This window comes from Aulonocara stuartgranti (assembly GCF_965226115.1).
Source record: "Aulonocara stuartgranti genome assembly, chromosome: 22".
Classification (NCBI taxonomy): Eukaryota; Metazoa; Chordata; class Actinopteri; order Cichliformes; family Cichlidae; genus Aulonocara; species Aulonocara stuartgranti.
The window spans coordinates 23,606,227-23,659,080 of NC_138957.1; the positions used below are offsets into that span (position 1 = coordinate 23,606,227).

Here is a 52,854-nt window from a genome sequence, read left to right on the forward strand (position 1 = left end):
CGTGTCCCTTTATTTACTCTTAAACAATACGTGGACATTTCACCAGTCTGATATCATAGCGTCTGGTATACCGTTAGAAAAGAAGCACTTGAGGTGAAAACAATTTAAGCGGTAATTGCCTCACAACATTCAACATTTCCCACTTTGACAGCCTTCACATGCCGCAGCAGGCGGTTATTCGCCGCTAACAGGGCTGTGTTGATTGCAGACGTGAAAAACAAATGGGCTAGCGGGCTCTCTTATGGAAAGCAGGCAGGGCACAGTGGGGCTACAGTGACATTTTCCCCACATGCAAAATCATGCAAAAGGTAAATACTGAGGCGGAGGGATACCAACACTATTGCAGAACATGGCCGTCACCTCCGTCATGTCCTCTCCCGCAGACCGACCCACTCGTCTGCGATTGGACGAGAAGTTTGCACGTCAGCTCCCAATTGGACGAGCGTCACGTCGATCACGTGCTAATGTCAATGACGTCGATCGTACACTGGGTACGCTGTGTCGCCTGGGTGGATAGTATAGTTACATCAACATTAAAGGGAATAAAATGCCGCGGATTCATGTAAATAGAGACTTCGCTTCAGCGCTCATAATTAATGTTTCTTAATTAACACGGGTCACCTCTGGAGCCGGTAGTGGCAGGCCTATTTTCGGTGTTTATCAGCAATATTTCAGGGTAAGTGGAGTGATACATTTCCTTCCTGCGTCTTTTTTCCTTCACACGGGTGCAGACCTGCTTGCTTTATTATTTAAATACAAAAAAGTAATAAGCGAGACTACTGTGTTATATCACACAGATACCCAGTCTTCACGTGAACATGAAATATCCGTGATATGATTAAAAGTAGTGCGTACTCCAGCTCGCCCTGCCGAGTTATATGGAGAGAGTGAGGAAGGTAATGGCTGTCGGTCGGACTCGTAACTAGAAAATTGTGAAATGGCCTGTGTAGAGCAACGTTAGCTCGTCCTTTGCTTTCCATGTTGGCTCCGGTAGTTATGGTGTCCTAAACGGCTGCGTTAGGCTTTTAAAACGCACGAACCGAGGATCTGACACTAGGTTTTGCCTCCAACATGTCAGATTAGATCCTGTAGGGTACCTGTCTGCCGTCAGTGGGCCTCCTCAGTATCCAGACTCCCATCTGTCATCATGGTTAGACAGTTTGGACTCCTGCACCCACTTTGTTAACAAAAAAGGGGGGAAAAAAATCCACTTTAACCTAATGTGGTCTTCACATACCAGATCTCACACGGTTATTAGTTTAACGCCATTAAGGAGAAAACAGTCCAAGTGCACATAAAGGAGAGCTATTGTTCAAAGCTGTTCACCCTGCTGCTGCATTTTTTTTATTATTATTTTTTAAATTATTTTTTAGCTCTTCACAGGAGCCCGAGGGAAAATATATTTCACTTTCCTGCACTGGTTTACGTGTGTGCAGAACAATGCACATAATATTTAAAAGCGCTAACAATCAGTGGTCACACTACAATGTCCATATTTGTGTGGTCTTTTTTGTTGCGTTGTTTATTAATACTTAAAAGTAATTCCAGTGAAATTGGGGCTCTGATGTGGTTTAGCAGAGAGGCTGGCCCGTGCAGCCATGATTTTTCTGTGCCCTCCTATGGTAGATGCCAGTGCTGCTGGGCTATAAGTAGGCCACTTTGACAGGGTGATCCACCGCTGTGAGGCGTCCCTGCAGATGGATTCATATCAACATCCCTCGGTAGTGCAGCCCCACTGACCATCAGCACAGATTTTACACATAATTTCTCGTTTATCGTGATGTGTACTGTATGCTGTGGATTGAGCACAAAATCCTCATGTTTAAATGTTTCAAAATGTCACATTATTATTTGGATTGCAAATGCTTCCCAGTCCTGGTCCTCTGCTGGCCTGGCAGCAGGATCAACATGCTGGCAGGCCAAAAACTTTGCTATCTTCAAGTGAAATATCTGATTAAAATGAGGAAAACAACATTGATATAGAAGCGTGTTGCCACCTCGGGGTTAGGATTTAAGCTGACAAAGCTGGTAATGGTTGCCAAGTTGAACGGAATGAAATAGTTTCTTCACAACAACAAATCATTAAGATAGCATCGTGCTCTTAGGTTATGAGCACCCTTTGGGCTGTCAGAATGTAAGCTTTTGTCTCCTAGATGTGGTAAAGATGTGACCAAACAAACAGGCAATGGTGGCACATAAAATTAGGCAATATCCATCCAAATCTAGGAATTTTCCAGTTTTAATAATAATACACAGTGATTGCATGCAAGTTTTGTCCTTCTGACCTGGCTGAAATAGTCCATCCATGTAAGGATAGTTTTAATTTGTTTCCCTTTGTGTTAAGTGTTCCTTGAACTGAAAGCTCATTAAAATTGCAATAATTTTCCACTCAAATAACACCTCATCACATTGAATTTATTAAGGCTTGAGGCAGGTCTAAGAAATTTGGATGTTTTTGCTTTAGAAGCATAATTTGCTAGAGTAATGACATTTCTTTATATCTTCTTACGACTTTATTACTTACACGTCTAATGCTTTTTGCTCTTAAACAGTAATATTAGTTGGAAGGTTTTGGAAGGTCAGACATTGACTTGTTTGGTAAAGTTCATTTAATAGGAAGACACAGTGTAACACTGTCCTAATGCACAAGGGTTTAAACTGGCAACATATGCGAGTCCTTAGTAATATTTTTTTCGCTTTTAAAATGACAGTGTCTAGTTAAATCTCGTTAAAAAAAACAGCTTTATTTAAATTGGAAAGCTTGGAGCCCTAAAGCAATTAGGTGGTTAATTGAGGAGTTGAGTTACGAAAAAATGGAGACAGATATGCGAAACACTCCCTGAATTCAGCTCCCTAAAATGGTGCTTTTTTTCTTGGTCCTATATGAAACCTAAAGATGCTACTTTAGAAATTACAAAGAGATTTTTCTCCATTGCCTGAGATTTTCTATGCAGCACCTTAATAATCAATGTGTTGTTGCCTTATGTTGTCAGGTGGATGCAAAGTCACAAACTGTGAGTGTAAATCAATTCTATCCACCTTTTGGCTGTGGGAGATTGAGCCATTAAGGCCATCAAGTACTGAATCCTTGTCTGGGAGCCGGGCAAACCCCATTGCTAGTCACGTTTGAGGCTCCGACCATTTATCTCAGGGGTTTGGCACATTTCATTGGGCAGTGCGTAATCCGCTAAAGGTCACTGTCACTAATTACACTACTCCAAAACAGGCAGATGCCTACCCTGAGCTTGATTGCGCCACCCTTCATTAGGAGACTATTCAAGGGTTGCATAAGCATCACTTGCATGATTCGAATAACATATGTGTGGCTCTTTTTCCTAACCAGAGTGACCAAATGCCTTTCCTCCTACGATGATGAGGCACACCTGGTCCAGCTGAAAGTCATTCATTTGCCACTGTCACAGACTTTTTAAATAGTGTCTTTTAGATCGACTTGCGCCTTTTCTGGCTGATTGGCTTCCTGCGTCTGAGCGAGATTGGTTCGACTGGCTGCAGGGCTCAGTTTTAGCCCAGCGGTGATCTCGTTATCTCAGTGTCCAATCAGTCCTCCGGCCACCTCCTAATTGAGCCATCGCGCCTTAAGGGGGAAGAGGAGGGATGAACGTGTCAATTACAATAATGAGGGGGCAGCCATGCAGAGGGCAGTCGGGGAGAGGAAGGCTAGACAGAAGCCTTGCAGCGTCGCCCCGTTATGGTCAATTCACGACTAATCAAAGATAATATTGTAGCCTGACAGTGCCAAAGTTAGCAGAGTCAGTAGGGAAGAGCATTTTTTAAAATCATTTTCCCCTCTAGCTGTGGGATATTTCTACATGTCGTGTTGTGGTAATTGTTAGAGCTGCTGAGTGATCCATTAACACTGCTGTGGATATAGATTTAATATACGGAAAGCTCGGTCTAAGCACAACTCAAAGCACCTAATGCTCATGCATCTGTATGTGTCAAGTAGCTTTTTGGGCTCGAGGGTTATTGGATTAGTTGTTAGCCTGTATTTAAAAAGGTCCTTCATAAAAGGTTGTTTAATAAAGGACACCAATATTAGCAGTAATAGTAATATTATTATTACTGCAGGCTTTGTGAGCAGAGGACTCGTGCAAAAACATGACATTTTGAGCACTTTTTATGACTTGACAACGATGATGATGCTGACGCTATTAAAGACTAGTAGGTACACTCATGAACGGATTCACAGCTAATAAGATGAACCTGTGTGTCGATATGGCAGCCACTACTGCTGTTTATACACATAAGGTACTTGGAAAGATTTAGCTCATTAGCAGCTTAATCAATCAGCCCATTAATTGATTGGTAATTACTCTGTGTTTTCCCAGCTTCACAAAGCTGCAGATTTTTGGTGTTGCTGTAAAAGACTTTAAAAGCTCAGATGGTCACGCAAAGCATGATGATATGAAGATGTCACATTGGAGGTTGATGTGTCACATTGGTTTGATTGTTATAGAAGTGTTAATTTCCTGTTTTTATATGTGGATTTTCCATATATTGCTGTAAGTTGCTGTTATCATTTCCATTGCATCAAATAATTACTTTTTTTTTGTCACTACGGGTCTTTTTTAGTATTGGTGCATAACGAACCATAGAATCTATTGAGCGATACACTTAAACAAACCATCATTATTCAGTTGGTAATGCTAGTGTTGTGAAGGGGGTTGTATTTTAACTCAGACCACAATCTGTAACACAACCGGACAACATAGTTTTTGCTGTCTAAACCTAACCAGTGAGTGAAAGCAAAAGTAAAAAGCGAGCGCAAACAAGATGATCATCAAGTGAAAACAAAGCACAAAAGTCAAACATCTAAAATTTTGTAGCTGAGAGTGTGTTAAAACCAAGGATGCTGTTTCTGATATCTTTATCTATGAGGAATCTGCATTATATCGAGTAACAAAAAAACACTTACACTTCCGTATAAGCCAGAATTTAAAAGTGATTGGAATCGTTTTTATGCGAGCTGACACGGGTACGGGGGCACGTCACAGCCCGCTGTGACTAAATGAATGTAAGTGATAGTGAAAATACACTGTATGGCCACACCTGACCCGCTCAGTGAGATTATTATTTTCATCTCCAGAGAAAATTGGTTGGCTGGCGAGCAGAAAAGTCATAATGGATAAATTGAGGAAAAGAAATGATAGCAGCTGCTGTGGGTTCAGGTGGCGGTAGAAGAAATTCAAAGTTGACCGAACAAAGTAAAAAAAAAGACCAGTTTAATTATTTACACGATCAGGACGTCTTGTATGAATTCATAGGTGCAGCTCTGGTTTGAGTTTTCACCAGTTAATTCTCAGTCTGGACATTTGTTAAAATGTGGGTTATTTTTTTTGGGAAGCCCCATGTGCACTCCAGTGGCGTTTTCATTTTTTCCGTCTGGCCTAACAACAGTCCCACAGGAAAGCTCGGATGCGGAGGGTCAAGACTGGAGGGAAAACTTAACACAATTGCCACAGAGCCGAGCCCACATGTAGGAAAGAGAATGGGGTTTAGGTAATGTGTTTAGTAGGGCTGCTCGATTATGGCAAAAATGATAATCACGATTATTTTCACTGAAATTGAGATCTCGATTATTTGACGATATTTATTTAACCCTTTAAGACCTACTATAGAACCAAGTCCGCCAGAGCTTATATTATTTTTTTACATGTTGTAGTGCCATTTATGGGAGCATTTCAAGTTGCTATACAACTGTTATAGCCCATATTTTAATAATATGTATGAATTAAGTCCATAGTAACTACATTAATTGCAAAAAAGTGCAATAAACTACAAAAAAAAATTGAAAATCGTTTTTGTTTGTTTTTTTACATATATTTCTACTTGGAGAAATTTAAGAGGTTTATCCCTCAAAACTTTAAATACAAAAAAGTTGCAAAAAATAGTTTACAACAATTTTGAGTGTGTTCATAGTTTTATTTTGGAGATACACCAATTTTTATATACTGCAGGAAAAACAAAAAAACAATCCTATGATGCAAATTTTCAAAGAAAACAGCATGTGCATCAAAATAAACTATTTCCAGCAGTGCAATTCGAGTTCTAAGCATCCCAGAAACTATTCAGAAAAGTCAAACATGACCAGTATAGGCCTTTAAGGCCTACAAGTAAAAAAAACTACATTTCCGCGAAAATGACGTCACTTCCGGTTTCGGCCAGGAAATGGCGGACATGTGATAGTTCGCGCTGACGCCTGTTTCACTGTGGGAAGTGTTACGAACAGCTGATCGGATCAGCAAAGCGTGTTTCTGGAATATTATGTTTTTGTTCCTGCAAGCGCTTTTTATGCAATTTTTGCAAAGCTTTATGTGGAAGGAAACCGTGACCGAGGACAAGCTGATGGTATGAGATGTAAGTACAACTCCTCCGGTTTCATATGCAAAACAAATTATTGCGCTAGCTTACATGGTCCAGGTTCTACAGGGATTTAAAAATAGTTACACAAAACGGAGCTTACTGCTCTGACGGCTTTAAAGGGTTAACAATGACTTTAAAAAATAATATAAAATAGTGTGCAACACCACTGAAGTTTTTTTTTTTTACCTCTCTTTTCAACCAACGGCAGTCACTCTCCTCTCCAAATAACTTCTGCTTAGCTTTCCGAGCTTCCCTCGGGTCCTCTTAATCAGCGGTCTCCAACCTTTTTTGCACCACGGACCGGTTTATGCCCGACAATATTTTCACGGACCGGCCTTTAAGGTGTCGCGGATAAATGAGGGAGGGGCTAATAATCAGCTCAGTCATTTTTAATGATGTTGAAAGCCCAGATCGTAATCGTGATTAAAATTCGATTAATTGAGCAGCCCTAGTGTTTAGTAAAATGTGAGCTGAAGATAAAATTGGTTGAGGAAAGAAAAGTAGTTTTGCTGTGAATTTTCAGGCCAGTAAGGAGATTAGAACAGGTTAGTTTTGGGGTCCATTTCACAGGTGTGATGAAATCTGTTTAACATATTTTTTATTACATAAAAACATAGATTTTAAAATAACAGAGATTGCTGGAACTCGGTCCATTGACTGTCTGTTGTTGTCAGTAAGATCACAAAGAAAAGCAACACTTTCTGAAATACCAGGATTTTCTGTCCTTCCACTAATTAATAGACAAAACAAATTTTCCTTTCAGCTCAGGGTAGCGCTTGATTTAATGTACCACACCAGGCAGCTCCCATAAATGCAAAGCATCAGCATTGCACCTGACTGAGTTTAATGAAATGTTCTTGCTAAAACTGTGATTAATGAATGATTAATTGTGCATCCCGAATGTAATATAGATTAATTAAAAGCTCTCGCTGCAGATAGGATAAGTGCACCTGTGCAGTACGTGACTCTTAATGACTTTTAACTCATTATCATGCAAAGTAAAAGTGGCCAACTGCTTATGTATTTGTAAATACATAAGCAGTTAAATATTTGTAAGTACTGAAGCTGTTATAAGATCGACCCTTTAACAAAGCTCATTACCCCGGGTGTCCCAAGTACAATCACAAAGTGCCAAGTCACTTCATTCTCAAATCTATGTTTTTCCCAAGTAGCAGATTAGAGCTACAGTGGAGTTGTTAAGGATTTCTGCCAAAAATGTGTTTTTAAACGTGTGTGTGAAAGAAAAACTAAAATAAAGTTTTCAGAGGCTTGTAAACCATCCAGTAAATGTCTTCATTAGCCGATAATAAGCCCAAAGGCCTGCTCTTCAAACTAAAATTACTTTGATTATTTCCACGGTGTCACTGAGTAACCCTGAAGGGCTGAATCCTGGAGAAAATCATACTGACAATTATCTTGACTGATGTCACGTTTACGTTTTTAGTCCTTTGGAGGACTGCATTAAATTTGTTTTAAGAATGAATGAATTTATTCTATTAACCACAGTTTAATAGATTTTAAAATATTAACCACAGGTTCCTTAGTGTTCTGTTTTGTTATGCACTTATAAACCACGAGTCACTACGGGTGACCTTTTGATAAATGTAACAGTAATAACTTCATGGATTTTGGGGCTTTCAGTGGTTTCAGTGGAAATTAAAAGCCATTTGCAGGCTGCTGGTAGTCATAATGTTGAATTGGTTGCAAAGAGGTATACAGTGCTGCACCAAAAACCTCCTTGCAAATGCTTTGATCACCTGTAGTTTGCGTGGGAAATGCTTACTCGTCAGCTTTTATTTTGAAGGCTAATGCTTATCATTTTGGGCTTGCGCTGCTGTTTTTCAAGTTTCACTACCGCTCCGTGAGTAGTTAACAAATGTTTTTGGACAAGTTTGCAAACTAAGGGTGACCATGGCAACGTGCTATTGACCAAAGCAACCAAAAGGAAGTTTTTGGTGCAACACTATATACCTCTTTGCAACCAATTTCACAATGAGGCTGCCAGCAACACTCTCTAACTGGTTGAGGAATAATCATTTTTTGGCCCTAATAACTAGAGGTCACCAAGGGGTCACTAATCAGTCTATAGGCTGTGTGACTTGGGTTAACTCTTTGGAAGTAGAAAATCTGTGATTTGGTCTAATCAGTCAAAATTTTATTTATTTATTTTTTGGGGGAAATCATGAGCTCTGCCTCCAGGTCCAAGGGAAGAAGGACCATCCAGCTTATTATTGATCAGCGCACAGCTCAAAAGCCAGCATCCATTGTGGCTGGAGGTTTTAGTGCATATTGCATGGGTAACTTGAATACTTGAACTGCTGCAGAGAGCATCATTTTTCAGGGAGGACCTTGCCTATATTAGCAAAATAATGTGATTGCCAAACTGGCTCGCGTTAATTCAGACCATAGAAAACATTAGTTGAATTATAAAGAACCAAAAATAGAGCAAAGCCTATATGTAACACAATTTTGCCTTCAACATAACAGCGTGAAATTTGTAACCTTTAAGATAGTACTAACACGTTTAATATGTCATTGATTAAATATGAAGTTTAAATGATTTACAAATGAGCTCTTTCTGCTTTGGAACTGGGGGATGGACATATTTTTTGCTTTAGTGCTTGCTTATATTCACAAATTTTGATTGCAATGACTAAAATAAATCCCTTTCTCATTTTGACCTGCTGAAGTGAGTGTAAACAAAACACAAAACATCCGGCCTATCTTAGACCTGATCTGTTAGCTGTTACTTAACACTAAGGATGACAAAAAATCCAAATCTCATCATCAAATTCAATCTCTGGGAACATTTTCTGAGCTTGAACGCCTTTTCATATTTTTAATGCGTTGCCTGAAGAGATTGAGACAATGGCAGCCGATGAATTTAACCCATCGCGGTGGTGTCGTGTGTCGCTTGGTGCCCCCTGGCCTCATAATCAGACAGCATTGTTTCCTCAGTTGTTTTCAGGTTAATTACAGTTGAACAAGTGGGGTTAGTCATTATTTTTTTCACACAAGTGAATGATAACTTACTGATTTCTGATTGCATGATTCCCACCATTAGATATCCATTGTTTTCCTTTCCTCTGTTTGTGTCATACATAAAGAACCTTCCAGTAATGTCTTTGTCTCTTTACTTTTCACAGGAGAGGAGTGTCGTCATCCTCACCACAGCAGCTGGGGGGTAAGTTTGTCACTTTAGTCCCCGTTGAACAAATGACGAACTGAGAACCATCTCAACCTCAAGCGTCTCCGCAGCACCCGCTCGTTGAAGGAGTCGACCACGTTGCCTCGCCACACTGGACAGAGAAATGTGTCTGTGCGTGTCCTCGAGTGCATGACCGCATCTCAGTGTTTTGTGGCTGCACTTCCTCTCTCACCTTCCGAGAGGCACTTCTGCACTTGACTGACTGCAACATTTGTCTTCATCACAACAAAGCATCATGGGTAGGAAAAAGATTCAGATCCAAAGGATCACCGATGAAAGGAACAAGCAGGTGAGGCTTAATTATTTATTTGGTTGCTCGTTTAATCTGCTGAAATGAGTCATTGAAGAGACTGCAGATTGAACCTCGGTGCATTTGTCTGTATGTAACACTGTGATACATATCCGATTTTTAAAGCACGCAGCTCCAGCTTGAGCATTAACCTCCAGAGTTAAGGCGTTATTTCAAAATAAGGTTCTGTTTTTTGTTACTTTTGGCTCTGACTCTGCATGTGCTGAGATTTGCGCCTGATCTACAAATTCAAATGTCATATTAAAAGCTTACTTTTCTGCTAAATCCATTAAGAAGGAGGACACTTTTTTCCATATAAATGGAGCAGAGCTGTCAGCCAGTTAATTAAGAGCTTTAATCACCCGTGTGGTCAGGAGTTATGTGCAATTTTCTTAGTTCTCATGGTTCTAATTGTGACTGCTTTTCTTACTTGCGTCCTTTGTTTTTTCTCAGCAACACATCGTGTTTGCTTCGTACGCTTCAGTGCACTTTATCAGTGACATTTGGCGCTTGTTGCCTGTCCCTGCTTTGGTTAGTATGATGATATGTAAAACATGTAAAAAGGGAGATCTGTATGAAAAGAGGAAGGGAAAAAATGAGCAATTTCTGAAAAATTTGTTTATTAAAAGTCTCTTCAAAAGCTGTTCTGGAGCTTTTGATCACATGACGTGACTTTCATCAGCTGAGGCAGTTTTTCTTGTAATCATAAAGTGACATCTCAGCCAAATTTGCTTAAAAGTTCAGATAAAAAAAACCAAACCTAGTTTAATCAATGAGTTAATAAAACATAGTGTAACCAGTGATAAGCTCACTTACAAGTAAAGAGTGCACATGGTTGCAGATTACTACATTTTTTTTATTATAGGTAAAGCAAACGCACCGGGTCACCCCATTTTTGTTTCCTTTGAAAAATCACTTGTGAAGTGTTCTAAAATACAGCCAATATTAATTTTAATGGTTGACTCAAAAGACGAGAGCCCAGTGAGGCTTTATTTAGAAATCCATCTGTTTTAGGTATTATACAATACTGTTTTATAATAGTGTTTTATTCTGTGAGCTGTTTAATCCAAAAATGGTGTTCTCCGGACAGTACTTTGTGAGGACTGATCTGATCTTAAACAAAAAAACTCCATGTTTTATTGCCAAAAGTGGTGAACGTTGTGTGGTCATAGAAAGGTTCAGCATGCGAAACAAAAAGAAACCAAAAACTTGCATATTATAACATGATTAGAGCTGTTTACTGCTAGTAGGCGCTGGGACAGTTTTACAGGGTCAACATAGCTGTCTAGATGTCACAGATTTCAAATGGCAGTAAGGTCATGATTTTGGGCTGGCCTCACACAGCTTTGTGATGTTGTTTGGCGTCCACATTCAAGTCCTGCAATGAAAGGTCTCAAGTACTAAATCAGGCTGTACCCCAAAATCTGCCTTTTCAGCTCCATTTGCTTCCTTTCTCTTCTCACTGCATGAGGCTGCCACTCCACTTCACAGTAATGATGGTGCTGGATGAGTGATGAGGTGATTCCTGCCAAACAGAATGCTTTGTATGACAACTGAAAACTTCAGTTTTGTTTTCATCACACCACAGAATATTTTGCCTCATGCTCTCAGGCCTCCACGTGCTTTTTTTTTTTTCCTTTGGCAATCTTCAAGCTCATTTTTTCCACAACTGATGCCTCCAAGACATTTTGCTCGAAGACCAAATTTAAAAATCGCTGCATTGATTTGTCTTTTCAGAAGATCGTTTCTGCCAGGTCGGACAGTAGCTGTAATTTGAATTCTGTACTTTTAATTTCTTCTCTCTTTAATCTACAAAAATGTTTGACGTTCTCATGCCCTCCAGCCCAGACTTTGTGGACATAACAGACCCTGAAACCTTTTCAGATAATGTGTGACAATGGAGAGGCCAATTTCAGAGGCTGGAATTGGCCAAGGCCAGGGCTAGCCATAGAGTGTAAAAACGATGGACTGATCTGAAATGTGAAGGCAAAACCCAAGTGCCTTAAACCTGGATTCTTTTTAGCGGCCAGCAGGGGGGGTGACTCCTGGTTGGAAAAAGATGGGAAAATAGGTTTAGTTTCCCGTTGCTCTGAGATGACTTTATGGCCTAAGACGCTGTTTTCAGGTCATGTTAAAAAGAACAGAGCTGTTTTTGTTAATTCTGGTTAATATCGGAGTTATCCAGAATGTCAGTCTGATCCACCCCTTGCTTGTCACTTCCTGCTGTCTGTTGGTGTTGCAGCTGCCGGCTACTGTTGCCTGCGTCGGCAAACCTGTCAGGCAAAATGGCCACGCCTTTAACTTTAGGTCATAACAAAATCTAAAAGGATGGGAGGGGGGGTCCAAAAAGAAAGAAAATCTGTTAATATAATGTAAAAAATTACAAACAAGCTTTACAGTTTTAAAACAGGCGTCTGTGGGGATTGTCCTGCTTTTGGAGCCTTTCTAAAGGGGCCACTAGAGGAACTGTAGTTATTAGTACTTAACTTCAGCTCTGTAGGTTACCTCCTGGTTAGGTAAAGCTACTTTCACCTGCTCCCTTGTCACATTTAAACACCACATCTCTTCACATCTCTTTTTTAGCAGAGTTTGATCCAGATGCCCTTCCTGATGCAAAAGGGGATTTTTTTTTTTTTTTGTCTCGTGCTGGAGTTGAATTAGTGACCTTTCTAAATACAGATATTAAATATAAAACAGGTCACCATGAAGCACAGAAATGACTGAGCATTCAGTTGCACAATCTATGCATCTCAACACTGACCGACTGATTCACAGTCAGTTGGGAAACAAATAAAAAAATAACACAATGTAGGAAAAAGTTTATGACCTGCAGTATTTATGCCAAAGTGTGCATCTCTAGTTCAACTTAGACCACATCTAATTATAGCAGAAGCAGTGAATAAATGTTAGGCTAAAAATATCAACAAATATCAAAACTGTTTGTAAACATATATATATATATATATATATATATATATATATATATATATATATATATATATATATATATATATATATACACACACATATCAGGGAAAAATGATTATTGACTGTTTATTGTTAGCAACCAGAGTGTCTGAAGGCTATTTATTGTGATGATAAAGGGCCACAAAAACAAGGATCCTTCAGTATCGATGCTGAAAACTGACTCACTATGCTTCATTGATGCCTCTTTATTTATGATGTTATTGCTATTGTTGTCACTTGTACACTGTTATTTGTGTGTGCTTTTACCTAATGTGTCTATCTGCTGTGTGAAATATGTGTTTGTGTTACAGGCAGTTGAAATAGTCATAGACTTACTTTGTCTTTGTAAAGATTTCATTTTATTTTGCAGGCCTAGACCTGTTTGCGTGTGGTGCACAGAAGACCTGTGTAAAGGTCTTTTATAGGAGTTACAGCGTTAATAGTGCTTTAACCCTGAGAAACCGCTGGGATTTTTTTTACCCTGCCCTCTGCTGTTTTTACAAATCCTTTCTTCTGTTTTCTTTCAGGTGACATTCACAAAGCGAAAGTTTGGTTTGATGAAGAAAGCCTACGAGCTGAGTGTATTGTGTGACTGCGAGATTGCCCTGATCATCTTCAACCATGCGAACAAGCTGTTCCAGTATGCCAGTACTGACATGGACAAGGTCCTGCTCAAATACACAGAGTACAATGAGCCGCATGAGAGCCGGACCAATGCCGATATCATTGAGGTTAGTCGATGCATCCTCACCATTTGTGCAGAAGTGAGTAAGCTAAGGCCTTGATTAGATTTTAAATAATATGGAAACTGTCAGGGCTGAACTGTTGCACCAACTCTTAAAACATAAAGAGCTGTATAATGCTGGCAATATCCCATTTAATCTGTTAAATATGTAGCCATATGCTGCACAAGTGATTTGGGTTTTTTTGGTCTTTTAGCTGTATTGTCATCATTTCACCAGATTTTGATTTATTTGCTGTTTGCTTTTGTGTTTTTGATGTGACAAAACCAACAAGATTAAAAGCTTGGGCTTCTTGAAAAAGGCTTTGTGACTGTTGTTTTAATGCAGTCTCTGAAGAAAGAATTTGAAGTGTTATCTTTGTGTGATCAGAGGCAATGTAACCGGCGCACCTCAGTGTCATTGTCTCACGTCACTGCCTTCATTCAGGGGTGTTATAGAGAAAGTAGTTATAATTAATGGGAATTGTGTTTCTGACTTCACAACCGTGATCAAATAATTTTCAGTGGCAGCTGATTCTCTTCCACCTACATTTTCTGAAACACTTTAAATGATAAACTCATGATTCATACTATGATTGCAGTATCATGTCTTCTCACTTCTAAAGCCCAGTTTTTACATTTACAGACTTTGAGAAAGAAAGGCTTCAACGGCTGTGACAGCCCAGAGCCAGACGGCGAAGACTCGATCGACCAAAGTCCCCTTAATGATGACAAATACCGGAAAACCACAGAGGACCTGGATGTTCTCTTCAAACGCTACGGAGTAAGTTTTGTAAACTTCACACTTAAGTCTTCTCTTAATTCATGCAGCATTTTTTTTATATTGCAGTTTGTTCTGCTTATTGGTCAAACACTTGTCTGTTGTTGTTGTTCTGCTTTGTCTTAAGTACTGACAGGAAACTGCTACTGGTAGGAAGTTCCTCTAACGAGTTGTGTTACACTTTACTGTGACCTTTATAAAAAAAATGCAGATTGCTTGATTCGTGTTAGAGATGGTGGTATTATTAAGAGCTTTTGTTTGGGGGTTGGTTTTTTTTTTGGTCATTGTTTTGAAGGCAGTAAATGAGTTAGTCTAACTCATTTACTGCCTTCATATTATTCACAAGCGAGGACTAAAACTCAACACATCTGTAAAACCACTGCTTTTTGGTTTTTCTGGCCATGCATGCCTTCAGTTCTCTGTATTTTTCTGTTGTATGCTGATGATACTCACCTATATTTTGTGCTTAAAGACTCCAATTAAATAATTGTGCTTTTTACAATAATACCATGTTCATTTATAGTCAATAGATCGGAGTTAAGATCATAACATTTGTACACTGTATCAGCTGCACGCCAGGAAATTTGCACACAAAGGGCATTTTGAAGACAAAAGAAAGCAGATAGCACTTCATGTCTTTTATTTAAATGACAAAAGATTACTTGCATCAACATGGCTGCTATTGTTGTATGATTTTTAATTGACCACAGATGCATCAGTGGAAGCAAAACAGGTAATGAAAAGTTGCAGTAATAACTGTAAATCATTCAGGAACCTTGTGTCATTGCATATTTTCAGGTCCACCAGCTTCATATGAGGGAGTTGATGGTGTTCACTGAGTAGTCTGCTAAAAACTGAGAGAGTGGCATAACACTGCTATCTATAAACTGAGACGTCTGTTTATTACCATCAGTAGTAAACTTTGTGAGAGTTCTTAAAATAAACTTTAAGGCTTCACTGGGTGCCACTTGTTCCTTTCTTTCTCTACCTTGGCACCCACCATTCACCTTACTGCATTTACCCCCATTACTCTACTGGATTTGAACAAATTTGTGTCAGACATAAATACAACACCGTGTAAGGTGGAAGTTCACATGTTGCTTCATAAGCTGTTCAGGCAGGGTTTTGATGTTATAGCCTCATGGATCGTTAACGCTTTCTCCCCATAAAGATGACATTTGATGAGCTCCCCTGTACCCGTAATAATGTGTTTGACAGCTCAGTATTTATCAATGAACATGTGGTTTGATGACATTAGAATAGTTTCCAGTGGTAGCTGTATAGGCAGAGCTCACTCTCACTATAACGTCTGATGCAAACACAGTCATTTCGTTCTATAAGAAGCCCTCAGATATGAAACCATTCAGTTCAGAAAAGAGCTTCAAAGGTTACTCCTAGTCAGCTTTCAAGGGGTAAAGAGTTAAAGAAAACTGATTAATACCCACCATAACTGCATAAATACCTTCCTATTTCCAAATGACCTCTGCTTTCAAAAATTCTTGAAAAAGTGGTTAGTAGGCAGCTCTTAGGGGTAATAAAAGGCAATAATTTCAGTCTGGTCTTAGAAAAAAAGTACAGAAACCACTTTACGTAAAGTTTTTAAGGACATTTTAATGAGCACAGATTCAGGCAACATTACAGTTTGTATTTTACATTTGGTACAGCTAGAGTCACTGTGGACAGTTTTACCTTGTTTACTGCACCCTCATGCCATATTGGGTCCCACAGGGCTCAATCCTTGGACCTATTTTCTTTAGTTTGTGTCTGTCTTACCTCTGTAATGCTGATTATTGACATTCGCTTGTCTTATTTAGTAGAAAAACACAAACATGTAGCTTGCCTGCATTCCTGCCTTGGTGCCATTAAGGACTGGATGACTTCTAATTTTTTAAAACCAAACTGTTATTGGTACTGAACATCTTACTAATAGTGTCATTCCCCGTTTTGGACAACTAATAACTGACCCAAAGCAAACTACTCATTTTTTTTTTTTTTTTTCAAGCTTCTCAGTTTCAACTGTTATTTCAAATCTCTCAGCCCAGTCTTTATATGGGTTAGTATATTACAAAGGTCAGATCAGGACTTCTGAATAATACAGCTGAACACCTTATCCACTCTCTGATTTTCTGCTGATTAGATTATTGCAAGTCATTGTATATATTCTTAAATGATGCAGCACTTTTGCATCTACACTTGGTACAAGACTACTCACAAACACTTTGCGCTGCAAATGCATGACTCCAGTCCTCACAAAATTTCTTTGGCCTCCCATTCAGTGCAAAATTCAAATTAAGATTTTACTGATTACTGTTAATAGAAAGGGGGACTGCATTCAGTTTTAGCCCAACAAACTTCCTCTTAAAGTTAGCTCAGCACGATCAGTTCCTCGTTTTAAAAAAACTTTTAAAAGCCCACACTTGTATATTGGCTTTTATATCGTGGTTTTAATGTCATTTTATCTATTTATAATTTTCTAATGCTACTTTTTTGTGAAAGTGAAAGAAATAAAGGTTGTTATTCTGATGTTCATCAAACAGAGAGCAATGACAGGTTTATATTTGCATTTTTTTTACTCTTTAATAATTATATTTTGACTTGTTTTTCTTTACTTTTTAACTTACAATAATAACTTAAACAATAACTTAAAATAATATTTTATAACATTGAAGGACCCACACAAGCCAGTGTGGGTCCTTCAATATTAAAACTTCTCCACTTCACAATATGTCATACGGCAACGGTTTTCAGTCGTGCTTCTTCCACAATGGTGAAATAAGGAAATGCCTGTAGACCCATATTCATATATTATGTGCACCTATTTGGAGCATGACAATACGTCTTAATTTTACCGTATTATAATAAAAAATAGGTATTACAGTGCCTAATTTTTCTTTGAAATTAGATTTGATCTTTTACAAATGAGATGACTAAAACTCTGGAGACAGTTTTTTCCATTACATGCTTTTATATTTGTAAACGATCGTGTAGTTTGTTAGTTGAAGCTGTAAAGTACACAACCTGCCAGTTTTACCACATTTTTTTTAATTCCAAAAAAGTAGCGTGAGGCTAAATCTAGGTAATGTTCTGATTGTTACCGAAGTAGTGCGGTAATGTCGCGCAGTGGGACTAAAAGTGACGTTTTCTTAATTTCGCAGCAGTCAACAGCTCCGCCTCAGACGTTCTCCATGCCGGTCACCGTCCAGGCGTCCAATCAAAGCACACTGCAGTTCAGCAACCCTGGCAGCGCACTGGTAACTACCTCCTATGTAACATCATCATCGCTCACGGATACCCACCTCCTGTCGCCACAGCAACCGGCTCTTCAGAGAAATACGGTGTCTCCTGGGTTGCCACAGCGACCAGCCAGTGCAGGTGAGCGAGATGAGGAATGGCCTGTAGACCAGCAAAAGACAGTAAACAGTCTTCAGCGCAGGGATTTTTCTACTTTTACACGAACATGACTTTTTTAAGTTGCTCATGTTTTTTCAGTGTGTTTGATCTAAAACAAAAGAAGTTGTTTAAAAAAAGAAAGATGACAAAAAATTATCCATGTTTGTACCCCCATAGGATTCATTTTGAATTCTTTGTAAACACAAGTAAACGTTGGCCTTTATTAGTTAATAGCAGAGATAATTACAAAATCAAGCAAGGCGACACTGTCAGGTAATCAGAGACTATAGCAGACACTGGAAGCATGCAGCTCCATATCATTATGCATAATAAGCTGCTTCATTCCTCGGGGAGAAATGCATGCCGCTCTCCTCTGGACTAATTTGCTCTGTGTGACATTCGCTACACTTCACTTACACTTTTTTTTTTTCACGTTTATATTAAATTTTAGTTGATTAGTTGATGCATGCAGGGGAGACCTGGAGTTAATATTTATTTAGATTATACTCAATTTAAAGTCCTTTTTTTGGATATACTCATACAGTTTGTGTAATGAAATGCATGGTGACATAATGCATGTGCAGCACTGGCTGGAGCTGAAACCTGAGGAGGGAATGAACAACTGTGTATAAGTCAATATTTAAGATAAAACAAAGAAACAAATAGAGTGCATATAGTATACAGTGTATGCATGAGCTGGGGTCTTTTTCAAAGTACAAAAGATTAAAATGTCCACTGTGGTAAAATGTTATGTGAGAACAAAAGGCAGTTCTCTCATATTTTGAGGCTTTTGTTGCATTAGAAATCACTGAGAACTCCATGTATTACCTTTTCTTCCACTGCCGAACCTTAAAGTGATGTTCTTGTTCTTAAGTCCCAACATTTCTATTAATTTAAGCTTTTATCAATAGGCGCTCTTCTTGGAGGCGACCTGAATAATTCAAATGGAGGATGTCCAAGTCCAGTCCGTGAGTATTAAAATATCTGAGCGCTATCTTCCACTTATTTGTTGTTTTTCACCACAGATCGTCCTTCTGTTATCCGGTCTGTATTGGGAGTATTCGTTCCTGCTCTCCTCCTCTGCACCGTCTGTGATTGTATCTCACAGCGATCAGGGGAAGCCACCAGTAACAACAGAAATGCATGGGATTCCCAGCACTTCCTGCGGGGAATGCAGTCAGCCTGGCACATGCCTTAGTTCTTTATTTCAAGCCTGCACCAGGAAAACGTTTTCATTTACTTACTTTATATTGGATTTCTAGATTAAAAATGTCCAATCTTTTATTTATTAGTACTAGAGCACATTTGCCTCAACATATCCAATAATCTGTAACATTAGAGGGCTTTTACTCCTTGGTTCTGTTTGCACGTCTTTGAAAAACTGTTTAACAAAGAAACCTTTGGGAGGATTATGTAAGCCATCGTTGAGGGGGCACACCGTCTGTACCCCGCCGTCTGCTTTCACCTGTTTGATTTTCCTATTGATTTCTGTCCATTCACACCTCCGTCTCCCCGCAGCTAATGGATACACCAGTGCCAGGGCCTCCCCAGGCCTCCTCACCGTTTCCAACGGCAACAGTCTGGGGAAACTAGTTCCGGCCAAGTCTCCACCCCCACCTCCGAGCCCCCAGATGGTCAACAGCCGCAAGCCAGACCTCCGAGTCATCACCTCACAGGGCGGAAAGAGCCTCATGCAGATGGTGAGCTTAACTAAGCCGAACTTGTGTTGTCTGGGTCGGTTTCTTTAACGCTTCGATCCTTTAACGAGCAGCATAACACCTCCTGCCTTCACTAAAGTTACCCGCGATGTTGAAGCAAAGACAAACGATGAATCTGAAGGATTATTTCAGGACCACGGGAGGATTATTTTCATTTCTTATCTCAGGAAAGTTTTGTGAGTGAGATGGAAAACCATACAAAACTCTGGGAATTCATATTGATGTGTTGAATGAAATTCAAGAATTACACAGAAGATAAACAGTCTGTTATAGAGGAATGCTTGCCATCAGTTTTGTGCTTTAGTAAAGACCTGGGGGAAGAGTTTTTGTGCTCAACTCTTCTCATTATTTAGTCTAGGAAAGTGAGTAAAGTCGTGTTGAATCAGCCTACTCCCACCGACACACCGATGAGATTTCTCTCCTCTCTTTTCCTGAACCAAGCGTGCACCCACGTTTCTTGGAGGCATGTTCAGCAGTGTCTGTGCTAACAAAAAACAGTCTTGGTTTCATCGAGGACTTAAAGTTCATTTCAACAGCGAGGTCCATTTATTAGCTGTCCTTGAGTAACATAAACGTGGTCTTAAGAACTTAAAAATAAGGGGACTGTACTTCTATAAGTTTTTAAAAACATTTCACTTTCTTCAGATCTAAAACCAAAAAAGTGGAGAGTCTCAGACATTTTAAACCCTTGCGTGCTTGTCCCTCAGGTGGTCATTGACCCACTATTGATCATGAGCGTCACCACATGACCCAGGGTATGAAAAAAGGCATGGGTCATTACCACCAGAGATTTCAGGTGAATCCACCATGAGACCGATAGGTTCTCCGTCCAAAGTGTTGAACTGAACTGAAGAAGCCTCTTGGATGAGAGGTACAACATCTACAAGTACAATTGCCTTATTTTCAAGCTTTAAGACTACCCTGCCCTGGATGACTGAAAACCTACACAGCCACAAGATAAACATGCACGAACTGCTGGTGTTTTAAGAGCAGAAAGCAGCCTCTGCTACCCAGCAGTATTAAAGATTTTTTGCTGCTGTACTACTTCACATTTCCTGCAGCTTTTCCTGTTTTCTCTTAGCTCGGTACAAAGTGATAAATATGTTGACACTGTAACGGCTGAGGGCGATTGTGTGAACGAAAGCTCCAGATTAGTGAGACCAGTCATTACATTTCTAATGACTGTAGGCAGGCAGAGTGATGGCACCGCCGCACATTTCATAATCAGACTGCAAGTATGTCATTGTTAAGCAAGCCACCAGTGAAGTAGCTGCCAGACTACAGTAAGTAGTTTCATTGTTGTTCCATATATCTTTTTTAATTACCCCAGAGTTGTAACCCTCTCTGTTACCACCCTTTGCAGACAGAGGATGAGCTGGAATTGGTAAACGAGGTGATTTCCCCCACGTCAGTCACTCGCATGAGTCGATGGCACATTAATAGCATGGATGCAGTTCTCTTATAGGAGTTTCACATTGTTCTGGTCTTGCTCCACTCACATTTCTTGGGATAGTCTTTCAGTTTGTGGTTCCCACCTGACTGCATGTGGTTCAGGGCTCATGGATGTGTTGTTCCAGCATTTCTTTAGTCGTGGGCTCATAAACCTGTCAGTGATCTAGAAATACTCAAGTGATTCAGACCTTCACATGAATCAGTTTTGTTTCAGCAGAAGTGTCATACTGTAATGTGCTCCTGTAAGTTTTTGAACCATGCAGGTCCATTTACTTCATCATACGATGCCACTTTAAAAGCATGGATGTCTTCTCGAGGCACCACGGAGCATGCTCCCTGCTCACTGACACTCACACCGACTCATTCCACCATCCTCCAAAAACTGTGTGAAGTACAGATGTTTAAGAACTAACTGGCATTACATTAAAGGCATTTCCTCTGTCACGTATGCATATTTAGCTCTGAAACACTAGGATTTAAACATTTTAGGATTGTGTACCTCTGTATTTATGGTGTTACTATAACAAATTAATTAATGATTAAGATGAAATAAAGCTAATTAGCTATGTTTTTGTGAGGCGATGGCTTCGGCTTTTTAAATGGGACAATTTTGTGTTGAGATTTGTTGAAAACAAGCTATTATTCCACTGTTTTCTGACTATTCATGGGCAGGATTATTATTTGAGACAAAAATGTTATAGCAACATTTTACTTTCATTGAATATTTGTGAGACAGAAAAAATACTTATCCCACTTTTAATAATACTGGGGGGAAGAAAACATTGAATTTTCTTGTTATTCTAAAAAATCTGCCTTTGATTTAAGCTGAGTTTACACAGAGAGAGATGATGGTTGCTGCTGATGGTGGTGGTGGCTGCTGCCGTTCCCCCTCTTTCACAATTCCTCCCAAAGTTGACAGGCAAGATTCTCATTTTCCAGAGAAGAGTGATTAATTTTCATCGCTCTCACCTCGCCGCTCCTCCTCACTTCTTCACAAAGGCAGATAATTGAATCCGGCTCCTCTCTCCGGTCTGTCTCTTCTCTCTCTCTGTGTAAATTCAGCGTTGCAGTCATAACTCTGTCCGAATGTTTCCTCTCCGGATGATGAGCCTCAGCATCGAGAAGAGTAATTCCAGACCTGAATTACTGCGTCTTTGGCCTTTTATTCGCAAACCTTTTATTATTTCCTTCTGTTAAAAACCTCCATCTGCTTTTATCTGTGATATAATTCAACTCAACCTGACTCTGGAGGGTTGTGTTTCTTCACAGATTTGTGTGTTTCAGCGAGTGTACATAATAATAATAAAACCTCAGGGCAGCAGTTCCACAGATTTAGCAGTGTGACTGTGGCACCTGTGTTGGAGAAACACTGAATATCTTGTCATGTAAATGGGTGACTGGATGTGCAAACAGTCATCTCCGTGGCTCCTATAAAACTGAGTGATAGAAACATAAACAGGATGCTTTACCACTCTCGCAGCGCACTGCAAACCTTTACTGACATCCACTGGAGAATCATGAGATGAGCTCTGCATTGAGGCAAACAGGATCAGCTTCACGATAGCTGCAGATAACGTCACCCGTTTGTAGTTTATTATAGTGAGACTGGAGAGTTTATTCTGAAATTTACCATTTAAAATTAAAACACACTATATGCACAGTAGATGATATTAAAATTGAAATGGGAGATTTTATTTCCTATTAAATGTTTATGCCATTTTTTTAAATCGAAAGGCCAAAAACACAGTGAGCAACTGTATGTATGAATACGATGGTAAACTGAATGAAGAAATCAAAGAGCCATTTTGGCTGCAAAACCCTGTGATGTACTTTTATCGCTTTTGACCTTTTTAAATCAAAAAAAATCTTGATTTATCAAGAAAATATGGCAAATACGTGCAGATGATACAGACTGGGAGGAGTTTCTGCCATGTGAAAAACTAAGTACACCCTCAATGCTTCCTTAGTTAGCATGTTACATGTTAAAGTTCATGACATTAGAATAAGAAAAAGACAGAATGAGCATGGCTTGTTTGGGAGGGTTAACATAAGACATCTTCTTCTCTCCAGGAAGAACGTGGCAGCACAGCTTAGGTTTGCAAAGCTGCATCTGAACAAACTGCAAGACTGCAAAACAGAATATCAGCACAAACACCCCATACCAGCTGTCAAGCACGGCGGTGGAGGGGTGAGGATTTGGGCTCTTTATGCAGCCACAGGACCTGGGCACCTTGCAGTCATTGAGCCCAGTGAAATCCTCTGTATACCAAAATATTCTGGATGCCTGCAAACTTCAGTGAACTGAAGCAGTCTTGTAATGGAGAGTGGGCCAAAATTCCTCCACGATGATTTGAGAGACTGATAAAGTCATACAGAAAACTATTAGTTCAAGCTATTCCTGCTAGAAGCGACTGAACCATGGGGTGTACTTATTTTATCACAGAGCTGTATTGACTCCTATTCAAACTTTTTCACATCACTGTGGATGTTTATATCCAGATAAGCCATATTAAACTTAAACAGTGATTGTATAATTTTTATTGAACATATTTGTGTAGGTTTTTACATAAAAACAAAGAGCACCAAATAGAACAGTAAAGAAAAAAAATGAGACGAGATGGATCCAAATTTTGCTAAAATATTTTAAATCTGTTGATGTTTTTTAAAAATGCATTGATAAAATATTGAATTTCTACAGAGTCTGTGTCTCGTCAGAGTCGATCTGCTTGGGAGGTTTTACTTTCACATAATCTTTTATCTAGTTAATTGATCTGATTTACATTTTGGTAATTATCATTAATATTCGTGGAAGCTTAATTTGAATAAAATGTGGCAACTGAGGGTTGAACAATGTGCCTTTAATGTAATTCTATAAATCACCGAGAACAATGAAAGTGTTTTTGATGCATGTCATCAAGAACGTCCCGACAGTAAATCCACACTTAACTCTGAGATTTACTCCATGTGGAACGCCATTATGAATCCAGCCATGTGCACATCGTCATTCCCAGCATGTCAGAGTGTACATTAAACAAAAAATAAGTCTTGACTCCTTTGGGTCACATGTGGAAGTTTTGATCCTTTCTGTCCTGCTCTCACTAACATGCTGTGGTCCTCTTTGGCAGAACGCCCAGCGACTGGCAGCTGGAGCTCAAACTCTCACCACGCCAGTGGTCTCTGTAGCCACACCGAGCCTCCTGGCACAGGGGCTGCCCTTCTCCGCCATGCCTACAGCGTACAACACAGGTGAACTCAACACGAGAGCTTTGGCAGCAGCAATATCCTTTTTAGATGAAACAGAGTTTAATAATTAAATAACAAGTTTATGTAATTATTCACCCTGATAGCTTAAAGAAGAAATCTATTTTGAATTCCTGCTGTGACCTTTGCCCCCTCTCAGAGTACCAGCTGACCAGCGCGGACATCACTGCTCTACACGCTCTGGCGTCACCAGGAGGCTTGCTGCCCACCGGCGTGTCCACATGGCAGCAGCAGACGGTTTCCCAGCCAAGTCAGCAGCAGCAGCAACAGCAAACACAGCAGCAGCTTAACTTAGCATCACTCAGCAACTTGGTGTAAGTCTGCTCTTCATCTTCAGCAGTTGAACCTGCACTCAGGTCCAGAGACGGTGGCAGCTGAGACGTTCCTGTAATACCTCTCTAACCCTTTTAATGCTGATGTACTGAATCTACAGACTCTCCCATTTAGCTTGCATGATATCCATACCATGACCTTTATATGCAAGCAATCCACATCCTTTTTTTTAGCGATCTGGTCTCTCACCAGCATCTCACCATCTCAGCCTTCTCATAACATCAGTCTGAACACTGTTCGGCTTTTTCTGGGTTGATTAAAAAAACAAACATTACGTGGAATGAAGAAGTGGTTTTATTGCCTCACAGTGGAAACAAAATGACACAACTATCAGATAATTATTATTATCGAAACCCTTTATCACCCACACGGTTCTCAGTCAACTAAAGCTCCCCTGAATAACCTTGTTAGGCAGCGTGTTTATGTACGCTCAACTGACTAGTAAACATCAGGTGGCTCGCTTGGCTGAAAAGGCACTACTTTTCCTGTTAAAGTGAATCTTTTACTGGAAGTCATGCTCCTGTCATTGGCTGTTATTGGCTGTAGACCACTGAATAAGTCTCTTTGTTTGCCCCTGTTGCGTACAACTTTCCCTGAGCCATGCTGAGACACAAATAAAGAAAAAATATCACAGCATCAAAAACAAATATGATGAAGCTGCTTCCAGCTACACTGAGAGCTACACAAACTCCTTATATTGGAAGAAGAATACAGGTCACTGCATCTTTAGACTGTGTGCACAGTGAAATGTAGTACAATGTCTTACGTAAATAATTATAAATGGGATTGTGTGTTTTACTTCCTACAGAGACAGAGTGCAACCTTTCATTCTGCAAAATATCGTTATAAAGGCCAAAAATATAGAATTTCATTATGTCAAAGGAATCTTTTAGGCTATTGTCTAGTTAGCTGTGGCGAATTATTGTTAGCAAACTTCTGTGACATTTTATGCTGTCCAAGATGAAAGCTGATCAGTGTGAAAGAATCAGGATAATATCCTCAACCGTGGCTACAAAACTGTGATTGTGCGTTGTACAGGGGTAAAAGTTCAACAGTTTTGTAAGCAAAGATAGCGTGGGACAAACTTAGGATGACCCTGCTGCCACAGCGTTTATCTACTCACATGCTTATCAACCAGACAGCACCAAACAAACTTAAATCGAATATATGGAAGTAAAACTTAATTGCCTCAGAAGCAAAATGACACAACGTCAGATGATTTGCACCAAACTTGGAACAGAAAAAAAAAAGGTTAAAAATGAAATCTATTTGAAGTTTGGCAGCAGAAAGTTGTTTGTATGATCTATCATCCAGCTGTTATCAGAGCCAACAGCCATTTGTCTTCATCCCAGTTCAGCATTAACCTCGTAGAGTCTACATTCATCAGACTTGTTCTACCCAAATGGATTAAATCCAGGATTCATAGCGAGGCTATATTCACCTTATAAAGATGCTAAAACTGTCGAGTGTGTGTAGGCATTTCATTGCAGACATAACGTTACAGCCTTCTGAGTTACCCACAGTTTACAAACTGACACAATCCTTTAGCTTCATTTAAAAATCATAGCGATGACAAAGTGATGTTTAGATATTTAACCAATCAGCGACAAAGTGGTGTCTGTGTACTGACAGTGGGTTAGAGCTGCGTTAAATCTGAGCTGTGGCAACATTGTAACTCCAAACCTTTCTGATACCCTCCGTAGTAGCTTCCCTAAAAAATATAACTACACGTCACTCTGATGTCACATACGTAGGCTAAATGAAGGTTGACTGTTGATGTTATGCGGTTTTTACAGTCTTAGTCTGGGTCACTGAACTCTTCTTGGTGGAGGCACCTTCACTAAATACAAATTCACAGGTTAGCTGTGTGATGGTAGGACCTAAATGCACTCTGTCTCTATAGGTTTAATTCAGCTTTGGTTTCCCTCAGCTCAGGAGGGAAACACAAAAAGGATTTCGATCCTTGGTAAACTATTTTGTCAGTCAACCTGAAAATTTATAGGAAGTGAGAAACTGTTTTAAAGAATCGCCACAGTTCCTCGGTCCTGATGTGAATGGTTCCTCATTTTAGGAAACAAACCTGCCCGCATTTGTTTGTCAGCACAACTTTGGCTCGTCCTTCATGAAAACATTCAGTCAGACTTTGCCTCATGTGAAGATGTTAGATCTTCTGCGTAGGAACGTAGGGGGAATAATTAAATGTAATTTCGATGTAATTCGGGACTTGCATGCACAGTATGATGCTATTTTCAATATGGAGGAAATGCAGTGATTTAGAGAAACTGTTATCAAGTTAAGCAGATGGTTTCACTGTTTTTCTCCCTTAATAAGCAGCATCTGGACTGGATTATATCAGTGCGGTGTGGGTGTGACTGAAGAGCTGTGTGAGCTGGGTTGGGGTTTGGTAGCGTGAACACCAGAGCCTTGAAGTGTGTTCTCTCCTCTCGTCCACAGCATGTGGGGCGTGGACAAACAGAGCAGCGAGCTGTCTAGCCAGGTGTCCAGTCTGGCTGCCAATCTGAGGTGAAAAGCCACTAATAGTGTGTGCGTGTGTGAAATGTCATGACCTTGTCTGTAGGGGGGGCTGTAGTCCACTTTGCACTTGAATGGGATTCTGTCTAAAACACAAACAACACTCAGTGCGTGCTGCCGTAGACAACGTTTCTTTTATTCTTTTTACTAACAACCGGCCTTAAAAATAAACTTTTTGAGCTTATTATTAATTTTGGGAAGACAGAGCAGGAAGAACTCTTCAATAAGAGCTTTCAAGAATATTTAGACTGTAAAAGAAAGGATTGCTCCGTCTATAATAAAGGCCTTGAAGCTACTCCTCATTTCTTTATGTTTTCTAGGAAATTTGGAAATACATGCAGCAGTTTATTGACACCCGAATGGGAAAAGAGTACATAAGGCAAAAAACTGCATGTTTTGTGTGTTCATCATCAATTTTGACATGATCCTCAACATCAAAGAAGGCCCAAACCATGACAGAGCATCCTCTGTGTTTCACTTAAGAAATCGGAACAAACTCTGTTTTTGTGACAGGCAGCTGGTAACGACGTCTCTAAAAAATACACTTCTAATTGGTTCTTTGCTTAGTTGTCTGTTATGCATAGAAAACATTTAGGGGCTTTCTTATGCTTGAATGATTCACAGGTCAGTGTTAAGTGGTTTAACAAACAAAACAAAACAAAAAATGCTCAGGTACAAGGATTGGACCGGTAATGAGTGAAAAAACAACCAATTTCCAAAGAAACACTTGGAAGGAACTTCAGAAATCCTGGAAAACTACTGTTCAAGATCAAAATACATTAATGTCTTTCTACTTGGAAGCAAAATATAAAGAAATGAGGGGTGACATAGGTATTTTACCTAATTGTTTTCACAGTGTATTTCCAAATTAGGCCAATAGATATTTACTTAAATTGATCATTTATATATCTTTTTTTTTAAATTTAAACATACATGGATACGGTGGCCCTTAAGGATCAAACAAAAAGCTGCAAAAACTGAACCAGCAATTGGACAAAAGGCACAAACATTAAAAGTAATAATTTGTACCATGTGATTTACATGCCATCATGTTCGCCACTCTCAAGCTTTGAAGAAAAGAACTTTGTCCATGTTTTTGCATTCGATCTTGTACTCTGTTACTTCTTTAGGGCCACCGTCCACACTCAGGTTTTCCGATTAACACGTGAATTCCTGCATAAACGCTCCACACGTTGTGTATTGTGTATTTGTAGATCAGAAAACAAGATTTTCTTATGGGTTTTGTTGTGCTCTTGCTTCCAAAACATTATGAACATTATTGCTGTTGTTGAAAAGAAAACGTTGCCCGCAATAATGTTTCACACCTCTCTCCACACATGCCTTCTCGTCCACCTGTTCCCTTTGGTTTGGGCTCCAACATTTTGTTTTCTTCCCACAGTGTTGGCTCTCCGTCCAACCTGCTCTTGGGTAGAGATGAGTGGTTGGGCCGGTACTGTATCACACTTCCTTTTTCCTGTGTGTCTGTGCGCTTTTGGCTGCCTCGCTCTCTTAGCATGTCTGGTGCCGTCTGCAGTCAAACAGGAAAAGAGACTTAGTTCCGGCTTCCGCCATGTTCTCTAACCCGAGATTACTTTGTGTTTTCTCATTCTGGAGTTTCTACACCGTCACAGCTGACTCATTGCAAACCACCCTGTCACTCGAATCATTTCACGCTTCTTCGGCTGTTCTGTTGATCTTTTGGGAGCAGTTGGGATCTTAACTCCTGCTTTTAAAAGGCTCAGATTTGATTGTTTTTATGGAATAATGGAGTGTTGCTTTTCCCTGTTGGTGCTGTGCTTCGTAATGTGGGTTATGTCTTCACATGAGTGGTCTTCCAATTTTTCCATATTCCCTTTTGTCAAGTGGCTAATTATTTGTAAATTGTCTCTTGCTTTTCCTCTTTGTTCTGCCCTTTGTCTTCCTTCCATTTTTCTTCCTCTGCCTCTGTGACCTCATTCTCAGGCCGGTGACCAACATCCCTCAAGGCGCCATGCTGACCGTCAACACAAGCTCCGGCGTGAGCATCAAATCGGAGCCCATCTCGCCCGGCCGGGATCGCAGCACCCCTTGCCCTCCTCCGTCTACCACGCCATCCTCGACCTCGGGAGGTACCATCCTGACTGCTCCGCCTCAATACCCCGGCTCCCTGCTATGCCTGGAGCCCCCGACCGGCCGCTCGCCCGCAGACAGCGTAAGCAGCAACGCCAGCTCCTTCGAAGGCAGCGACCGCGACGACGCTGGAGCAGCCGGAGGTGGCACTGCAGGTGCGGGAGGAGGAGGCGGTGGGACCGGAGGTGGAGGTGGCAGCTCGGCAGGTCCCACCAGCCGGTCCGTGCCGCCCGAGTTCAGCCCGTCGGCCGAGCTCCTCAGGGCGTCGAACGAACAAGACCAGGAGGGAGGAAACATCAAGCGCATGAGATTGGATGCCTGGGTCACATAAAGGCACCAACACCTTCTCTCTGCACCCACAGTGAAGTTTTGGTGACTCCCACAACACGCACCCACACTCATTCTTAGTCCCACCACCACTGCCCCGACCCCACTGTCATGTGACACTATCATCACACACAGTTATATTACTCAGCTGCGTCACTCAGACTTCAGAGGCTTTGCCAAAAACCCCATTAAAAACAAGCATAAAAATCCTGATGGACGGCTCCGAGCTCAGCTGGATATTTTAGCCCCTCGGATGGAGGGACAGTAGATTTTTAAAGCCTTCTTGCTTGAATGGACTCCCACATATTGATATTTTTCTTTTTCTTCTTTGGTAGAAATACGTTGTTTAAAGTGAAACCACGAAACAAACATTTCTCTTTCACACGGTTTCCGTATCGCCTCCATGTATTTACATCGACCTCCTTTCATTTTAATACAATGTGACTCGTGGCCTGTCGACATTACGGGACTAATGCCGCACGACTCGCCACTTCCTGCTCTCCAGAATCCAGCGTTTATTTAGGCTGCGTGCTGTCGATTCTCCTGTAAGGCACTTCCAAACTGCACTAAAGGAAATAACTTTATCTGGACAAAGACTGAGCAATTTTTGGCACTGACCAAAACAGACTCAAGCAAAGGTCTTTCTAGGTAACAATATTTCTGTGTCAAAGGATTTTTTATTTATTTTTATTTTTTTTGCCTCTGCTGCCACGACCTCATGCAACCAGGCAGGCCCCGAGCCCCTCAGGTGGCACTCTGCAGCTGTGTGAGTCGAGCACCTCGCCAGAGTGCCAATATCAACTTCTCTTTGAGATTTAAATAAAAGAAGAGAAACAAACAAAATGCCAAATGCCCCTGTTCTCTATAGGGACATGCTATCGCTCGCACTGTCGTGAAACATTGAATTGTATTGGCGGTCACTTTGTTCACAGACTGGGGTGCTCCTCCCGTCCTCTCACCTCATCTCCTCTGGAACTCGGATGGAAATCCAGCCGGTTACTCAGCTTATTAGCAGGAGTAGATGCCATCCAAGTGAAATTCAATAGTAAGAGTTTTTTGAGCCTCTGTTGGCTCTTTTTTTTTTTTTTAATTTGATTTGATTTTTTGGAGTAGGGAAGTATTTGGTTCTCTAAGTCCAAGTGTTCTCTATCTGTTGGTATTTTAAAACTCTGTTAGTCGTCCAGAAGTAGGAATTCCGACTTTGTATAAAAATCACTCCTTATACAAAAAAAGCTTTGATGTCCTCTTTAGCTCTCTATAGCTCTCCTTAGCTCTTTGCCGTGTTTCGAAAAAGTGAAAGGAAAAAGACATTTTTCTATATTTCTACCGCTTCAGTTGGCGACAAAGTAAAAGTAGCTTTTCGGCTTCAACGACGTGTATGTACATATGAATATATTTGCATAGACTTTGCTAGGTATCCCTAAAAACAAGCAATGTGTTGATTCTCAGTGGATCTGTTTGCATATATGAGTGTGCATTTGATATGTTTTGAGATACAGGTGCAGGGGTTACGCCGCGCTGGGTGGTGCCGGCGGATCGGACGTGTTTCAACTAAACCTATTTTATTCTAGTGTCGATGGTGTGTGCACTTTCCGTCTCTCACTCACAGAGGCCTGCTTGGTTGTGGTGTCATCATATTCGCTTGCCACAGTTCTTCTTCTTTCTTTCTTTTGAAGAAAAGAACCCACGATCAAAGAAAGAATCCTACACCGTGACATAAACTTATTATCAGGACACTGCCATTCACTTCTAGCGTAGAGAGGTAAAATACACTTTGACGGACTCGTGTAAAATCTTTTCCACGTCACTGTAAGCTGACAATTTCTTTTTTTTCCCATCGGGAAAACCAAGTTTGACGTTTAAGTGTAGCTTTTCTTGAACAAATCTGTTTTTCGTTGAACCATTTCAAGTGTGTGTATTGGTGTGTGAACCCAGGCTGTTTATTGCTCTCGATTACTTTACCTTTTTTTTCCCCCTGGAGACGATGCTCAAAGTGCAGACCGGCTGTTATTTAAACAATCCTACACCTTTCCGTCAGTGTAGGTGAGCAGCGTTTGACGCCGACTCTGGGTTCATGCTGCGAGTCGGAAAAAGACATTGGGGCCGCGTGGGATTTTCTCCAAAAGACTGACGCGTCTAGCGGCGGCGTTGCTGAGGTATTTCATCGTCATCATCATCATCATCATCTTTCCTAGTATGTGTGGAGGGTAGTTTTTCACTCCACTGATTTCAGGTTAGCGCTGCTTTCCCCTCTCAGTCAGCCACGGTTAGCAATTTAACAGCCAACACTTTCAAAGAGCGCTTATTGGAGAAGTTTTTTTTAAAGGAATACTTATACAGTGAGTGAGAACGAGGAGATCTGTGCTTTTACTTATGTGGTCAGTATGTACACAAAACACCAGCCAACACGCCTGATGCTTACCTCTAATGCTGCATTTATGAAAGCGAATTATTTACATTATTTACAGCTTCAGATTCAAACGTTAAAATACAAATTTCCCAAAAATCACTAAAGAAAGTGAATAATGTGTGATTCCCTCCAGAGTTTGTCAGAGTCGGGAAGTGATGCAAGCATGAAAGCTGTCAGTAATCTTTAGTGTCTCTTAACCTTATAATGCCCTTAATACAGGAGTTTCTGAGACCTCTATCTCATTAACATGATCAATACTTGCCATAATTTTAAAAACTTATGGATAAAACTCTTTTTTTTTTGTCTAAAATTGACATTGTTGTTAACAAAAAATTGCCAAAAACACCCAGTGTATCAAACGCGATACAAAGAAATATATAGCAAGTATATAATCAAAATATATCATACACAACATGATATAGCAAAAACATTTTTTGTTGATTTTGCTTTAAGGGTTAATGAACATCTCAGTTTGAAAAAAATCAGAATTTTCTGGCTGTTTTTTGATGGGTTGGGTCTTACAGGATTAAAAAAGGGTGCCCATTTTTCTCCTTATACACAATATGAGTCTAGATTCGATTGTTTGAGGACCTGTGTGCAAATTAGATATGTCACCAATCAAAGCATTTTACGTGTATTATTTAAGCATCGGCCTAAAGTGCAGTAAATCCAAGTGAGAATCTTGAACCGTTTGCAGGCCTGTGTCACCGTTTGGATAATTTTTACACACTTAAAATCAATTCAATTAAATTTGTTGTTTTTATCCCCCGCTTGTATAAAATGTACATAAATAAATTTGGATGTCTCCACCTGACATGTCTTGGTGTTAACGACCATAAAGTCAGCTCGAGCTCAGTTATGCGTCGTCTGCATCCATTTTCACAATACTATAAAAGTATCGAGCTCAGGCATTTACATTACACAACTACAAGCCGCGGCACATCTCAGAGTTGAGATGCAAGATCTCAAAATTAATGCAGCACTTTTTTTTTTTTTTTTAAGTTAAAATGACAGAGTGAGCTTTAGAGGTGCTGGCAGGCAGAGCGTGACCGCTGGACCGTCGCATCGAGCCTCTTCTCCGGCCTACATCCCATCAAGAAATTTCAAGATGTCAAACTATTCCTTTTGAACACTCGGGATGCGTGTCCGCCTTCCTGCAGACAGAGCTAACGATCTCCTCTCGTACCATCCGCTCATTTCCACTTTTAGAAAAACTCACCTTCAGTGGCATCTCTTCGTTTCTGTGGGCGCTGATGTTTGACTGAAATGTGACACCACACCGATTGGCTTTGTTCATGTACAAAAGGAAAAAAAAAGGTTCTCTGTCCAATCTAGCAGTGTAGTCACAAGACAATCTATATGAGAAATGAAAACCTGCACCCCTGTTACTTGTTGTGTACAATGTTTTTTAGAATCTCACTATTTTTGGATTAATTTGTGCTGGTGACAGTTCCATTGTCTATTATTATTATTATTATTATTATTATAATGATATTATTATGGAGCTTTTATTTTATTGCTATTTTTTGTGTAGGATAGCCAACTGTTTTTAATTTCCTCTTTCTTATTTTTCTCTTCCGTATCATAAACATATAGTACTGGTTTCCTTTTTTGAGGCAACTTTGCTGACAATTGCACGATCAGTTATTGTGGTATTAGCAAATGCAATGAAGGAAATACCAGTTAAATGCTGCAGTTTTAATTAAGATACAGAATATATTTATAAAAACGGGAAACAACTGAAATTAGTAAAATCCTGAAATTTGAAACATGTAAATGCATGGGATACAGGTAACAATGACATATGTTACGTACAGTAATGATAAGGACATGCATCAGAGATGAGTTTTAAAACAACTCAGAATAATGTAGCATATGAAATACTAAAGATGAAATTTATAGCTAATATATTGTGTTGAGCTGGTCTGCTTTGGGTTTTGTTGTAAAGAAAATATTTCTTTTTTTGTTGTTTTTTTTGAGAATGATATACAGTTTGTGTATATTTTCATATACAAAGTATGCACTGATATGTTATTGAAATTCTATACCGCTTTTACAAAAAAGTGTTTGTTGTACCAAAGTATCCAAGTCCCTTGAAACCTTATCCTTTTTGCGTATGTTTTACCGTATTTTATATATTAAATAGACAAACTGAGTGAAATGAATTTGGATCTGTGATTCATTTTTTTTGTTGTTCCTGCGTCGAGGTGGGGGCAAAAGTGCTTTTATAATGACTCATCCGGAACATGTGGCGGCACAGCAAGAGGTGCGAAATACCCAGAAATCTTTTTGAATTCAGTCCATTAGTGCATTCACGTGTCTCTCTTTCCTTTTTTCCTTCACCTCTTCATCCTCTGCTTATTGTCACAGTTACAAACACGTGAGACGGAGGTTCGATTCGCACATTCGACAATAACCAGACGGCCAAATTTAGCTCATCTCTCACAACCTCTGAGGAGGTGAGCAGCAGCTGTGCATCAACAACATCTGAGATTTAAGAATGAATAATTGTAGTTTTTCTAAAAAGCCAATATTATCTTTTAAGGCGCTGTTATTGTATATGGACTTCACTCATTGTGATTTAAAGGGTTTGCATTGATGTTTCACAGGGGGGAAACTGGTAAAAGCAGAGAAATAAAAGCTGTTTTTAATGCAAACAAGTGTGGCATTAGATAAAAATTGAATTACTGTTGCAGGACTTTAGATCCAGACTATAATTTACACTCGACTTCTTGGTCATCAGTTTAAACAAAACGTAGCCACACCTGCGAACAAACAAACAAACAAACATGTTTTTCACTGCAGGCTGTTGCTGCTGGATCAATCCTCAAAGTAACCGCCTGACCAGACTACAGCCTTAGTAACATTTGTCAGTTCTAATAATTTACAAAAGAAAATAAATAAAATGCAGAGAGAGAAAACAAGTCGGCAAATGAAGGTGGCTCTAAACTCCCTTCAAGGGTAGTTCCCGATCGGATTGTGAGTTTACTGGGATTCCTGGACAGATCACAACAAGCCCAACATGGAAAAGTTTGATATGGAATAATGGGTGTGTACACGCACACGCATGACATGACAAAGGCTGGGGAAACTAAAGCAAACATACCAACCAAGACACATGTCTAAAGAGGCAAAGGTGTGTGTGTGTGTGTGTGTGTGTGGGAGAACATTCAAGCAGCTCATGTCCACCCTTCAATGCTGACAAGCCTTGTATTGTGCAATTTTATTGCAACTCACAAATTTTAGCTCGAAAATGAATCAATAAATGACTGCTTAAATAAAGTTACACAGATGTAAAGCAGCTTTGTGTTGGCACCACAGTTCTGGGATGTTTGAGGGACTCTGTTAGACAAGGACTGAATCTATTGATTTGAACACATCGTTACACTGATAATGATTGATATTGGATGGGCAAGTGGAGGGTTCACGATCCCTCTGATAGCAGACGCAGTAATGGACTTCAACCCTGTGGCACTGACTCAGAGTTCATTCACGTCCGCCGTTTGCTGGTTTTGATACGGCGTTACTCACGGCGCTCCTCGAGCTTCGTCGGGTCACCGCGATCGTGGCTCTGCAGTCTGCTTTTCAGGACTGGGGGCATTTTTCAGCTTTACATTCTGATGTTGCCAAAACTCAGAACATTGACTCACCCTTTCCCGGACAGAATTGATGAAATGAGGCATTTTAATCTGAATCATCAGCTGCACTGTTATCATGTTTCATAATGAAGATTCATTGAACTCATTCAGGGGCCCAAATATTGACATTTTCTTTACATATTTACCACTCACAGCAGGAGGGGGGGTAAACACAAAACATCCTTTGGACACAAAAAAAAAAAAAGGACAATCCAAAAATAGCATTTCACTTTGTGCTGCTATCAACAAAGAAAAGCCTTTGATCAAAACAACAAAGGTGCATTTAACAGGCACAGTTATAAATATTAAGTTTAAGAAGCCACACAGCTGGCAGCAGCAGTGTGAAAATAAACAAATAAGTGAAAGACAATGATTTGAAAATCTTTTAATTCTCTTATGTCGAGAGTTCAGATATTTTGTTTTAGTTTGTGTATTTTAAAGTTTAAATCACTAAATATGACCTAAAGTGAAAAAATAACAAGTAGATATACAAACATACAAAAAAAGTACTACATCAGCACAAAACATGAGACCACAGAGTTGTAGCTCACTAAGAACGGATCGTCTCATGAGGGCGTCCAAAATGTTAAATCTATATAAACCGGATCGTCTACGTCAGTCTGCTCAAAGCGAAGTTCAAAAACAAGAAAAAAAAAGAACTGTACAGAGTCATATGTTTTATGATTGGACGGTTGATTAAATGTTTCTGATTTTGATGCTCCGGTTTTTAAAGTCACTTTCTTCACCCACAACATAACGAGCTCGTACGTTTGAATTCTTTGTAAACAGAAAAAGGTCCGAGGAAACATTTCGCACTAAGTCGTGATCCTTTAGCTTTTCATGAAGTCACTGATTAACAGCCCCGTATGATGAACTGCATCAGGGCTAAATTATACAAAAATATATATATTTTTACACAACACTGCTGATCAATGATCATAAAGCATATTTAATTCATCAGCAGATGACTTCTTTATTAAAACTTGGACCCACCAGGACAGAACGAGCTGTCTGTGAGCAAAAACTGTATCGTTATACTCCAAGTATTATATTACAGGTTTCATTGTCTCTTTCTGCTCCACGCCCTTTTAACCCCACCAGCGCTGCCTGGGTGGAGGAGCAGAGGTGGGCAGCGCCACGTCAAAGACGCCGTCTTGTCCCATCGACGAGCACACGAAGTAGAGGTTGGTGCCCAGCATGACTAGTATGGGGAAGAAGGAGAAGCCGAAGCCGAAGCCTCTGGCGCTGCTGCCCAGGGAGAGGCAGAGCCAGTAGATCAGCCTGCAACGAGAGGGGGATGAGACTCATTTCTGTTTGAAGCACAGTCACCAGCAGCTGGACACAATACTGAGAGAAGATCTGATCACTGCCCGCATCAGCCCACACACCCACTCTCTCCTTTCAGCAGGAACATTAGACAGCGCAGCTCCTTTATCCTTTTCATCTGTTTTTGTATCGAGTGCTTGATGACTCAAAGCTGCACTAATGGCCTAATAGAGGCTTCTTTTTTTTTTCTTTTTTTTTTTAAAGTGTCCTAATTTTCTGTCATCGTGTTTTCGAGACTGTCAGATCTTTTTCAGGGCACAATGTGATGGAGTACTGGAGATTTGAGGCCTTATTTTTCAGTATGTAGCTCAAAGTGCTGTGGTATAGGAAGAATTAATTATCGTCTCAGAGCTCTCAGCCCGAGTTGGAAATTAAATGTATTCATTATTACAGCAGTTTTTAAAATCGGCTGGCAGCAGACTGCTTATGAAAAGCAGAATGTAGCCTCGAAGCTTGTCCACGTGTGTAGGTGACATCATCAGCTCAACGAAGACTCGCTGCAGAAGTCTAAATCAGCTGTTACCTATTAAATCTGGTTTATAAAATGCTAAAATCTATTCCACACCGTCCATTTATGAATGCTCAGATGTAACAGGTTAACAGAACATTGGCTACAAATGGGAACCAGAGAGCTTCTGATGCCAAATGCAGTGGCTTGCAAAAGTATAACTTACCAAGACAAGGCCGTCCACCTAAACTCACAGGCCGAACAAGGAGAGCACTGATCAGAAATGCAGCCAAGAGGCCCATGGTGACTCTGGACGAGCTGCAGAGATCTACAGCTCAGGTGGGGGAATCTGTCCATAGGACAACTATTAGTTGTGCATTGCACAAAGTTGGCCTTTATGGAAGAGTGGCAAGAAGAAAGCCATTGTTAAAAGAAAACCATAAGAAGTCCCGTTTGCAGTTTGCCACAAGCCATGTGGGGGACACAGCAAACATGTGGAAGAAGGTGCTCTGGTCAGATGAGACCAAAATGGAACTTTTAGGCCAAAATGCAAAACCCTACGTGTGGCGGAAAACTATCACTGCACATCACTCTGAACACACCATCCCCACTGTCAAATATGGTGGTGGCAGCATCATGCTCTGGGGGTGCTTCTCTTCAGCAGGGACAGTGAAGCTGGTCAGAGTTGATGGGAAGATGGATGGAGCCAAATACAGGGCAAGCTTGGAAGAAAACCTCTTGGAGTCTGCAAAAGACTTGAGACTGGGGCGGAGGTTCACCTTCCAGCAGGACAACGACCCTAAACATAAAGCCAGGCAACAATGGAATGGTTTAACACAAAACATATCCATGTGTTAGAATGGCCCAGTCAAAGTCCAGATCTAAATCCAACCAAGAATCTGTGGCAAGATCTGAAAACTGCTGTTCACAAACGCTGTCCATCTAATCTGACTGAGCTGGAGCTGTTTTGCAAAGAAGAATGGGCAAAGATTTCAGTCTCTAGATGTGCAGAGCTGGTAGAGACAGACCCTAAAAGACTGGCAGCTGTAATTGCAGCAAAAGGTGGTTCTACAAAGTATTGACTCAGGGAGCTGAATAATTACGCACACCCCACTTTTCAGTTATTTGTAAAAGATGTTTGGAATCATGTGTGATTTTCGTTCCACTTCTTACATGTACATCACTTTGTATCGGTCTTTAAAGTGGAATTCAAATAAAATTGATTCATGTTTGTGGCTGTAATGTGAGAAAATGTGGAAAAGTTCAAGGGAGCCGAATACTTTTGCAAGCCACTGTATGTTGCTCCTAATTGGTTATACCAGGGGTGGGGAACTCCAGGCCTCATACAGGTTTTAGTTATCACCCTGGGTCAATACAACTGAATCGAATGATAAGTTCATTACCAGGCCTCTGGAGAACTTCAAGACATGTTGAGGAAATAATTTAGCCATTTAAATCACAGTTGGAACTGTGTTGGCTCAAGGACACATCTAAAACCTACAGGTCACCGGTCCTTGAGGCCAGGAGTTGCCCACCCCTGGTTTATGCAGATTACCCAAAATATAATGACGTGCACAAAAGGTAAAAAAAACTAAAAAAAAAATAATCTTTGAGTGCAATTTCAGACTGCAATTTTTGAGAAATAAACCATGAGCTACCCTTGACTTATCACTAGTTTTCAGAGTCCCACAGCACACTCTTTGAACCAGGGATCGATACGACTGGCTCACTGTTTTTTGTAAGCAGGCGGCACTGTGATGTCCCCACTGCAGATGTTTTTCTTTTGCATGCAAGCTTTAAACTGTGGATAAAGTAACTGCAGCAGTACGGGTGATCAGACAGGTTTAGGGCAAATCCCCAGTTGAACCAGATGATGAAAGGCAGGAAAGCAGTTAGAGGCATGACGAGTCCAACAGAGAAACAGCAGGAAGTAACAGGTTATATAACAAGTTATTCACCCTCTCTGTGGTTTAGATAATATATCTTGTTTTAATCGTGCTCGAGCATGCAAATAGTTTCACTGTATTCAATTTAGTAAAACTGATCGAGGGGTCATGTTTGTTTGTTCAGCCACTGACTGAACAAAGAGTGAAACTTTATTTAAAAGGCTGTTAAAAAGGCTTTTTGGTCTGATGATTCTTTAAAGTTTGAAAAGAAACTTTGTTCTTCAGCTTCTCCTCATTTATTCATTTAACTGGGGCACAAAAACAGTTTGTTTTTTTACAAGTGAAGATGATTATCTGTTCTTGCACAGTACAATTTGAAAGTAATGGTTTCACAGTCTTTACCTCATACTTGTGGAGCTAATGTGCAACCAAATAAAAACCAATTAAAGCATCAAGCAGCATTTTAAAGGGATTAGAGTTCACTGTTGTAGACCTAAAGATCAGAGGAGTAATCACATTAAAAGCTTTTTAAAAAACACTCACTACAGCCGCACTTTCTGTCTCACAGAAATTTGACCTAGTCAGTCTAGTGAAGTCGTAGTAATGACGGAGTCTGAGCACGCTGACTTTGCAGCTTTAGTTGGACTTTTGTCTGCTCAGCACCTTTCCCAGGTTTCACAGAGACGACTGTGACAGTCGAACAGGTTTAAAACTTTATCACAGACAAAACTTTCATGGATTCAGATCATTGTATAGGGACAATCATAGCTAATGGAGGATAAATCGTACTGACGTACAACAGCTCCTGGATTTTAGTAAAGTAACTGCAACAGTGTTGTCATCAACCCTCCCCCTTAGCATGAACTGTAATAGGTTTGGTCATTATGACGTGCGGACATCTGGACAAACTTTTAGTTGAGTTTTTTGTTTGTTTTTTTTTTTAAACAATCCTTCAAAAACTGCTGATGATTCCCTTACTTGGCACAAATTATCAAAAGTTAATGCAATGCATGGTTAAACTCCAATCATACGAGCCTATTATGATCGACACACTGGTTTTGTCAAGCACAATGATGTGACCACCTATACTGGTACTGAGGACATGCAAAACTTGCACCAATTTCCTTAATTTACTTTTGTGACTCAGACAAAACCTGCCCATCAACACATGTAAAAGACCAGAACTTTAAGGTTATGTATATAACCCCGGTTCTCTGAGTACCATGAGTGAGCCTTTCACCAGACAGCCTCCTTGCTATAGAAGCAGAGAAGAGGTGTGACACCATGTCAGCTTATTATACCAGAGGTCCTAGTCCCTCCTGATATTAATGTTGCTGAGGACATTCGAGCTTCTGATGAGGTCACACAAGAGTGACCATGTTGCACGCAAACAGTGACATCACCACAAACGTATAATTTATCTCCACTGTACCTCTGCAGCAGCACTGGTACAGCGATGCAAGTATAGACCAGAAACAGAAATACATGACATTTTCTTTGGAAAGTCTAATCTTTTCAAGCTCTTAAAACATCTCCCTCTGTATTTGTTTGGGATTCTTTGAGCTTCTGCACGGTCTGTTAGGAAGTTGGAAAATCATTCCATCCATAAAATTCCATCTATATCAGCATTTTCTTTACCATTTATCTAATTCGGGCTAAGGGAAGATGACCCTATACCAGCTGACAGTGAGCAAGAAGCAGGGTACATCCTAGACAGATGCAAGTAAAAACTCTCACATTCACACCGCTGGCCAGCATCACAATCACACTTTAACACAAAATTAATATCTCTGGCGCTTGAGTACCCAGAGAGCACCAATGCAGGCTTGACACAGAACCCTCCTTTACTTAATCATTGCTGTGCTCCATGTTTAGATAGTCTGAAAAGTCTTATGAGAGATGAGTCTTATGAGAGTGTCATTCAGTAGGTATAAACTAATCATAATATTTTCATCACTGAACTACCAGTTGCTGACAACACGCACACAAACACGTACCTGCCAAAAACAAATACGATGGTAAGCAGCGGCACCAGTTTGATGAGGTCCTGGCTGATGTAGGTTGCCATGACAGCAAGCTGCAGGAAGTAGAAGAGGAAGAGGCCGAGCGATTCATTGACGTAGTGCCAGTGCACGGCCACTTGTATGTTCAACAGGTTACTCTGAACGAGGGGCTTGACCGCGCTGTAACGCAGCCGGGCGAGGCCCTGCACCACCACGCCTGCAGAGAAAGATCATAGTCACCTCATTTTCTTATTTGCATGACAGATTTGCTTTGGTGCATTACAATTTTAAACACAGGAAAACACTAAAGTCTCACCGAGCAGGATGGGCACGCTGGCAAAAAAGGCGCAGCGCAGTGTGTACACCACCCTGAGGGGGGCGCTTTCAAGCTTTGGCGAATCAAAAGGTATTAGGGCGTAACCACCCCACACCAGGAAAGGGAAAAGTATTGCTGCAGCTACCATCGCCAAAACCACCCTCAGTTTCTCCTTGCAGATATGCTCACACAGGTCTGAGGAGGAAGAACACAGTTACGGTTTATGATTAGCCAAAGTAACTCTGCAGGAAGGAGACTGTGCCAAAAAAGATGACACAACATATCCTGAAGCCACAGCATGATTCACCTAAAGACATAATTACGTGTCATTAATTCCAGTTAAGCACCAAAAAAAAGGGAGATCTAGGCCGGGTCACCAATGACTTTCTCACTGGGGGAAAATGCGCTCCAGAAAACACGCTAACCTACTTGGAACAGAACCAACATGTGATTAGATCATCAAATTAAAGCGGACCTATTATCCTCAATTACTACTCCATATTTTTATTCTTTGACTTTAATAGAGTAACTTTGCATGAGTCACACTTCCTGATTTCTCTCATACTTAGTCTTGATGCAGCTCCTCAGTTCACCCACTGTGTGAAACAAGCTCCTCTTCTGATTGGCAGCCCCTCATGAAGGTGGAGCTTCTGTGCTATCAAGTAGAGCCTCGAGTCTCAGGTAACCATATAAAGACAGATCCAAGAGTACTAAAAAGAGTACTATATAGCACAATTCAAGATTTTATTGGTGTGAAATTAAAATACTGTTCTTTTTGTAAGGTGTGCTAGGTGCGTAAAAGCCACAAATAGGCTGTTTCAGCCAGTTAGTAGGTTGTTAAGGAATGCGATGACATCGTAATACCTGATATCAATGATATGTGCCTGTGTGCCAACTTTGGCTGCTCACCTCATGACTGTGATGGAGTTTTAAATACTTTGAAAACAAAAATGAAACAACTTTTCAGAATAAGAGCACTAAGCACTAAGATTTCAGCGGTGCAAGGAGTAGGTCCTTATTAATGCTAATAAAAAAAGTGGGCTGGGTGTAGCAGAGTCTGGGTTGGTCGGGATACTCACAGTACTTGTCGTCATTGGTTGTCCACTCCGGGTAAAACTCTACAACGGAGTCGTGCTCTATCTCCGGCTCCACCTCCTTCTCTCCGAGTGGCCTGCTCACCTCGGGAACCTCTTTCGTGGAGTGATTCAAAATCGTGACTTGTGGCGTGAAACCTGGAGATGATTTTTCCGAGACCCATGTTAATCCCCCTTCGTCTTCCTCTTCCTCATCCTCATCATCTGCGAGGGAGCCGTCCTCTTTATCACCCTGCTTCACCTTAATCTCATCGTCCCTCCACCTCTCCCCCTCGGGCATGCTCTCCCTCCATTTGGTCTTGCTCTTCACATCGCTCTCTTCCTGGCTCTGCTCCTCTGACAGGTCCTGGCTCCCTCTGCTGATTCCCGTGTCCCTCTCGTCAAGCTCTGATCCTCCTTTTTCTGACGAGATTCCCTCATCCTGCTCTGTAAGGGCTCTGCTGTTTCTGCCTGCCGACCACGGTAAAGTGCTTGGCTCCAGAAAAGCAGAGCTGGTCGCATCATCATCTTCTTCTTCTTCCTCCTCCTCCTCCTCCTCCTCATCATCTGTAAGCTTTCTTTTGTCCTCCAAGCCGTTGTGTTCTTGTGGCTTTTTACTTACTGGCGTTTGTGGCTCTGCAGTTGAAGCAGCAGGTGAAAATGCCAGCTCCTCACTTGTGTTGTTGATTAGGTCAGCCATTCTTGGTGTTTCTTTACTTCCAGTCAATACCAGCTGCACTGCTGAGAATCTGTTGTTACCAGCTCCTAAAAGTCCTCTTTGTTCGCATTTCTCTGTGAGAGAGGGAACAAAACATTATAACGATGCTTGAAGCAGCAGCCTGCTTCAACTTGAGCTTCATAAAAACATCAAAGTTCACCGTTTATCATGGGCGTGTTACCAGATATGGCTCACTCTGTCGTCACACATACCAGCACTGTGCATACAACATGTTACTGCAGCTCTGATTTATGTGACAGGATTAATACATGAATCACTACGTGTCTGAGTCGCAAATGCAATAAACGACTAATCCAGAGGGTGAACGGGAAAATTATTAGGAGATCACGATGTACACTCAAAGGCCACTTTGTTAGGTACGCTTGTTGAATTTATCTTTAATGCAAATATTTAATCAGCTAATCACATGGCAGCAACTTCACCAGCAACTACCGCACTGCTTTGAGCTGATAGGAAGGTAACAGTAACTCAAACAACCACTTGTTACAACCAAGACATGCAGAAGAGGATCTTTGAATACACAGCACAACACTTGAAGCAGATTGGCTACAGCAGCAGAAGGCCACACCAGGTTCCACTGCTGGGAATGTCTTGGTGTTCCCAAGGACAAGCAGGAGGAGGTGGCAGGGTAGAGGGAGGTGCTGCCCCCGCCACCCAGCCCCGGATCAATCATGCAGGAGATTGATCTGTTCTGCTGATGTCTACCTTCAGAAATGTTGACGATCACTTTTTGCTCAATTAACTGAGATACTGGGTGGGCGTATCGTGGCCTGGTTTGAAATGACTCTGATCACTTCTGCCTGAATGGTCCTTTCCCATGACTGCTTCCAAGTCTAGGTCCTATTCTCCTGCCTACGGTGTACCAGAAGGCTGTTTCCGTCCCTCTTCAGCACAGTTTGAGCACTATTAAGTACTTTTTTGGATCATTCTATGCAGATGACGTTCATTTGTATGCCTCCTTTAAGCCCCAAGATTTTTCTAAGTTGTATAGTTACTCTTGGATTTAGAAAATATTAAAAGTTTGATGTTTGACAATTTTCTTCTACTTAATGAAGCAAAAACAGAAGCCTTTTTTTGTGCTTTGAAAAGATTTGTGTCTAAGGTTATGGACATTTTTGATCCTCTGCCACGTTAGCTAAATCTTCTCTCAGGTGTAACTTCTGACTCGGCCTTTACTTTGAATGCTTACGTTAAATCTCTGGTTCACTCTTGGATTCTACTTGAGAAATATTACCAAGTTCAGTTTCATTGGGTCACACTCTGAAGGGAAAATCGTTATTCACACCTTTATTTCATCACATTTGGATTACTGCAATTCATTGTTCACTTGTCTTAAGAAAGCTTCCTTGAAACTTCTATAGGTCATCTTCTAAATCTCCTGAGTGCTCCCACTTCACAACATTGTTAATTCAATCGCCTTGACTCCCCATTATCTTTAGAGTCTACTTTAAGGATCTGGCTTTGACTTTTAGAGCTCTGCACAGACAAACTTCAGGTTACATCAGTGAACTTTTACATCCTTGCATTCCCAGCAAGGTCCTGGAGGTCAAGTGATCAGGGCCCGCATCACACAAGGCTGAGAGCTTTTATAACAGTGGCCCCCAGATCTGCAATTACATCCTTCTGAGCCTCTGATCAATGGATTTGATCCCTTTTAACAAGCAGCTAAAAATGCTTCTTTTTAAACTTGTATTTGATTCATTTTATTGTTGCTTGAGATTCTTCTGAAAATGTCCTATACAAATAACATTTTATTTTGAGTCTCAATTTCTACTGCAACATTCTGATTGTACGATCAGAATTTGGCAGAAATGTGAAAGCATGGCTCCATCCTGCCTTGTATCAGCATTTCAGGCTGCTTGTGATGTAACAATTTAGGGGACATTCTTGTGGTATATTTTGGACCCCTTAGTACCAACCTGAGTACTGTTGCTAACCATCTCTCTTTGAGACCAATGTACCCATCTGCTGATAGTTGCTTCTAGTAGGATAACGTGCCACGTCACAAAGCTGAAATCATCTCAAACTGGTTTCTTGAACATGATAATGAATTCACTGCACTGACAGTTACTAGATCTCAACCTAACAGAGCACCTCTGACATGTGGTGGAACAGCAGACCCATAATGGATGCGCAGCTCACAAATCTGCAGCAACTGTGTGATGCAATCATATCAACATGAAGCAACATCTCTGAAGAACGTTTCCACCACCTCTTTGAATCTATGACATTGAGAACTAAAGCAGTTCTGATGGCATTTCACCACTTTGAGGCCTCAACCAAGAATCAGCTGCATCGTCCATTAATCTGATTTGAGCTGTTCAGGATTGAAAATATCGTGCAAAGTCGTTAGAAAAAAAGATCTAATGTGTTATCAAATGTTTTGTTTTCTTAAACATTTAAGAAAATGAGATAGGAGTGCTCAAAGCTGTACACGCATTAAAATATGTGAGGCAGCCGCTGCGATTTCTCAGGAAATACTTCTGCTTCTGGACGACCGGTCCACATTATCGGTATTTCACTTTAAAAAACAAAAACAAAAAAAAACAACAGGTCACTGTTGATCAAGTTTATTGTCTAGAGTTTGCTGTGAAGGCTTAAGGTGTCACAGAGACGTTTCTGGGCCTTTAAATGCACTGTAGAGTAACTTTAGAAGCCCGTGAAAGAAAAAGTAGCTTCAGCCAGAACTTGTTTAGCAACTCTATATTTAGTACGACTCAGCCCGTTGATTCTTCGCCGCACCGGGTTTTAAAATATATCTTTTAAAAAAGTTAACGGTTGATTTACCTGTTTTTAAATCCGGTCACATCACTGAGACAATCCGTAACTTCGTTTAAAAGTCGCCAGTTTTGCCGTTTCCCGCAAGCGGAAACAAAGTTCCAGACAGGTGAGGCCAGGTGCTCTTCCACTGTTTAAACAGTGCAGAAGTATCACTCCGCCCGAGAAACGTCAACATCCCCGCCCTCTCTCAAAGCGTTATTGTATCGGGGTTCTGATCAAAGTTAGAGTATTTATCTTTATTATTAATCTTTACGGTCTCTACTAAAAAGTCACGTGTTCAGCTAATCAACCTTTATTCCAGAGCTGAAAAGCTGCAGTTCCTCTAGTGAACACTTGAGGAGCTGTCTTCAGAATAGTTCGATCTCTAAATGTTAACATGCCCAATTTTACAGCATAAAAAGCATGTTTACAGCCTCAAATTTACAACAAAAAATTTCCTTTTTCATAACAAACGCATTTCCCTTCACAGGCTAATTTATTCACCTGAATACAGAGGCGTGGCCTGTACAGAAACAGAAGGTCAGGCCTCTCCGTGCCATACATCATAGCAGGTCTCGCTACCATCCTAGAAACTTTCACCTTCATTGTTGTAACTATTCTTCTGTCACAAATCACCACTGACACTCGTCTCCACGCACTCCACCCTAGCACTCGGCCCTTCACCTCTCTTGCAAGCTGTCCATTGCATTGCATTAAACCCAGATATTTAAACTGATCCACCTTCACTACTTCTGCTCCTCGCAGCTTCAGCTTTCCATCTGTCGCTTTTTCATGCACACACACATATTCTATCTTGCTTCTACTAACTTCATACCTCCACCTCTCCCACCTTCCTCATGCAGTACCACAGTTCCTGTCTTGGCATCCTAATATAAGCTTTCTCCACAGTCCTCAAATACCAACACACTCAACGCTCTTTCTCAGCATTAAGTCATAGTGCTCCTCATTGATCATCACCACTTTTCTTAACTCTTTCTCATCTCTTCATGGCATGGGTTTTCATGCATCCTCTCACTCTCCAAGACTATTAAACAGACTAGTTAAAAATTCCACTGCCCTCTCTCCTAGACATCTCTACAGGTATGTCATCTCAACCGAGCGCTGTTCCACTCTCCTTCCTCTTCATAGCTGCCCTCTCCTTCTCCATAGTAATCCGCTGCACTTCCTTATTCACTAGCTCTCCTCTGCTTTCTACTCTCTCTCATCAGCACCTCACTGTTCCAGCAGCTTCAATTATGCATAATATATGCATAATTGAACTGAATAATTATGCATTATTATGCATAATAATTATGACTGCATAATACTCACTGAGTCAATTTTTCATGTGCTGCAGTCTGATGTTGCTTCCAGCTGACAGTATGGAGATATTTGCTCAGAAACAAAAAAGTACCCATCCTGCTACACACCCTTAACACAGCCATTCCCCCCCCCCCCCCCCCCTTTCTCATCCTCATCGTGTTCATGGTGCATATCTCAATAAAGTTGTAGTCCTGATAAATCAGCCTCTAGCTAATGTTTCAGAAATGTATCCAACTTCTTCAGTCTGAACGGTTTTTTGGTTGCTTTGGTCAAAGGTTTAGGACATCTGTGATGCTTTACACTATGGAAGATTGTCCCAAAAATCTTCTGTTTGGGTGTTTTTGTGAACTACAGCCTGGTTTCTATTCGTGAGTCTTGCAGTGAATTACCTCATCCCACAGCCATGAAGTCAGCAGGTTGTTTTGCATTTTCTAGTTTAAAATCACAGCTGTTTTTTCATAATAGCCCCACCTGTTCATTATTACTGTATCCAAATGCACGCTCATCCCTTTGCTCCTCATATTAACAGACTCCACTGCTATCTTAACAGCATTTCTGTGTGTGTGTGTGTGTGTGTGTGTAAACTAATGTTGCAATGGCACACAGATGGAAACGAAAAACAATTATTTTTAAACGCTGTACTTTCTGTTAAAAAGGCTGTATGTCACAAATAAATCTGTTCTCTAAGCTAAGATTTTATTCTTAAAATGGCAGTAAAAAAGGCATAAATAATGCTCACATATTTTTCACCTGTAGTTCTTTTTTTTTTTACCTTCAGATGGTCCATTTTTTGAGATATCGACTGTGGAAATATGCCTTTTCTTGAATTTAATGGATCTACACAACTATATATATGGATAGCTACCTGCTTAATCCAAAAATCCTTGTTGTACGATCAAAGAATTCCAAGGCACTTTTGTTTTTTTAAGTTTACCTTAAAAAAAAAACAAAAAAAAAACCTCAAGCACCTTTCAGCTTAAACAATGGCTCTTTTGGTTGTCCTTTCACCAACAGGAATCTCCCACCTCGGGTGAGAGTGGAAAATTCCACCAGTGATTCTCCTAAAGTAGGAATTTTTAAAACCTGGACCAGGTGTAGGAGTCTGTCTGGGTCTGTAATTTATAAACATAAAAGCTTCCCTTTGGTTAACACGCCTTTGTCGTGTCACCTGTTTGTCTGTGTGTACGGAGAGATGACAGACAAAGGATTACTCTTATGAAAGTCAAAGGTTTGGACTCATCCACTCATTCATACAATCATAAATAAATAACTAGTAGAAACTGGAGTATCATTGTGAGTGATGGTGTACTGAGGCAGACTCTTCTTGAACCACCATTAATCAGTTTTCTGAGGTTCTCCACTCCTGTGCAGTCATCTTCAACCAGACACCCCAAAACACAATGAGGTCATAATTCCAGTGCAATCACTTTATAAGCTAAAGTTTCTATGGGAAGATTTTCCGCTGGGAGAACAAAAAGGTGTTTGCAAAATAGCAGAACACACAATTAACTATTTACTATTATTTTTAAAAAGAAACAAACCTCTTTCTAGAGAGGCATTCCTGTTATTTGTGATCGATCCTGTCGTGTGTTGCTTTTGTAATTTTGATTTAAATGTGATAAATATTGTGGGCTTTCTGTTAACATTCACAATTGAACATAGAAAAGGTTTTTTTGGGGTTTTTTTTTAATTGATGCCAGCAGCACATCTCAAAAAAGTTTGGACAGGGCAACGAAAGGCTAAAAAAGTAAGACTAACATTAACTAAACTATACCCAGTTGTCAGTAACACCGGGTATACGCAGAGCATCTGAGAGACAGGGGCGGAGCGTGGGGGTGGCTTACTGGGCTTAAGCCCGGGTTGTTTTGTCAGAAGCCCGGGGTCTTTTGGAGTGTAATTTTTTCATAGTTAGATGCCTGGCTGACAACTGTATAAAACAAAAAGTACACATAATATTCGAAGCACATAGTGCACACTGTGGGAATTTACGACTGTGCGTGAATCCCCCCTGATATTGGTATGATCCGAGCTCAGGCACTAAGCGACTGAGCGAGGGGGCGGGGCAGCTGCTACCTGTCAGTGCGCTGTTGGAGAAACAGAGCCAGCCATACTAAGGAGAGCTTAAGTTTGACCAGGTACCAAAGAAAATCATTCGTACCGTACAAATAATGTAAATATGACGGTGCATCACGAAAGATTGATATCAAACTGATCACTTGACCAATATTACGTTACTTGCTCTTCAAGTGAATCAACAAATGGCGAAATGAAAAGCCGAACAAATGCTATTTTTTTTAGAGAGTCTTAGCTTACGTGTGTTTATTTCATATTTTCAGTTCTTACCCTCCCCGACTAAATCGGTTTCAGTTATGTACTGAAATATAAGAATGGATGTCAGAAGTAAACAGTTATCAAACACTCAGGTGAAGAAATGACACTCAGACACTTAGAGCAGTTTTAACGTGCACGGGTGAGAGCTCAAGAGAGACTCACACCCCCTGCAGCAGTTCTCTGCTTTGTGTTCCCATACAAGGTCGTTTCTTGGGTGGCGATTTCCTGTAGCTTGACAGATAATATGAAGGCAAACAGTTTCCGTTGTAGAGCAGAGAGCCAGCAATTAAAAAGTGCAGCTGGTTGAGTACAAGTTGAGTACAAACAGAAATATAAACACTCTTAGCTGATTATTATATAAAAGTAAAAGTAAAAATCCTCTGACAATGGACATTAGAGTGTTCTTTCAAAGAGAAAACTCAGGTAAATGTTATTTTATATATTATGCTTTGTATGTTGTTCAGTATATTTCTATGCAAAACAAGAGGGATTTCAGTACACAGCAGGATATTCACATTTGTAACCAGATATTTACACTTTAGGGAGAAAACATAAAACATTTTTACTGTACAACAACAATTTAGAGTAAACTGTTTGTTTTAGATAAATATTGAAATATATTTTGAATTAGTTAAATGTCAGAATAAAGAGAGACAGAGCTGTCTATTTTTTATCACTTTCATCAAATTTAGGAGTACATGTACACTAAGTTTGTTAATTAATAAGAAAACTCCAGACGATTCCATTCTGAGCTGCAGAAGCTTCTGATAGGTTAGTAGAGTCCATGTGAGTAAATTGGTGGCACAGCTATGGATGCATATAAGGCAAAACACAGAGCCTGTTTCTGTGACATGGGAACATCAAGAGATGTCAACCAAAACACCAGGAAAAGAACTGTGGAGCTCCATAAGTGTGGCTCAGTTTTGAATACAATTTGGTGCCATTTGCAATTAAGAAATACAGATAGTTTCTCTCTTTACTCTTAAAGTTAACAAATATGTTTTTTACATTTATCAATCTAAAAAAAATAAACATTTAGTCTGATTTGATGTTACAATTAAAAAAGTGTTTGTGTTTTGATCTGAAGAGTTTGTAAATATCTGGTTTCAACTGTCTATTTGATGATTGTCAGCACAAAGAGAGAGAGAGAGGAACAGAGAGGGAGATGGAGAATGAGGACAGAACAGAGGTGGAACAAGAGCAGGTGAGACACACATGTTAGTCAAATGGTTGTTTAGCAAAAGTATCACCGTATCATAGGTCCTCATGTATCTCGTACCTAGTGTTTCTTTTTAGGTTTGTTATTTTTCAAATTCTATATTTATTAAGTTATGCAGGCTTGTTTGCACAACAAGGCTAAATAATTATATAAACTTTTCTCAATCTAAATAGTGGACTTTGGTAGATTTAAAAAAATAAGTGTAGTGCAGGTCTATGATGATTTTTAGTGCTACTATCATCTAGTTCTGATTCTGGTTCTGTCTTGGTTAAATCCTAAGTAGTGCTGATTTTGAACTGTTGCAGTCCTGTTTTAATTCTGGATCAGTTCTGCGTCTGGTTGAATTGGGGTTAGTCCTCGTGTCTTGATACAGCCCCGACTTCGTTCTGCCTCGCTGCTTTATTAAAAAACTAGTTTAAGGTGTCCTGCATGTGTGATATATATTTTTCCCTATATGAAGTCATTCTTTTTTGAACAAAACTCAAAACAGAGCCAATTAATCTTTCAGTCATTTCTAAGCCCCCCCCCCCCCAAAAAAAAAAAAAAAATCCCACATGCATACTACCCTTTAGGGCTAAGCCCCGGGTGTTTCAAATGTCTGGCTCCGCCTCTGCTGAGAGAGGCAGTTTCTCAGAAGTATAGATGGGCAGAGTTTCACCAGTCTGCACTAAACTGCACCTACAAGTTAGAATAATGTCCCCCAGTGTAAAACTGTAAAGACATAATAGCACAAAAAGTCTCTGTGTGCACAAGGCTGAAAATCAGCTTAGGATGTCTATAATATTCAGGCCGTTGGGCGGTATTGCATTAAAAAGCAGGCATGTCTGTGAACTCAGTTCTCCTCACCATCTACAAATGCAGGTTATAGCTCCATCGTGCAAAGAAGAAGCCAAATATGAACATGATCCAGAAATGCTGTCGTCTTCTGTGAGCCAAAGATAATTTAAACTAGACTGAGGCAAACTGGTCTGTTCTGTGGTCGGGAGAGTCGAAATTTTGGATTCCTTTTCAGAAAACATGAATCAGTGTTTAGTTCAAAAGCTGCATTTCTGATTGTATAAACCTCATACTGCATCTATTTTAACAGCATAGCTTTATAGTAGAAGCCTGCAGTCCAGACCTTTCACCTTCACCAACTGGAAACATTTGACACACCATGAAATAAGAAATACAACAAAGAAGACCCAGGACAGTCGAGTTTCTAGACTCCTACACCAATCAGTCAGTTCCCAGGTTTTTACAGACTGTAGTTAAAAGAAGAGAGGATGCTACAAAGTGGTAAAAAAAAAAAAAAAAAAAAGCCGTGGGCCAATTTTTTGAGATTACCTCAAAACTACCTCATGTTTTCTTAAAAAGGTAAATTTTCTTAGTTTAAACATTTCTTGTTTTCTGGTGAACAAAATATGAGTTTATGAGATTACCAAACCATTCTGTTTGTATTTACATTTACACAGCTTCCCAACTTGTTTAAAAGTTGTGATTTTTAAGGTCAAACACAAAAATAATAAAAGCGCCATGGAGATCTTCCCTTTCAGAGATGAAGCAAAACAATTTGCATCCAGGAAGCGTTCCTTCCCCCAAAACATTCAAAGCCTTGTTGTTGTCAGTTTCACGCAGGAACTATTTTCTTTCTGTCTACATCTGCTGACAGCTGGCTAACAAAAGAGCTCAGCAAGGGGGAAGACCATTAATTTTTACATCCCGTGTATATAGTTTGCAGGTGTAGTTCGGTAGGGGGAAACTAATTGCTACAACAAACAGATCAAAATAAGCTCGCTGATATTTTTTCTTAGTAAACTGTCCCTTTAAATGTAGCGCCCATTGCTTTGTGCCAAGCTGAATATTCTAATGTCTGCTGGTATTGCTTCCATAGTTTGGAATGACTCATCTGTCACTACACATACTACCTT

The 52,854-nt window shown here is 40.3% G+C and overlaps 2 protein-coding genes across 7 annotated transcripts; one reads left to right on the forward strand and one right to left on the reverse strand.

Annotated features, from left to right (window-relative positions):
* The first annotated feature begins 474 nt into the window (after positions 1 to 474).
* On the forward strand, positions 475 to 34,047 carry LOC309698803 (myocyte-specific enhancer factor 2D homolog). Of its 6 annotated transcripts, XM_082521488.1 has the most exons (14): positions 475 to 676; positions 9,531 to 9,568; positions 9,643 to 9,881; positions 13,376 to 13,579; positions 14,216 to 14,353; positions 17,506 to 17,722; positions 18,652 to 18,708; positions 19,259 to 19,440; positions 20,822 to 20,851; positions 24,036 to 24,156; positions 24,311 to 24,485; positions 26,959 to 27,027; positions 28,436 to 28,486; positions 28,999 to 34,047. In XM_082521488.1, the coding sequence occupies exons 3-14, from the start codon at positions 9,828 to 9,830 to the stop codon at positions 29,474 to 29,476; spliced, it is 1,776 nt and encodes a 591-aa protein (XP_082377614.1). In that variant the 5' UTR covers positions 475 to 676; positions 9,531 to 9,568; positions 9,643 to 9,827; the 3' UTR covers positions 29,477 to 34,047. The 6 variants fall into 6 exon arrangements, with proteins under 6 accessions (XP_082377614.1, XP_082377613.1, XP_082377616.1 ...); XM_082521487.1 differs by having other exon boundaries at positions 9,531 to 9,881; XM_082521490.1 differs by lacking the exon at positions 28,436 to 28,486 and having other exon boundaries at positions 9,531 to 9,881.
* Positions 34,048 to 35,890: 1,843 nt separating this feature from the next.
* tmem79a (transmembrane protein 79a) lies at positions 35,891 to 46,362 on the reverse strand. The gene is made up of 5 exons (XM_082521988.1): positions 46,099 to 46,362; positions 42,579 to 43,364; positions 41,500 to 41,694; positions 41,178 to 41,400; positions 35,891 to 36,801 (listed from the first exon to the last, which is right to left on the reverse strand). The coding sequence occupies exons 2-5, from the start codon at positions 43,270 to 43,272 to the stop codon at positions 36,609 to 36,611; spliced, it is 1,305 nt and encodes a 434-aa protein (XP_082378114.1). The 5' UTR covers positions 43,273 to 43,364; positions 46,099 to 46,362; the 3' UTR covers positions 35,891 to 36,608.
* Positions 46,363 to 52,854: the final 6,492 nt, after the last annotated feature.

What these genes read in the sequence shown, in the direction of transcription:
- LOC309698803 (XM_082521487.1), top strand. Translation starts at nt 9,828, where the DNA reads ATGGGTAGGAAAAAGATTCAGATCCAAAGGATCACCGATGAAAGGAAC. An exon ending in GCCTACAGCGTACAACACAG is followed by an intron (nt 24,157 to 24,310) that starts GTGAACTCAACA and finishes GCCCCCTCTCAG; the next exon opens with AGTACCAGCTGACCAGCGCG. An exon ending in GCATCACTCAGCAACTTGGT is followed by an intron (nt 24,486 to 26,958) that starts GTAAGTCTGCTC and finishes TCTCGTCCACAG; the next exon opens with CATGTGGGGCGTGGACAAAC.
- tmem79a (XM_082521988.1), bottom strand. Translation starts at nt 43,272, where the DNA reads ATGGCTGACCTAATCAACAACACAAGTGAGGAGCTGGCATTTTCACCT. An exon ending in CAGCGTGCCCATCCTGCTCG is followed by an intron (nt 41,401 to 41,499) that starts GTGAGACTTTAG and finishes CTTTCTCTGCAG; the next exon opens with GCGTGGTGGTGCAGGGCCTC. An exon ending in ATCGTATTTGTTTTTGGCAG is followed by an intron (nt 36,802 to 41,177) that starts GTACGTGTTTGT and finishes CTCTCGTTGCAG; the next exon opens with GCTGATCTACTGGCTCTGCC.